Source organism: Gymnoscopelus braueri (genome assembly GCF_963280865.1).
Source record: "Gymnoscopelus braueri genome assembly, chromosome: 23".
NCBI lineage: Eukaryota > Metazoa > Chordata > Actinopteri > Myctophiformes > Myctophidae > Gymnoscopelus > Gymnoscopelus braueri.
The window spans coordinates 35,631,199-35,703,287 of record NC_137625.1 but is presented as its reverse complement, the minus strand read 5'-3'; the positions used below and the strand labels follow the sequence as shown (position 1 = coordinate 35,703,287).

The following is a 72,089-nucleotide window of genomic DNA, read 5'->3' as shown; positions in this document are numbered from 1 at the left end:
GCAAAGGTTAAAATTAATTTAGATAGCATGTTATTTGGACAGATGCTATGTTCATTGATTACCTGGTAGACTATTGTTTCTATATTTTCAACATACAGATTATTATTCTTATAGTATATTATTTAGACTGATGCTAGGTTCTTTCTTGGTGTACCTGTGATCCTAGTTTACTGAGGCACTACACTGTCTGTCTGCATTCTATGTACTGTATGTGTTTACCTTGCTTAGTGTAAGTTGCTCTGGATCAGTGGTGTAAAGTAACTAAGTACATTTACTGAAGTACTGTACTTTGTAGTGTAAAGTACATTTTTGAGGAATTTTTACTTTACTGGAGTATTTCCCATTTTCAATACTTTTACTTCTACTCCAGTACATCTCAGAGGCAAATATTATGCTTTTACTCCACTACAATTATTAGAAAACTTTTAGTTACTTTGCAGATATACATTATTACATTATAAAATACACATTAACCACTGTAGTCCTATTTTATACCTAGGCTATTAAAAATACTATTTTCACTTCCTTCACATCTTTGAAGGAAGTAAGGAAGAGGCCCAATTTCCTTCCAATATGGCTGCTGTGCATAGAGCATATAGATGGGTTTCCGCGCGACGTCATCACAGAGCAGAGTGCGCAATCTGCGCATGCGCGGGGGAGAACGAACCGGAAGCGCCATTCACTCTATTGTTATTTTCGGGATTTAGATAGGCATAATGCTGCTATTATAGGCATAATAGGCATAATGCTGCTATTATATACAAACAGATCCAACTTCCGACAAATCATTTTTATTGAGTAAAGAAGATATTACAAACTGCATCATTTAATCTACTTTCATTAAACCTGGTGAAGACCATTTATTTTATGGGTAATAGGGTATAGGATATTTTTAGGGTAATAGCGCCCTCTACAGGCTCATCCCGCCACTGCGCACGCATCATCCTCTCATGTTTACAAACAGGAAACCCATCTATAGGGCCTCTTTCTTATTTCCTTCACAGGTCTTACCAATGATACTAATGAAGGCTCTGTTCCGTTTAGTGTAGCACAGTGGTTCTCAAATGTTTTAACCCATTTAGAAAAAAAAAAAAAATAACTTCAAATATTTATTCAAAAATTACAAAACAATGTATGTTGCTATATACTGTACATAGCAACAACAACCCCAAAAGGGGTTCCCGTCTTGAAAGGTAGTTACAAATAGGGGTTCCCACCCTAAATGGGTTCATTTCAAGGACCCCCATAACTGAGTGTACAAATGGAATTCAATGGACCCTACACACCCGTAAGGGGCCATTTGGAACCCCCTCAAGAAGCCATGAGGGTCTCTGGGCCTGGACCACACTGGTGTAGCAGAGTGTCTCCAGTGAGCCAACATGAACAATATCAGCACCCTGACTCTGTTTGACCAGAATGGAACAGAGCCTTCATTGGTATCATTGGTAACACCTGTTAAGGAAAAGGCCCAATTTCTTTACAATATGGCTGCTGTGCATAGACCAATTATTTGTTTACCAACATTGAGACTGGACTGGTTGTTTCATGCAATGTGTTGGCTAGTGAGGCGCGTCTTATCAGTGTGACGTCGTCTGTTAAGTCGTCTATAGACCCCTTAACAGGGGTCTATAGACCCCTGTTATGCCCGATAACAGGGGTCTTTATGCCCGATATGCTTTGTTGTAGAGCTTGTAGATCGGCTATTTTGCACTATTCTAGAAAATGTCGAAATGTCTTGACATATTCTGAATTTATGTTTACTGATGAAACATTGACAAACGTGTGAACCTGCTGAGCTCTGATGTGTGAAACCATATTAAAAAAACGTTGACAAGCACAATAGAATAGAAAGCAGTACTTGTTAAGCCATTATGCATATGGTTGCTGTTGGGCAGAAACCTCATAAATCCAACCTTCATAAATGAATGCCCCTATGGCGTCATACTACAGTGTCAGTGTCACACAAAAGTTGGAAAGAATATCAGATCTACGAGCTCACAACGGGTGGCCATGCAACATGACACATTGTGAGCTTATTGTTGCAGTTTTTCTTTTAGTGAAAGTGTGCAGGTCTCTCTGTGGGTTTTATAAATATTGACCCAACGAAAAGCATTAAAAATAGTTTGTGACTAAAACTACACTAGATCAATTGGAACTCTATTTCTTCCACCCGACAGCAACGATATATGCCTACAATGAAGTATGATGTCAGTGTTGGGGGGGGGGGGGGCATGAGGCCTTGTCTATGTGGAGGTAGTCCAACATTTTAATGTTGCACAAAATAATAAAGTTGTTTAGTTAATTTAAAAAGTCATATACCTCAGTTCACTGCATAGTGTGATATGTGATGCCTCTCTAACTAGGACTGGTAGCATATTCTATTTTTATTCTCTGTAAGAGAGGTGACCATGTGTATTATTGCCGATTTATTGTGTGATCTGTATTTGTTGTTGTTTATGCATTGTGAAATACTAAATAATTCATGCAAATTACAAAGTATATTTTCTTTTTAATAAAGTAGAACATTTCCACTCAAAAAAGTTAAAGGGGAAAAACTCACACATGGCACAAAACATTTTCAGATGGTGGTCCACGGCCAAAAATATAACAATTTGAAGAAAAATTTAGAAAAAGGACTGGCAGCGGGTCAACTGAGGAACCCAGTTTGGGTCTTGTTCGTGCCTTCCTCTTCCTTGTTCTTCTCCTCCTCCTGCTCCTTCCTCTGCTCCTCCTGGTTCTTCTCCTCTTTCTTCTGCTCCTTCCTCTCCCCCTTCCTCTGCTGCTCCTCTTCCTCCCTCCAGGAGGAGGAACTCTCGCTCGTACGCGTCCGCAGCCTCGAGCACCCGCCGCACGAGGAGGTAGCGACCCCTCCCCCTGATGTTCACCGTGTGAGGGTCCGTGTGGCTCCCGGGTGGAGGGTCAGAGGAAGGGGGGGCAGGAGGAACAGAGGAAGTGGGGACAGAGGAAGGGGGGGAAGGGGGGCGGTCCCGCTTGTACTCCTTAACGACCCGGTCAAGGTCGTTGAGGAGTTTGTAGTCGGCCGCCCCGCACACGTGGATCACGTGGTCACTTTGGTCCTGAACACAAAGAGAAAAGGCATTTAGCAGACGCTCTTTACCCAGAGTGACTTACAGTAAAGCAAGGTAAACACATACAGAGAATGCAGAGAGGCGGTGTAATAATGCCCCACAAACTAGGATCACAGTTAAACAAAGAACCTAGCATCAGTCTAAACGGTATAATTTCTTTTTAAAAGAAGATTATTTTTTTTTAGAAATGGTAGGATGCCAGGTAAACAAATGAACCTGGCATCTGTCTAAATCGGTTGGTTCCCCCAGGGGTCCTTGGGGGGTACCGGGGGGTCCCCAGCAAAAGTAGTTAATATAGCGTCGTGATCATTTTAACCACTTTAACAATTATTTAGTACTTTAGTTATTCAAAAATAGCAGATCTACAAGCTCATAGCGAGCTTGTAGATCTGCTATTTTTGAAAATTCTCAACTCAAATCTTTGCTTCTGGGGGTCCCTGGAACAATATTTTTGAGATGGGGGTCTGCTGCCAAATACATATAATTTTGGGGGTCCTTGGTTTGAGAACCACTGGTCTAAATAACATGCTATCTAAATCGCATTTTTTAAATCTACATTCCAAATTTACATAATCTTTTTCAAATCTAAACTAAATAGTACATTCCAAAGTACATTCGCACGTGATCAACGTGCACGTCACTTTGCTCCTTAACAGAAAGAGAAATATTTCACAACACTGGAAATTCTAGCTTTCATACAATCTTAAAATAAATGCATAGAATCTCTGTCTGTCGAGAACCGTTCGACTTTAAACTTGCCGTGCGTGCCGCCGCCGCCGACCCGACTAATAGTCCAGTTCTATATGTAATTTCGTTCAAATTTTCGGGGGATTAGGAAAACTATACATTTTTGGAAACTTCAGGGTATAACAAATCAGAAAATCCATGATTCCATTTGTGCAGAAGCCAATATGGTGGCCATCTTGGATTTTGCAAAATGGCGACCTTTGAATATTCTTTTTTCAATATCTCGACTTCTAGATTACGTAGGATCTGGATTCTAGTGGCTAAATCTACATTTTTAGGGTCAGGAAATCCAATGGTGCTAATTAAAAATATTTACAAATGATCAATGGCACAGATTTGGTCATAATCCTTGATTTTGGGGGGGGGGAATGTAATATTCGTTTTTCCACTATTTTGACTTCTAGATTACATAGGATCGTGATTCAAGTGGTTAAATCTACATTTTTCAGGAAATCCAATGGTGCTAATTAAAATCAGTGATCAATAGCACATATTTACATAACAATCTAGAATTGTAATATATGATTATCTGAAGAGACAGAGACAGATGATTTCTCTCATTGACACAATTTATTTATTTACACAAACACAAACTAGACCAGTCTATACATCATCATTGCCGTCACTAGCCAATGTATCTTGACAGTCTTCATCATTTTGGCAGTCAGCAGTACACTGACATAGCTCCATACAGGGTAGCCCCACTGATCTGCACGAACATCTAAGTGAAGAACAGTCTGCTTTACAGTGACATCTGACCATCTCAATGATTGCCTCTGGTGCTGGGAGGGACTCAGTTGTAACTGGTTTCAGCTGGCCGTCCTTGTCTTGTAGTAGCCATTGTTGAGTGGGTCAAGGAACTTCTGCTGAACAATGTGGACTCTAAGGACATGCTGCTTGAGAGCACCAAGGGTGGGTGGAAGCTTGTCCCCTTCTACCATGTGTTTGCAGAATATCACTCACTATCACCATTGCTGTCACTAGCCAATGTATCTTGACAGTCTTCATCATTTTGGCAGTCAGCAGTACACTGACATCTGACATCTGGGATTTTGGAAGTGGCACCAATATGGAACATTCTGGGTGCAGACCGAGCCAAAGCTTTGCCGGAATTTCATGCCTTTACAGGAGCAGACAACACTGGGAGATTTTCTAGGATAGGCAAACCTACCTGGTGGAACAGCCTCAAAGCTGGTGATGATGTCCTCGAGGCTCTGAAGATGCTTTCTCAAACCAGTGATGTGACAGAGGATCTGCTAACTACAGTAGCTAAGTTTGTATGCCCTGCATACTTACCAAAGGGGATCAAAATCGAAAACAACCCTGAGCTGAGATGGCATCTATTCTGTAAACACATGGCAGAAGGGGACAAGCTTCCACCCACCCTTGGTGCTCTCAAGCAGCATGTCTTAAGAGTCCATATCCAGGCCAGAGTGTGAAGTCAGGCACACATTGCTCAGCAGGAGTTCCTTGACCCACTCAACAATGGCTACTACAAGGACAAGGACGGCCAGCTGAAACCAGTTACAACTGAGTCCCTCCCAGCACCAGAGGCAATCATTGAGATGGTCAGATGTCACTGTAAAGCAGACTGTTCTTCACTTAGATGTTTGTGCAGATCTGCCAAAATGATGAAGACTGTCAAGATACATTGGCTAGTGACAGCAATGATGATAGTGAGGATGATGTATAGACTGGTCTAGTTTGTCTTTGTGTAAATAAATGACGCAACCTTGTGTCAATGAGAGAAATCATCTGTCTCTGTCTCTTCAGATAATCATATATTACAGTTCTAGATTGTTATGTAAATATGTGCTATTGATCACTGATTTTAATTAGCACCATTGGATTTCCTGAACATTTTAGATTTAACCACTTGAATCATGATCCTATGTAATCTAGAAGTCAAAATAGTGGAAAAACTAATATTACATTTTTTCCCCCAAAATCAAGGATTATGACCCAAATCTGTGCCATTGATCATTTGTAAATATTTTTAATTAGCACCATTGGATTTCCTGACCCTAAAAATGTAGATTTAGCCACTAGAATCCAGATCCTATGTAATCTAGAAGTCGAGATATTGAAAAACGAATATTCAAAGGTCGCCATTTTGCTAAATCCAAGATGGCCACCATATTGGCTTCTGCACAAATGGAATCATGGATTTTCTGATTTGTTATACTCTGAAGTTTCCAAAAATGTATAGTTTTCCTAATCCCCCGAAAATTTGAACGAACCTTCTTTTTTGGACATATAGAACTGGACTATAAGGGCGGTGCCCGGCGCCGAGTCGTTTGGATAGGCCGTTGTCCGGAAGCTCGCTGATCCGACCGATGCGCCCATATATAGGCATATATGTGCGTACCTCATCAATGTCAATACATTCAAAAGGTTTTTTCCTTTTCTTTTTTTCTTTGTTTTTAATAGCTGATCTACAGCCTCACAACACATTACAATGCAACGTCACCTGTTATGGTCTTGTAGATGGGCTATATTTGAAATACTTTGTGTGTAATACTTGTGTGTATGTGTGCGCATGTGTGTGTGTGTGTGTGTGTGTGTGTGTGTGTGTGTCAGACTCACCATTGGAAGAGCTGGGCGGGGCGTGACCTTTGACCTTCCTGCAGGTTAACAACAGTGATGACATTCAGTTGAAGCCCCGTTAACATTCACAGATAATTAGCATAACGATCCCACAAATCCATTTGTTTACACCACGCTACAGTCTGACCCCCACTCCCCCAGCCACCATATTAACCCATTAAGACCAGAGGCCCATTCTACAAATGCCTTCTAAATCAGTAGTTCTCACACTTACAAGATTTTTCAAAAATGTTCAAAAACAGCAGATGTACAAGCTCGCAGCCCAGCACGAAGTGACGCGCTGTGACGTGAGCTTGTATATCTGCTAGGGATAGAGAAGATTCTTACGGCTATGGTAGTGATTCTCAACCATTTTTAATTTCAAGGACCCCCAGCATTTGATATGCATATTTAGCACAGACCCAAATTTGATACCATTTTGATCTCTGGGACCCTCAATCTACACTTAGTTAAGTTAATTAACGAGTCCATTTGGTTCCATTTGTACACTCTCAGAGTTAAAGACACACAAGGGTCCATTAGGTTCCTAACTATCAATCATTTGGCTGGGGACCCCCTCAAGGACCCCTGGGGGTTCCCGGACCCCACTTTGAGAACCACTGCTTTACAGTACGCTTTGTAATCATCTCCACTGACGCTTTTAAGCCAAAGGTTTGCCTCTTCCCACTCACGTCTGTGCTTTGTGAGGCGTTTTCTCTTTTGAGGACGAGGATCGGCAGTAGACATTTTAAAATGTGTGGCGTCGGTGCAATGAGCACATAGACTGTAAAAAGAAATGGAAAACGTTACACCCATAGACTCTACAGACAGTAAATGAAGCCTATTTTTCTATATCCCGTCATATCTTATGCACACGGAAATGAATGCTATTGGTTGGGACCAGAGCGGGGGTGGGGAATGAAAGTTTTCAAATAATTGTAGTTGAGTAAAAGTATAATATTTGCCTCTGAGATGTGGGACTAGTGGAGTAGAAGTAAAGAAAAATTGGAAATACTCCAGTAAAGTAAAAAATACATCAAAATGTACAGTACTTGAGTAAATTTACCTAGTTACTACTTTACACCATTGCTCTCAGGAGGTCCTGCATGCTTCCCGCCAGGACAATTTTGCTGGCTTTAATATTTCCTGTGTTTCATTTTGTTCTTTATTGTTAAATTCAGAGTTGACGTGTGTGTGACAGACGTATATGGGGCATTTAGGAAAATACAGGACAAATTGCCAAATATTGGTTCAACACAGGACGCAACATTTATTTCTCAAACATTTATTTCTAAAAGAAAAGGACGATTCTGTATTTTGCAGGACGGGTGGTAACCCTAGAACAGTATAATATATATAAAAATAAATGTAAATGAAAGAATTGACTTACACGCTGAATGAGTGTAGAGATTGACTGTCCTCAGCTGGAAACAAATGTCCTAAAAAAGAAGAATGCACCGTTTGAGAATCATTTAAAACAGTACATTAACTAAACCTGTTACATTTTAGTCTACTATAAATCAACAGTAGATTTAGTCGACTAAAATCGTTTGATATTTAAGTCAACAAAAACTAGACAAAAACATTTCTAAATGGGATTTTACTCAAAATGACTGTGACTAGTTTTAGTCACAGTCATTTTGAGTACAATATACTGCATTAACACTGGTGCATTCTAAACAATGTGCTACACTCGCAGGCAGTGTAGGCATGTACAAATATAAATAAATGCATATTTGTTTTACATTTTATTGATAGCATGTCACAGCTTTGAAGTCAACATGCAGTTATTTATAATTAGGAGTATAGACCAGCAAAGTGTGCCATGACTGCCGCTAGAGGGCGCTATCCCCCTGGATCACAGTTATTTTTTTACATTGGAAATCCCATAGGGGAATTAGATCGCGTCATACAAGAACTGTGTTCCAAAAATAAACAAATGAGCCGGGTGATTTTACTCACATGGATATGAAGCATCAACTGACAGTGGAAAAGAGTACAATTATTTTCATTTTGTCTTCAAACACAGACGTTATCAAATCGAACTCAATATTACAGACGAGTCACATACCTGACAGTATCGCGGACTGATTTGTTTATTTTTGGAACACACTTATGACACAATCTAAGATTACCCAATGGCAGTTCTTCTAGGATGCAATCTAAGATTTCCCTACGGGAATTTCAGTAGAAAAAATACTTCCGTGACCCAGGGGTAGCAGGAGTGACGTCAGGACTTTGGTACTCTATAGAGTATAGACAGTGCTTTATTCTATTTTTCGGTGCACAACCCCAAAATGTATTCTTTTTTTATTAACATAAAACAATCACCTTTCTTGACCAGGAAAATGGTTACAATGTCTATTTCTCATATTCTACTATACTTGTGGGGGCATGTGGTCCTTTCAAGTACTGTAAGTACACGCACGCACGCACGCACGCACGCACGCACGCACGCACGCACGCACGCACGCACGCACGCACACACACACACACACACACACACACACACACACACACACACACACACACTTACAGTAGCTGATCTTCAGTGTAAACACCTTTAGGACTGTCGTCAGTACAGCTGTGAAGAGCGCCCTCTAGTGTCTGGACCAGGAACACACACAGGTCACTGGACTGGGAAAAAACAACAGAGAAGTGAATTAAGTTAGAATTTAAAAAATACAGAGAGAGAGAGACAGAGAATTGAACTGAGAGAGAATTAATTATTTATAATATATATTATATAATTCGAATTGAGGGAGAGAGAATTATATTGAAATTGATTTGAAAGGGAGAGCGATGCCATGATCTATGGAATATAGGCCATGAAAATCTAAAATCCATATCTAAAATATTAGAAAATCTCACACACACACACACACACATACACACACACACACACACACACACACACACACACACACACATACACACACACACACACACACAGCGTAACATGCCCAGACACACTCCCCTGTCCAGGTGAAGGCAATAATAATGACATTAATTGTACAAATCATATGAAACAAACAGAACCTCTTCAGTGATGCTGATGTGTTGAAATTATGATGTAGCCTATCCTATCCTGAATCACTATTAGATTTATGATTTATGAGCGTGTTTAGAAACACAAATGTGTATGTTTATATTTTGACAATGGCGTTGTAAAGCCTGATTTATACTTATCTGTGTGCCAAAAATAGCAGATTTGCTAAATAACTACTGCAGGATCTCTCCTCCACTAGTCCCTCCCTAACATGTTTTGGTCTAGTTTTAATTTGTTGACGAAATAGTCTGTAGGCCTATATTTAGTCATAGTTTTGTCATCATGGCTTAGTTTTTTTATGTTTTAATTTGTGTTTTAGTCAGTGAATAAAGGTAATATAATAATAATAAGTTTAGTTTTAGAAATTGACACTGGTTCTGGTTCAAGATCAGAGTTCAACACACCAGAATCACTGAGTAATGTTATGTAAATGTATTCCACCGTTTGTCTGTCTGTTTTCTGATGTTATGTTTTGTGTGAGGACTGCGGATGAAAATTAGCATCTTTGCTAAATCCGGTGTATTTACGTCCATGTGACGTCCATTTAATATGCTCTGTCCTGTCCAAATAAACAAATAAAGTAAAGTAAAAGTAACTCCCATTGCACCGTACCGCACGTGAAAGTATATTAATGAATGTGTTTATCTATTTATTAACTGCTATGTAGCCTATTAAGTCTTACCGTGCGGTACACCCCACCAACACTCCTATCCGAGAATGATATTGATTGATTAGTTATCTGCTGTTTCTCCTTCTTTCTTTGGTGATAAACATTTGGCTGTGTTTATAGTTTGTTGAAATAGCATTGTCATAATTATGTCTCCAGGTTTAATGTGGGGCCTTGTGGATTTGATTCAGAGATATGACAAATGACTTAACATACAGAACAATGACTGGCATACCAATAAAATAAATGAGGAACTATGGCTAAAATAAACCACATTTAATACTTGTATACATTATAATAATAAAAAGTGCAAATAGCTGATCTACAAGCTTACATGTGTTGTGAGCTTGTAGATCTGCTATTTACATATACATGAAATTATCATCATGTTGAGACATGTTCAAAACATACTTGTGTGTTGTGTTGACACCTGTTCATACATTTTCAAAAACTATAGTGGAAATGGCAGATCTACAAGCTCACATAATGCAGTATTGTATGCATCAACGCCCCAAATGTTAACTCTTTCTACGGGGTAGTAGTGCAATGTAATAATTCATATCTTTCAATAAAGAAGTGTTTTAATGCTATTTGTGGCCGAACGCCATTTTTCACCCTCGTTTACTTCCTGTTTACATTGAGTGTACTTCCGGGTTTCACCGGATGCGCCCCGTCACTACCCGTTACTACCGCCCATTGGGAACTTCCGACAGAATCGGCCACAAACGGCATTTAAACACTTCTTTATTGAAATATATGGATTATTACATTGCACTACTACCCCGTAGAAAGAGTTAACATTTGGGGCGTTGAGGCAAACACCTTTTTTACCCCAATTTGTACATGTTTGGAGATCTACGGGGTATAGTGCTGAAAGTCCCTGTGTCCATGGGGGATCAACCCTACAACTCTCGTAGATTGAAAACGTCAGAATCATAAATACGTCTATTCTACAGCTAGTATCTATACATACGTACACACATAGCATATCCATCCAAACATTGTTATGTACATGAGGTTTAGAAATAAGGTGTACGCACCATAGAAGCTGATATATACTGTTCATAATATGCAAGAAGAGTATCAGTGCGTTGTGCATGAGATTAAAGGGATTGTTCACCCAAATAATTACTTATTTTCTATCGATTACTCACCCCATGGAGACTTGAAGCCATGGAAATGTTTTTGTCGCATTCCTAAGACAATAATTTGTTGACTGGCAGCGGCTGAGATAGGAGACACAAAGAGTCTCCTTTGTGTCTCCTACCGCAGCCGCGGTATCAAATTATTGGCTCAGGAATGCGACAAAAACTAAACAATCTCCATGAATTATATCTATGAATGACAGAAAATAAGTATTTTTTGGGGTGAATATCTTGATGAATTGAATACACAGGACCACAATGGAAACAAGCCCTCAGAGCTTTTTGTGTTATCCTTTTAGCGTTATTGTATAAATGTACTTGTACCTTTTGCAAACTGTTAATAAAGTATTCAGGCCGCAAGTGGAGCCTGCAGTACACCATGGCCCAAGACATCATCACGCATACCTGCTAACCTCAGACCGTCCGATAACAGGAGATTTTTTCCCAGGGGGAAACTTAGGATCCATTAAAAAGTTAAAAGTAGCAATAAAAGAGCCATATTTAATAATAACATTTTGCTGGGGACCCCCTGGAACCCCCCCAAGGACCCCTGGGGGTCCCCAGACCCCACTTTGAGAACCAATGCTTAACGCTTTTTGAAAGTCCTGAAAAAAAAACCAAGACTGGCGCAACAAAAATCGTCAAGACACACCATCTCCGGTTTACTTCCCGTATCTGCATAGTCTCGCGTAGCTATCTGCGTAAAGTGGGTGGACGCCTTTTTAGGAGACCGGAAGCAGGTTGGCGTCCGCCCACTTAGCAGATAGCTACGCGAGATGCGAGACTATGCAGATACGGGAAGTAAACCGGTGGGATAAAATCAATATGGTAACGTCTTATGCAAATGAGCCATGCGGTCGAATGTAAACAAATCGCTAGTGCAGTCTGGATCTGTCATGACCGTCATGGATGAACTTCAACCTGGTGTTTGCACTTTCTCCATTTTTGACCCGTTCATTCATCTACATAAACGTTCAGATTTCAAATATAAAGTTTTTGAGCCTGGCGAGGGTGGGAGTTGAAAGTGTGACTTCTGTTTATACTGCGGCTGCTCTATCCATAGCTCAGTCGGAAGAGCTGTTGACTTCAGACCACAAGATCATGCGGGATTGAATCCCAGCACAGGAACCTTGGCATCTGAGCAATCTGGCTCCCACGGCTCTACTATCTTTTTTCGCCTTTATCATAAAGGCTGCTGGACAATATATAGAGGATGAAATGCATAATGTATTAAATAATATAAAGGTAATATCAAATACATTGTAAAAAAAAATGCGACATGACGCTTTATTAGCAAGAAAGTCGTTTATTATATTAATCCTCATTTTGCTGGTTTCCCCTGAAACCCCAATACTGTTACAGAGTAGAACTGCGTTAGAATCTCTGCTGAAGATGTGGCCATAGCTGAATGGTTAGAGAGCCTGCCTGGCAAGCCATAAATCCCAGGTTCAATCCCAGACCTCAACAATATGTCAAAGTGTCCCTGAACAAGACACTTAAAAGAATAGTTCACCCAAAAACTACTTATTTTCTATCAATTACACACTCCATGAAGCCTTGAATTCATGGAGATTTTTTTGTTTTTGACACATTCCTGAGCACAGACTCAGACATATTGTTTGGATCGGTGGTGCCACGTAGGTGTGAGGGTAGCGTAGCGGCCAGAACCTGAGTCTAGTAGAACATAATCACGATTCAAAGAACTTTTTTTTATTTACTTTATTTGTTTATTTAGACAGGACAGAGCATATTAATGAACGTCACATGAACGTAAATACACCGGATTTAGCAAAGATACTAATTTTCATCCACAGTCCTCACACAAAACATAAAATCAGAAAAATATAACATCAGAAAACAGACAAACGGTGAAATACATTTACATAACATTACATAGCCTAAAAATAAACCTAAAATATGATCACAAATGGTTGCAGCTTTGGTTTTCAAGCAACCATCTTTTCACATTGAATTTAAAAGATGGAAATGTAGCACAATCCCTTATATGCAGAGGAAGGCCATTCTATGCTACACAACCCTGTACTGAGAGGACATTTTGACCGAAGGTTGTTTGCCGGTGCAAACTCCTCGAGTGGTTGCTCTGGTACTGATTCCTCTTTCAGGCTCCCTTTTAATAAATTCCCTTAGGGGGGGGCGGGCACAGACCATGTAAGGTCTTGTATATGACCCCAACCTGTTTGAACTTTTTGAAATTGTCGAAGCAAAAAAAAATGAGCCTCTTGAGTATGTTACAATGATGATAAGAGTGAGGCTTCCTGTCAAACACCTTGAGCACACTTTTGCAGAGCTGTTCAATGGGTTTTAGAATTGTCACGCCTGTGCAAGACCAGTTTGTAAAACAGTATTCAATGTGTGATAGGATCATACAGTGAAGATACGATCTGGCAGCTCCAACTGTCAGGAAGGGTCTAATTTGTTTAAAATTTTGAAGGTTGAATTTAATCGTATTTGTGACTTTTCTTCACATGTTTTTTAAAAGTTAGGGTTTTAGCACTATTTAGCACCATTTTTGTTTGGTGTGACATATGATCTACAGCCTGTAGATCGGCTAGAGGGGCCCTGTCTATCCCTAAGAGGACTGACCGTGGGTAGTATACTGGGGCGTAAGTCGGGGCTTGATCAACTGGGACCCTGGGTCACCTGGGCGAGGGTGTATGTTGCAAGAACCGAAACACCTGTCGACCCCAGGCTACAATACTGATGATACGTCCCAGGTGCATCCACGTGATGTTTTGTATTTATATTCAATCAATCAAACACCTTCTGCTGGACATGGTTAACAGTCTGGCTCTGGCAGCAGCATCTTTTGATTAATTGGAGGCGGTCGAGGGATGCTTTACTGAGATAAAGGTAAAAACTGAATGGCAATAGTCAAGGTGGGAGGCAGTGGTGGAAAGTAACTAAGTACATTTATTTATTTATTTTACAATTATTTGAAAACTTTAGTAACTAGTTATTTTGTAGATTTTGATTATTATTACATACATGAACCACTTCAGCCCTATTTAAACCTTGGCTGTTTGCAGTGTTGCTATGCTCATTTGGGATGTGCTTGCACTGTATTTTAATGATGTGGTCACACAATGGACCATTGATATGCATCTAGGCTAATTCCTATGTTAATGTACCTGGTGTGAGTCGGGAGCCTTTGTAAACTTTGTTTAAGTGTGAATTTAAAGTAGTTTTATATCTATGCGTGTGCCTGCGCATGCTCCTGGTCAAATAGGTTCTTGCACGCCGTGCAAGGCCGTCCAGTGAGCATTGCACCCCTGGCTGTTTGAAAACAGCTGATCTATAATAAGCTCACAACGCCTTAGCCATGGTTCACATGACGCTTGTATACAAGCGTCATGGTGCCGAGTCCCCCTGGTCTAAAGTTGTGTTTGATTTTTTCACATTGCCATCTCTCACATAAACATGAACGTTCAGATTTCAAATATAAAGTGCTTACCACCGAGCCACGGATGTTACAAGGCGATGCGGACCGCGATGAGTACCCGTATCTCCCGTATTGTTCAATAAAAAGCATTTTAATCCCATCGCCGGCCATTTTCTCCAAATTGTCTCCGATACTTTCAACCATGCGACACTAATGGTTGGGAGGTGTATTGCACTCTGATACATTACAAAACAAAAAAAGAAAATGGCCGGCGATGGGATTAAAATGCTTTTTATTGAACAATACGGGAGATACGGGTACTCATCGCGGTCCGCATCGCCTTGTAACATCCGTGGCTCGGTGGTAAGCACTTTATATTTGAAATCTGAACGTTTATGTTTATGTGAGAGATGGCAATGTGAAAAAATCGAACACAACTTTAGACCAGGGGGACTCGGCACCAGGCACGCCGGAAGGGGTTAAATAGTGGGGGGACAGTGATGACGTCATGACTCCCCCCGCCCCCCCCCACCCACTGCGTCGCGGGCATGTACACGCGCGAAGCGCGCGCGGATTTATTTGCTTAATTAATTCATTAAATGACCATAAAACAGTTAACAACACTCTACCCATCCCAGTGTGTCCCATCCTCAAATGTTTTACTTAAAGGGGTAGTTCACCCCCAAAATAACTTTTTTTCTATGTATTCCTCACCACCTGGAGCCTTGAATTCATAGATATTATTTTGTTTTTGTCACATTCCTAAGCCAATAATTTGATTATAATAAATTTGTCCCCATTGATTCCGGTAGGAGACACAAATGCATTTGTGTCTCCTACCGGAATCAATGGGGCTAAATTTATTATAATCAAATAATAAAGGAAGGAATGCAACAAAAACAAAAAAATATCCATGAATTCAAGGCTCCATGGGGTGAGTAATCCATAGAAAAAAAGTTATTTTGGGGGTGAACTACCCCTTTAAGTAAAAGTATCAAGGGTTAGAAAACTTTTTTTTCACATTTGAAAACTTGTGAAATGGGACCTTCTGCCTAATGAGTAGCCTACTTTTACTTTTGGTACTTTAAATACATTTTGATACCAATACTTTTCAACTTTTACTCAAGTACATTTTGAATACCTTACTTTTACTTGTAACAGAGTATTTTTACTTCGCAGAATTGATACTTTTGTTTAAGTAAAAAAAATTGAGTACTTTTTCCACCACTGGTATTCAGTGCATGCAGTGAGTGACTGTAAGTGCACACAGGACCAGGGAGTCGAGGGACACAGCATAGCGACCCTTCATTTCAATAAGGGCAGACGGCAGAGCCAAAACCTGCAGAACATGTTTAGCACAGCCACAGAGATCAAGACTTGTTTATTAGAGGCAATTAGCATGTCTGGCTGGGGCCGCTTGACAATGGTAACGGTGGGGTGGGCGGAGGCTGCGGAGCTACTGCGCTGGTAGAGGAAAAAAATGTTTTTTTTTTTTTATATATAAAAAAAAGAAGTCGATAGCTGAAAAGTGGGGGGACACAGAGGACCGTGTGACCCCGCCTCCGGCGTCTATGCTCGGCACCATGACTGTCATGGTATGACAGTCATGTTTCAGGGCTAACAACGCCTCACATTACGATGCGTTGTGAGCTAGTATTGATGAGTATTTGTATTTGATGCCAATACTTTCACTTGTAACAGTGTTTCTACATTGCAGTATTGACACTTTTATGTTTCTTATTTTAAAGTTTTAACTCACGACATTGAGGAAAACCGGTAACTTTTAAAAAAAAATAAAAAAAAAAAACGGGGAAGAGAAGACTACTTACTTACAAGAGAAAAAAGAGGGAATTAAAATAAAACCAAGGACGGATTTTGAAAACCCAAACAAAACTTTTGATATTTTTTAGTTTATTTTTGTTTTTATCCCCAAACCAAAGTTTCACACACTACGTAACAAATACATAGTTAACTATATATTAAAAAAAAGTCTTCTGCTGTAGTGGCAACAGTAAGCCAGATGGAGGCGTTCAAGCACAGAGACAGAATGGTGCACTGACCACAACCACAACTCCACAAAAGATGCATGCAAAGTGCATGGGAGAGGGGCAGCCAATGTGTGTGTGTGTGTGTGTGTGTGTGTGTGTGTGTGTGTGTGTGTGTGTGTGTGTGTGTGTGTGTGTGCGTGTGCGTGTGCCGTGTGCCGTGTGTGTTGGGGGGGTCTGTAGATGTGCTGATAGAATGGAAGACAAGCTTTCAGGTACACCAGTACACCAACATTTTATGACCAAAATGATAGTTTGTCCCCCCTTGCACCACTGAAGCACAAGCAAAATGTGCTTTTGATTACATTTCTCAAGTTGTATATATTTTCAGCACTCAAATACAATACTGTAAAGTAAAAAAGAAAAAAAACTCCAATCTGAATGCTTTGACAAAAAATAACGAAAACAAAAAAATAGTTCAGATCCTCATCAGTGACCGACTGGCTTGATCCAGAACTTAACTTTCTATAGAAGTGGTGTTCAAGACGGATTTGAAACAAACCCAAAAACATAAAACAAAAAGAAAAACGTATACAAATGTGAGCGTGACACCCACGCGCAACCAAGCATAAAATGACTTGTCTTAGTTCTACTGGATCTCGCCCTAACATTTAGTCTCGGCGAAACTAGTATAGTCGCTGCTGGGCCTTTTTCCTCTCGTGTATGGTGTGTCTCCCACTTGAGCTACTCCTCGATGTGTACTCCGAGGAACTTGAACTCGCTGACCCTTTCCACTGCAGCTCCATCGATGGGCGCATGCTCTCCCCTAGGCCTCTGAGAGACTGGAGTTGAAATGATTTGCCAGAGTACTGACTCTATACTGTAGGTAGTTGCAAGACCCTTGTGTGTGTTAAGCCTAACTAGACCATACCCGGTGAAGTGCGCAGGCGAAAGTAGTTGCAAACGTGGGGTTATTGCACGTCCCGTCGCGTGAGCAGTGTGCAGTGGTGTACAATGTAAAAAGATAGACCAAATCGCAGGAGATGAAGTTAGCAGTTTATTTGTATAAAAGGAAGGTAAGAATTCAATGGTGTGAAAGACAGTGGCAACGTCGTCAGGTCCACAGATTGTCATGGCAGGGCCTGCGGAATGGGAGAAAAGGAGAAGGCAGGAGTCAAGCACACAATGTGCCATGTTCATCAGGCACATTGTGTGCCTAATGATACCTTGCAATACCCCCTCCATAGTGCGCTGGAATATAGCAGGGCTTGAGGAGACCCCTAAAGGCAACATTAACAACCCCTTGTGGATGTTTATGGTCACATACTTTTTAAACTCCTCCTCTAAGGGGATCTGGTTGTGGTATGTGTGGCTCATGTCCAGCTTGGTGAACTTTCCCCCCCTGACAGACTAGAGAGCAAGTCCTCCACTCTAGGAATAGGGTATTATTGATCTAACTTGGACACTCTGTTTACTGTCAGTTTATAATCTCCACAGATCCTAACACTGTTATCCGGTTTTAACACTGGTACTATTGGGGCCGCCCACTCTGCATATTTCACAGGCTGCATTATTTTCTGCTGCACCAAGCATTCAATCTCTGTCTCCACTTTATCTTTCATGGCATATGGGACTGTTCTGGGTTTGAAAAACCTGTGGACGGCCTCTTTGTCCACATAGATTTCTGCTGGGGCCTTGTCACGTCTACCCCTTGTAATTCACATTCTGCCCCTTCTGTATGTGTTTTACTGCCCTTCAGACTAACCAGCTTCCTTATCCACTGTCTGCCTAGAAGACTGGGGCCGCTTCCTGGGACTACAACTATTGGTAGTGTCTTAACAGTATCTCCGTCCTGTGCTGTAACTTCTACTGGTTGACCTGTGTATGTTTTGAGCTTAAAAGGCCATGGTTTCAGTGGGGGTATTACCTTCCTCCCACAGCTTTGCAAACTCGTCACTGTTCATCACTGTCACTCCACAGCCTGTCAAGTTCAAATGTCTTTGTTCCCCACCCCCATTCACAGTTAATGTTTCCCTGAAAGGCTCTTCTTTGGTGATCTCTGTTTCCTCCATATTATACATTGTGAAAAACACTTCCTCATCATTTGACTCCTCTTTTTCCATAGAGTTATAATATATCTAGAGGGCGGATTGCCCCGCCCCCGGCTATTCATTTCTATTAAAGTGCTCAGTGGCGTTTTGAAGCACCCGGAAATAAGAAATATTGGTTCCATGGAACCAATATGGATCCATTCCATTGGTTCCATGGGTCGTGACACGTCGTGAGCATGCGCACAAACGGGAGATGCACGCGCAGTAGCATTTTAAGTGCTCAGATTTGACCACCAGGCGTGGCTTGTTTCACTGTTCTACCGTAGTTCTGGGGGCTTGTCTTTTTCCTCTTCTCGAGTGACATGATGTGCTGCCTGTGTTCTCCCTTGCCCCTCTGTCTTTCGCACTCCTCCCCCCTTAATCTTTTCCGCCCCTGCTGTAAAACCTTTTGAACGGCACACCTTTTGAATGTGTTTGTGTGTTAATTTTGAACACTTGAGTAACCTCTAATGACAACTACATTTTATGTAGTGAAGAACTGACTGCATTAACCATATTATTATTGTTATTCACTAAAATATATACATCAAGATTCAGTGGTCGGAGTCTGGACTGATCTGTACGTGGCAAGCGGGTTAATGGGGCTGATAATGCCAAAGTTGAGCACTGACAGGCGGATATGAAGTGTGAGTGTCAGTGTCCTTTGTCTGGGGGTCCTAAGACCTGGCTGTTTTGTTATACATTATGTTGCTGCTTGTCCCAGTAAAATGGATCAAGGATGAGCAGTTAGTCATTGATTTTGTATTGATTTGTAATTTTGTTTGCATTTTTTATTGATTTGTATTAATTACCTATATCAGCAGTGAATTGGAATGCGCACGGAAGGATGAAACTTCTTTGGCTGTTAAAGCTGATTTGCGCACGTCACGTCATTGAACGTAGCAGATTTACAAGCTCACAGTGGATGCTTTCGGTGCCCCGGCGACATGATGCATGCAACTAGACTTGAGCTGATGCATATGTGAGGGGTAGGACCGTAGGACCTAGGAGCCCAGAGCAGGCAACGGCAGCCTAGTAGAGCCTTTATGGGAAGGGGAGATCCCGTGGGATCTAACAAGTCACGTTTGTTCACGTTCGTCGTGTGTGTCCATGGTCAGGTTCACTCGCCTGTTGCCGGCGTTGCGCGCTGAATATAACTAAGAGAAACTCTTGCGGTGCTGTACAGGGGGACTGTGTTGGACCCAGAACCCACACATACTGCAGAACGGAGAGTGACAGACGATCAGATCCTGGTCAGCCCAAGCTCTTACCTGTTGGTATACATGCCTGAGGCCTAGGAGGCCGAACTGGTGATGCACTGGGCCGTGGTCAAAAGGGCAGCCACTGTTCTTTTTTTCTCCAGTTTACTTTAGTAGTTGTTGCTATGCTCAAGTGCCTCCCTTGTGTTCAGCTTTTGTAGAGTATTCATTCATTGTACCTTCACGTTGATGATCGTTGCTTACCCCTTCCCCACTTCTAGTGTGCAGTGTTTTAAATAGTGTGTGTTCATTTTCATTTTAGTGTGCTGTGTGCGAAACTTAAGTTGCAGTCTCTTAACAGTTTGCTGCATTATCTTTCCTGAAGTGTCATTATTTCCCCCCCGGTCAATTAATGTTGGTACAGACTTTGTGTCTGTACCAATACAACATTAATTGTCATTTGTATGCTTTTTAATGGTGCTGTTTAATAAAACTGTCAGTTGATTGTTCACACGAAAGCCTTTGTCAGTCTACAGTATCTATTGTCAAATAGCTTACCTAACTTGAATGGTAAATTCATAGTTGGTGGGTCTCTCACCTTAAAGAGAGTGGTGTAGTCAGATTTGGTTGTTTTAAAGTATCACTACCCATTTGGTCACACATAAATGGCCAAAAAGATCAAATCTACAAACCTTGTAGATCTGTTCCCTCATGCATCTCTTTAAATGCATCTCTAATTTAAATTATACATTTAAAAAAAGGTATTTGTTTTGAAAAATCATGAGCGTTATTACACGCCATGTTGTGCATTGAGCTAATAACTGTTTGTGGTAGAGTTGCAGCAGGCAGAGGAGATATGGGGCAGCTGTAATGACATGGGCCAAGTTATTATAGTGCTATTTAAATGCAATACCTATCGATCTTTATTCTCTCTCTCTTGTTTGAACTTGTTTGGTTAAAGTTCAAGTTGAAACAAACAAGTCATCTCTCGCTCTCTCGCTCTCTTGCTCTCTAACTCTGCTGCTAAAAGGGAACCTCCACCTAAAAACTGAAATGAAACAGTTCTCAACTGTCAGAGGAACAGCACAGTGTGGGTTAACTGAACTATTAAAAAAAGGAACTAAGTGTCCATCTAAGAGCTTACCAGATATGAAAATATAACGTGAACCTCAGAGGTTGTGACTTGTCACACGTACAGAAATGTAATCTGTACGATTTTATAGATGCAAACCAGATCATGTGATACTGAAATGTAAACTGTATTATTTGATCTGGAACCGTAGTATGAAGTGTATGAAAATGATTGGACCAGCCTACTACTGTACGTTGGCGTAGCTGTAGAGAGATGGTATAAAAAACTAGAAAAAGTGCTCCTCGGAGCACAAGTCTCCGCCAGGTCAGGTAGGTTATTATGGCCTCCTGGTGGCGCTATAATAGGCCAATGTGAAAAGGGTGCCATTTATTCCTAGGCCGTGCACGGCAATCGGACACTGCATGCATGATTTGAGGCATTTTGTTCTAAAAATGTGTTTTGCTAAATTTGACCTGCTGGTGGCGCTATAACAGGCCAATGTTAAAAGGGTGGCATTTGTTCCTCAACGTAGTGCAAATGTGCATTCAAAGTTTCACCGCAATCGGACGCTGCGTTCATGATTTGCTGCATTTTGGGGCCACTCCTGCAAACATTACATGTCAATGTTAGCCAATCAGGATGGAAATGAAAAATCAAACAGATCCGTCTTGATCACATGACTATAAAGATCATGTGTACCGATTTGCGTGAAATTTGGATCAAATCTGAAGGCTTAATATATAAAAAAATGTTTTAAAAAAGTCTGCCTCCTGGTGGCGCTATAAAAGGCAAATGTGAAAAATGCAGGGCAAAGGTTTTTCCTTGGCCTCTAGAGAGTGTGCATAAAAATTTTTACACTGATCGGTGCAGTTATAGGTAAAAACACGAATCGGCCTGTTACAGCGCCACCATGAGGCTGATTTAAACATTTTCAAATGGCATTTCTTCCCCGGCTTAATGGGAATGTGTGTGCAAAATTTCACAGAAATTGCATGCTGTGTTGTGATTTGAGGCATTTTGTTCGAAACGGAGTACTCCTGCAAACTTTGAGAGACAATTTTTGCCAATCAGGATGGAATATGAAAAATCTGAAACGAGCCGTTTCTTTTAATGACTATAGAGATACAGTGTACCGATTTGGGGGATTTTTGGCCAAAATCTGTAGGAGTACTGTTCAATTTTTTTTTGCACAAATCAGCCTCCTGGTGGCGCTATAAAAGGCCCATGTGAAAAAATTGGAGCAGAGGTTCTGCTCTGGCATCCAGGGAGTGTGTGTGCACAGTTTCGCTGCGATCAAGCCAACGGTGCCAGAGATTAGCTGTCCACAAAATGACAGAATGACACACGACGGACACACACACACACACACACACACACACACACACACACACACACACACACACACACACACACACACACACACACACACACACACACACACACACACACACACACACACACACACACATGTATGGTATGGTGGGTTCTAACGTGGACTGGGCGAGATTCTTAACCCAGCCCGCCCCGCTCGCGGGGGGCGGGGGCGGGTGGGGGCTCGCGCAACAATGGCTGATAAGTGACAGTCTATTGAGAATTACCATCAGCGTTAATGCAAGAGAGAGAAACGTGAATAAAACACAATATGCATGTAGAGCTATTTCTGGATCCGCTTTATACTGTTTACCTGGCAAGAGAACCGGTTTGACGGGGAAACCGGTTTTTAATGGCCACCCATTAACAATTCGGCCGAATGCAAATAAGCCCGACTTGAAAACAAAGGCGAATTTCTGTGGTTGGCTTCAAGAGAATAGGGTGAGGGGGTGCTAATGTTGTTATGTTGATTTTTTGTTTTTTTCCCCCTGGGGGAGCAGAGTTTTCCAGACCGGGCCATGGCCCCATTGGCCTCTATGACGATACGCCCTTGCAGGGATTGTTCATCTGGAAACAAACATCCTTCAAAGACTAACATGAGCTCAAAATGGGGTTGAGGGGAAGGGGGGCACTTAGGACCTGTTGCAACAAGACTCCACCTGGTTGAAGATGCGTAAGAGAAAAACACAGGAGTGTAGCTTTAGACACACCCAGTATGATACTTATGTTAGGCTACTGCTTTGACGCAGAGTCGACAACAACAAACAACACAGTCAGAACTCCATTTTGTTTTAAATTAAGCATAAAGATTAGGGTAAGTGTTATTAATCAGGTCTGGTATTAGAGGTTGATGTAGAGTAATCATACTGAGAGAACACGTGTGGAGTCTGCTGTTATGAAGGTTAATGCTGTTTAAGTGTTTTAGACAATAGGAAATATTAGAACCACTTGTTATCGTCCATAAAAGTTTGTTTAATCTAACGTACAAACATTGAAGGAGAGCTTTGAATATGACCCCTCCCTTGCTCTCTTTCTCTCTCTCCCAGTCACTCTCAAGCCCATTCTTCAACTCTGTGTGTGTGTGTGTGTGTGTGTGTGTGTGTGTGTGTGTGTGTGTGTGTGTGTGTGTGCGCGCGCGCGCGTACGTCTCTCTCTCTCTCTCTCGCTCTCTCTCTCTCTCTCTCTCTTTCTCTCTTTCTCTCTCTCTGCGCAAACAACCCCTCCTCACCCTCCTCATCAGTCAGAGGCAGAGAGCAAGAGACAGATGGACAGAAGACGGACATTTTGCTGTTAAAACTTCTGAAAAGAGTGAGTAGAAATGTATTTTCTTTCTATTCTAAAACCACACTAATAGGTGCATGTCAAGGTAAAAGGATGATAATAGCCTAATAATAATAATTCAGGGTTAAATACTTGGGCTGTGAATTGAACAGAGTTATTTGCAAGGTTGACAACAAAAAGGAGAGAAAGCTAATAAAATTGCATTTGAGTAAAAGAGGACTTCAGTCTTCAGTTTTGTTCACAACAAAGATGTACAACGAGAAAATCATGCTAAACCCAATTTATACTTCATCATACGTGTGTGTGTGTGTGTGTGTGTGTGTGTGTGTGTGTGTGTGTGTGTGTGTGTGTGTGTGTGTGTGTGTGTGTGTGTGTGTCAATTTTTATTATTTCTTGTATCAAAGAGTATTTGTTATAATTTATATGCTCCTTTATCTATTTATTCTCTTATCTCTTTTTAAAGTGCACTGTTGCACTCTGAGTGTATTTGCTTTTATTGGGTAAAGAAAGCACTTTGTGTTGCCTTGGTGTATGAAAGGTGCTGTGTAAGTAAATATGGATAGACAGACAGACAGACAGACAGACAGACAGTTGAATTGACAGGAAACACATTGAAGTAATTTCAGTTACAATGAACCACAAAGCAGATGACATCTGCGTGTGTGTGTGTGTGTGTGTGTGTGTGTGTGTGTGTGTGTGTGTGTGTGTGTGTGTGTGTGTGTGTGTGTGTGTGTGTGTGTGTGTGTGTGTGTGTGTGTTTTTTTGCAGAAAATGCACTTAGGACTTCTGGTGATTAGTAGTTTTGTTCCCTATCTTCATGTATGTTGAATGCAATTATTGTAAGTCGCTTTGGATAAAAGCGTCTGCTAAATGACTGTAATGTTATGCACAAACAACCCCTCCCTCCTCATCAGTCAGAGACCAGATTGAGGAGAGATAGTTATTTGCAAGGTTAACAACAAAAAGAGATCGTTATTTGCAAGGTAAAAGAGGACAGATTGTCTTCAGCTTTGTTGACAACAAAGATTGACAACGAGAAAAAAACACGTTAAGCCCAATTTATGTAGCAGTGTCAAGTACTGAAAATAGCAGATCTACAGGCTCACAATGTGTTGCAACTGCGACGTCTACAGCTGGTAGATCATGACAGTTACTCTATGCATTTTTTTAATTTATTTATTTATTTTAGAACAGATGACCTCAGTTGAAAGTTAGCCCCATGTCCTGCTCTGTGAAGCTGAATGTTACTGTATCTTGACCAAAAGGTCACAGTTGATGGCCCTTGATCTGAGTATTCTTACCAAATATATTTTCTTAATCACCAAAGTACCTTAACAATGGGGGTTAGACTTGGACCCTCACAGTGGAGTCAGTACTGCTGTATGGAGCTGAGACATGGACCCTCACAGTGGGGTTCTTCCTCAGAATTTTGCAAACACTACCATCTCTTTGACAGGGTAAAGTTGATGATTCTGCGTGTTGGTGGTACATAATGAAACTGCAGCTAACAGCTCTACTGTGGTGTAGAGAATAGCGTGAGAGGAGAAGATGTGGTCACAGAGAAGGCTGTAGATCATGTGATGAGAAATGAGAGATGTGAAACCTTCAACCTAACCACATCCCATGCCTTGCAAAGAATACTTGTGTCACTGCAGCCACCGTTTCTGCAGGTCTTGGTACTTTTAAGTACATTTCCTCATTTATCAATTCTTTGCTTTACAGAAAATAGTTAAAACTGCAGATCTATAAGCTCACAACGCATCACAAGATCGTCTATTTAAAACTAAGATAAGATTTCGATTCTTAGAAATTTAGTGAATATTTGTCTTTCAAATGTAGTGGAGTGAGAGTCATAAGTTGCCAATAAATACATAAATAAACAAAAAATTAATTAAAAAATATGGAAGTACTGTAGTACTCACATAATGTTCTTAGTTAATTTCCATCACTCGTATCATATCATGAGCTGTTACTAATTTGGTGTAATTTTAGTGTACTGGGTAGTCTTAATGACCATGTTCATGAGTTCATGCATAGGATTATAAGACATTGTGGGCATGGATGTGTACACCCACCTACACACACACACACACACACACACACACACACACACACACACACACACACACACACACACACACACACACACACACACACACACACACACACACACCACACCACACCACACCACACCACACCACACCACACCACACCACACCCCCCCCCCACACACACACACACACACACACACACACACACACACACACACACACACACACACACACACACACACACACACACACACACACACACACACACACACACACACACACACACACACATGCACACAAACACCCCTGCCGCAGAGCACATACATTCACATACAGCACAACAGCTAAATTTATAATCATCTATACTCAACAGGATACAATATACATACACACTATCGTCAGCAACAGTATATTCAGAACTAGGTTTCTGTTAGCCGGTATATGCCGGCCAATACTGCTGGCATTATTATTATGATTATTATTAATTGAATATTAATAAAGTAGCATTATAATATGTACATTTAGAACCATTACAATCAAATTTAAAGTGTTTTACTGTATGTAAGTGTAGATAAAGGGGCAAACCTTTGTCTTGATAACTGACATTTTAACATGAGTTTGGAATCTGCCATTATTAATCAACATAATGAGGACATACATGATTACATCCACAATCACTCTGCTCAGCTTTTTCCAATGCACACTTGGTAATTGCATGGTCTTCTTTCTCTCAAGTGCAGTCTATTATGTTTTATGGCTAATGCACATATTGCGTTTTGCATATTGCATTGCTTGGCCCCTATATTGCTGCTTGCAGCTATATTGTTATTATTATTATTATGTATGTCCTGTCAGTATTGTCATGCTACATTCATACGTTTAAGTTTTTGAGTGTTGCGCTACACAGCAAAAATACGAAACAAAACAGATTATTGATATTGGCACTGTAGTTAAATCAAAGTTGTAATGTGATGCATTTATATGTTACTTTGTTATGATCCAAAGGTACGGTATGACAGGAGATACAGTCAGCCCTAAGGTAGCTACATATTTTCAAATATGGACCCTTCTGTAAAAAGGTTAGGATACATCTATCTCCCCTGTATGGTTGGTTCTCCTATATATATAAATATACAAATAAATATACAATTACCAGCTAAAAGCACAAGTACATTTTCTCATACTACTATGACTAAATATCGGGGCAATCTGTTACGCAACCTGGTTGAAGTTGCCTAAGAGAAAAAAACAGGAGTGTAGACACACCCCGCCAGTATTATACAAATGTCACTGCGTTGGTATATTCAACCATTTAGACGACAGCAAAGCTGTGAAAATAACATTCTGGACATTTTGTTTTGCCACATCAGATAAAAGCATAAAGATTCATACAGTATATGGTAAGTGTCATTAATCAATATAATAGTAGAACAAGTCCTTTTAGTCTGGTGGTATAAAGGTCAATGTAGGCTAATCATGCTACTAGAATGCGTTGTCGGTGTTTAGTTCTGACTGGTTTATTGCCTGGAGCAGATGGTGATAGAAAGCTCATGTTTGCACTTGATTGCACACACACTTTGTGTGTGTGTGTGTGTGTGTGTGTGTGTGTGTGTGTGTGTGTGTGTGTGCGTGCGTGTCTGTATGTGTTTATACTGTTCCTCATTTTGCTGGGGCCCCCTGCTGTAAGTGACATTTGTCACTTTCCTATAGTCACTTCAACAGTTGACAGTAAGTCTTGTGACTTCAGGGTCATTTAGTCATGTGATACTTATTTTTTTTGTTATTTGAAGTTTTCCTTAGGGTGCAGTTTATTTTTAAGAATGTAGTATGAAGAGAACATGTCAACGTCCAAACAGAATATCAAATATCATGCAGCCAGGCCGGCATATGTCAGTGGGCTGCCATTAAACGGGGGTGGATGACACTAGGTATCATCTCTCCTGATTGGGAAGCCCTCGTACAGGTGCAGTACCAAAGTACTGTAAATGTGCAGGGGGAGTACGCTATTCAGGGTACAGTATAAGGTACTGTGGGTGTACTGTACAAGGCGTGGTTGTAACCTAACCAAGAAATTGACTTTGTCATTTGGATAAATAAAAATGTTTTAAAAAAAATAGGGATCACATTACACAATACACATCATCCAGTGCTTTAACATTGGTGACCTGTTTTGACCATGGGGCATTTTGGGGGGTTTTGCCAAGGGTCTGGAGACCCCAGAATCGGGTCACAGGTCCGTCAACTGGTGCCCTTCGAAGGCGTAGTTAGGCTTAGAATTAGATACAGATTCAGGTTGGCAGTGGTGAGCTGTGGATTTTTTAAGCTATGGGGGCTCTATTTTATGACGTCACAGCGCGCGCATGTGCACATAGCCAGTCAGCTCAGTGCTAGTTGAAATACTGTATTCAACATGTGATTATTAATGTAATTATATTTATTATTATTTTGTTGCATTGTTAATTTGTTGTTTTTATTTTTGGTTAAATTAATTAATTATTCTATTTTCCTTTTAGTTTTATATAAAAGCCCTTTACATAGACTCACCCACACATAAGTAGTTAAAATAATCAGACAACTTGTCTTTGTCTTGTCTCAGAGAACTGGGTCCTCTGCTAAGCGATCCCCTTCACACTCAGCAGTGCAGACACTGTTGTCTCTCATTGTGAGAGGAATGTAACACATTCAATTCAAGTCCATGGCTTTTCTCGAGTAGCCTAATGTTATGCAAAGCAGCCAGGTAGAGGCTATTGAGAACGGCTCGCCACTGACGGCGCGAACCTTGAGAGGCTATTGTTTAAACTTTAAGGTGTTACAGACCGCCGCTGACGGTACGTGCTCGTACGTTCATGTGGAGCATGTGTGAGCCGACCCCCTGAGCACCCCCTAGAGCTCACCCCTGGGTTAAGGTTTTTTTTAGGGGATAGGTTTAGGGGTTAGGATGAGACATTTTTAAAGGTTAGGATTAGACATTTAGGGTTAGCGTTATGCTTGATTTATACTTAGTTGCGTGCCAGTGCGGTGTACCAAAAATAGCTGATCTACAATCTCAAAACACGTCACAGCAGGAGGACAGTGTTAGTTGAGGACAGGAGGAGATCAGGTTGTACCTGATCTAGTTGTGTGTTTGCCAAATAGCTTCAATAGTTTCATGAAGGTATTGTTGATGAGAAAGTTTAGACCATGAGTCGGTCTGATGTAAGTTTTGACAATCTAGCAACAGATTAATGATGGTATGACAGCATTTAAAGGAATGCTGTCTTCACAACTAGTTTGATGCCAGGGCTCCTAACCTTTAAAAGCACAAATTTTTCACAGTGTCCATTCACACACGGTTGATTTTAATCGATCCATTGTCTTAAGAAAACATTGTTTAATATTTTCTCTCCCACAGGATTGAACATGTTTTGACACTTTGAGTGAATTATTAGTATGTAGGAGTTCCACAGTTCCACAAATGTTGTGCAACATATTTCAGGAGCATTGAGGGGTTCAGTGTCTTGCTCAAGGACACTTCGACACTAACCCAGGTGGAACCTGGGATCAAACCGGGAACCAAGTTTGTGATTCCTAAGTGACCGCTCTACCACACACACACACACACACACACACACACACACACACACACACACACATACACACACACACACACACACACACACACACACACACACACACATACACACACACACACACACACACACACACACACACACACACCACACACCACACACCACACACACACACACACACACACACACACACACACACACACACACGCACAGAGAGAGATTACATTTTATGAAGGTGAAGCAAGGACCCACTGCACACAATGTATATTTGACATGGTTATATAATGTATATTCAACTCCAGGTGGAATGCATTCATTTGGTCGTCGTAGGTTCTCAAGAGCACAGCGTTAAGTGTCTGCCTAACTAGCTTCGGGAAACAGCACGCATACTCCTGGGAGAGGCTTCGTAGCCTAGATCACGATGCATTGTGAGCTTCAGTGAACGTGTAGATCAAATGGCTATTCAGTGCGCAACACCAGTGTGCAATTAAGTATATCTCAGGCAGCAAGCCAGCGGCAGCACTCCGCAGCAGCAACTTTTCTCTCTGTACAAAGAGACTAGGCATGTGACTCATATCAACTATGTAAATGTAACCAAATGATTAGAACAGACAGTTGAATCATGTGAAACAGAGTAAGTGTATTCAAACTATGTAATAACACTAGTTTAGTTTCATCAGTTTGGTTCACTCTCACGCTCACTCACTCTCACTCTGTCTTTGTCTCTGTGTGAAGAAGTGGTGCAGAAACAATGCCAGCTCATTCAGAATATCCGGCACAGTTTTTGGGGGCAAAATAACTTGTAAGAACTTGTTTGGTGAAAGCCTCTCACTCTCTCTCTCTCTCTCTCTCTCTCTCTCTCTCTCTCTCTCTCTCTCTCTCTCTCTCTCTCTCTCTCTCTCTCTCTCTCTCTCGCACTATCTTGATGTCTGTCTGTCTGTCTGTCTGTCTGTCTGTCTCTCTGTCTCTCTGTCTCTCTGTCTCTCTCTCTCTCTCTCTCTCTCTCTCTCTCTCTCTCTCTCTCTCTCTCTCTCTCTCATCTCTCGCTCCTCAGGTTCAGGTGAGGTGAGGCACAGACACGCCTCATCTCTCTCTCTCCCTCTCTCTCTCTCTCTCTCTCTCTCTCTCTCTCTCTCTCTCTCTCTCTCTCTCTCTCTCTCTCTCTCTCTCTCATCTCTCGCTCCTCAGGTTCAGGTGAGGTGAGGCACAGGCACAGTCACAGACACACCTCATCTCTCTCTCTCTCTCTCTCTCTCTCTCTCTCTCTCTCTCTCTCTCTCTCTCTCTCTCTCTCTCTAGCTCAGGTACAGACTCATCACCTGAGGCAGTTAGGATCAACAAACAACTCTGCCTCTACCTGCAGTTGAATCCTGTTTATATTATACACACAACCAACCCTATGTAACCTGAGTATGTCATGTGTTTACATTTTACCCACAACCAACGCTATGTAACCTGAATATGTCATGTGACCATGACAAGTGGGTGAATGTTAACAGAACTATTAAAAACAGGATCCAATAACTACTGTAGCCTACACAATAGAGAAGTACAGGGATTGTTCATCTGGAAACCAGATCTTCAAATACATTCTGTAATCTGATAATGTACTATGACTACATAGGGGTGGGACACTAGGACTTGTTGAAACAAGGCTCCACCTGGTTGAAGACTAAAAGAGATGAACACAGGAGTGTAGCTTTAGACACACCGAGTATGATACAAATGTTAGTGCTTTGGTACATTCAACCATTTTGACACGACAACCCAATGAACTTTGGACTAGTTTTTTTGTTTTACCATGGATTAAAGCATAAAGATTAATTTAGGGTAAGTGTTATTAATCAGGTCTGGTATTACAGAGGTTAATGCAGGGTAATCAAACTGCTAGAGCACATTTGTGGAGTCTGCTGTTATGAAGGTTAAAGCTGTTAAAGTGTTTTATACGACATATTAGAACCACTTGTTATTGTCTATACAAGTTTGTTTAATCTAACAAAGGAGAACTTTGGATTGAAGTATACCTCACCCCTGCTCTCTTTCTCTCTCTCTCCCCCCCCCCATCTCTCTTAAGTTGAATTCACATGTACTGTACTAGAGCACATCGCTGGATGATAATAATCATTATAACCCTCTGAAGATGCCCACTATTTGCACATTAAGTAACTAGTAACGATTCCATTTAAATCTCTGTACTTATAAACTGTGTTAGTGAACTGGAAAAGTAATCAGTTAATTAGTGATTAGAACTTAAGAAGACCATTATAAAATAATGTGAGTTAGAACACTGTTTCCAAAACATTTTCATGTGAAGGACCCTCAAACTGACAATTGAAAATAGCAAATCTACAAGCTTAAAACTTGTCACAAGGCAGCACATTGGGAGCTTGCAGATCTGCTATATTTGAACATAACATTTGTAATCCTGTATACACACACACACACACACACACACACACACACACACACACACACACACACACACACACACACACACACACACACACACACACACACACACACACACACACACACACACACACACACACTTTGTAGAGCTCAGGTTGATGACGCTAACAGAGGTGGTCAGGTAGAGGTATCTTTACTGGGGAGGTGTCGAGGTATTATTGGCCTCTGTATGACTGACAGCTCAGGCATCCAATCAGGTGCTCTGGACAGACGCCCATGTACCCTGGTAGTGAGCATGTCAGGTTAGTTTAGAGCTTTGTGCCTGTGGATGGAGACAGGCTCTGTTCTCTTTGTTGTGGGAGTCTCTCCTTGCCATAGGGTATTTCCTATCCCTGTTTTTATCCCTTAGAGTAGACAAGAGGCGCCTCTCTAGGTAGCTTCATGATTGCTATACAGTCTGAGACCATTTGTGTTTATCCCTAATGTGTTTATTCCTACTAACAACAACACTACATGTTTAGGGCAGCAGTGTGTTTATTCCTACTAACAACAACACTACATGTTTAGGGTAGTAGTGTGTTTATTAACAACAACACTACATGTTTAGGGTAGTGTGTTTATTAACAACAACACTACATGTTTAGGGTAGTAGTGTGTTTATTAACAACAACACTACATGTTTAGGGTAGTAGTGTGTTTATTAACAACAACACTACATGTTTAAGGCAGTAGTTATGGGGTGGGTATGGGGCTTGGTTTCAAAATGTTTTCAAGATTTATCAAAATGTTTCGAAAATAGCCGATCTATAAACTCAAAATGGGCAGTAATGGGGCACGTTGTGAGCTTGTAGATTGGCTATTTTCAAACAAAGTATAAATAGGGTTAAAGTGGTTAAACTGCCCCTCGTTTGCTGTGGACCCCTGGGGGCCCCCAGACCACACTTTGAGAACCACTGCTCTAAAGATATGATAAAAATATTATTGTAATTTAAATTTTATATTATTCAATTGTAGAATTGAGAAAACAGATGAAACATATCACACTTAAGAACTCAAAGGGCACCCTAAGAGTGCTCTAGAGTGTGCGTAGATTCTGTTCTTACCTAAGAACAGATCACAGCTAAGAAAACATTGTTGAGTATACCAAAATCTTCTTAAAAACTTCTTAAGTGGGTCTAAGAATACATTTCCTCTTAAGAACAGTTGCTGAATGAGGCTCATTGTAACACAGACAAAGAAGGAGAAGTTTTCTTAACTTCCCTCTCTCACTCGAGCGGTATAGAGGCCGGGCAAAAGGCGTGGCCAAGCTTAGGCTGAAGTAGTTCCGTGGCCATATTAGGTGTGCTCCATATCAACAACATTGACAGTTACCCACGAGTCACGACGTGTCCTGAACTACAGCAAATGTATTGGTAAAGGACAGAAGATGGACCGGGCAATGCGTGACAGAGAGATACCATACAGAGAGAAGCTGAACGCAGACGCAAAGGCACGCTACCAACACGATCAGTGTTCCCATATTTTGCGAGAGAAATAAGCAGCCAGGTCTATGAAAACAAGCCCAAAAGAAGTGGCTTAGTGACATCGGCTACTTGAAAATAGCCGATCTACAAGCTCACGTGAGCTTGTACATAGGCTATTATAAAAAAAACTCTTGCAATAAAATAAAGAATATTTGGAATATTTTTTAAAACATTCTAACAACACAAATGCTCCCTGGCACAAAACATTTTCATGAAAAGATTTGAGAACCACTGGTTTAAATGTTTTTTTTTTTTTTAAAAGCCTAAATAAGCAAGTACCTAAATAAGCCTAAATAAGCAAGTACACTTTATAAATAAGCCACACAAGACTACTAATTTTACAAGCAACTTTACAGAAAAAGAAGCCCAAAGTCGCTTATAATAAGCCGACATGGCAACACTGATGCTTGCCGATCGCCCTCCCTCCAACAGATGTATATTTTTGATTGTGTGCTGTCATGCTCGTTTGAGCTTATATGTGTTTGGGAATGTTGTTGAAGGTTATGTTATTTCGTCAGCTGACACCCAAGCCGTACTACATTTATTTGATATCTCCGACGTCTGAACACTTGCTGACAGACAGACAAGAGTCCCTGGCTGTTTACTCAGCCACTGTGACCATGAGGAAATGTGTGCAATTTAACTTTTTTAATTTAACGTCTGAAACCTTGGCATTGCATCCGATAATGCAGCACTGTCGTACCATTGCTAAATTAGAGCAACAGACAAGTTAGAGATAGATAATAATGTACACCGTCTACTTGCTGGACAACAAACACAGGACTACGGACTACACTACACTACTCTACACTTGTGGCAGCTGTCAATCTACTCACTCACTATGGCGGCGAAAGTGGGCTGATTTAACGGCGTCTCGACCCTGTTACGTCGCTATGCCCGGCCCCTATAGAAACAGTGTGTGTGTGTGTGTGTGTGTGTGTGTGTGTGTGTGTGTGTGTGTGTGTGTGTGTGTGTGTGTGTGTGTGTGTGTGTGTGTGTGTGTGTGTGTGTGTGTGTGTGTGTGTGTGTGTGTGTGTGTGCGTGTGTGTGCGTGCGTGCCTGCCTGCATGCGTGCGTGCGTGCGTGCGTAAGTGTGCGCGTGTATGTGTGTGTGTTCTAAGATTACCAGTTCAATCCCTGACTCCTCCTGGCTGGGTGTCCTTGAGCAAGACACAAATACTTTTCCTTTACACCAGGGGTGTTCAACAGGGAGTCCAGGACCCCTAGGGGGTTCTCAGAGTTACTACAGGGGGGGGCACCAAATGTTTGTGTGATAGAAACTTTTTTCCACTTGTACCCTAGCATCCCTATTCTGGGAATGGGGATGCTCCACCGAAAATAGCAGATCTACAAACTCACTATGCATCGAGCTGCAATGTGTGTGTGTGTGTGTGTGTGTGTGTGTGTGTGTGTGTGTGTGTGTGTGTGTGTGTGTGTGTGTGTGTGTGTGTGTGTGTGTGCGCGTGCGTGTGTGTGTGCGTGTGTGTGTGTGGTTCCTGTTTTCTGATCTATTTTACTGACTGTAAACTTGACCGTTGACAGGTTTAATAAAGACCTAAAGATGAGCGACTGTGAGGAGAGAGAGGAGGAGGGACCTGACAAACATCACATCCACAGACCAGAGTCTCCAACAGACAGCTGTGTGTCTACGAAGAGTGACTGGTCTAAAGGAAGAGCTCCTGACTTCAGTAATGAACCAGGACCTCCACACACAAAGTATGTCAAACTATGGAATATCTATTATCTATGCAACTTGTATTATACTGTATTTTTAGAACATTTTAGTGGTAATATTATTTCATAAATTTTTGTTCTGTTTTCATGTTGCTGCAATGTCGTGATGGGAAACCCAAAGATTATACTCTCTTATACTTGTATAATGGGACATAACAAACTGACTTTTCATTCACGTGATAATTGTATAAACATTTTCCAGAAGTCTTTACCACAGACCAGAGTCTCCAACACTCAGCTGTGTGTCTATGAAGAGTGACTGGTCTAAAGGAAGAGCTCCTGACTTTAGTAATGAACCTGGACCTCCAGACACAAAGTATGTGAATCCTCCTATACAATATACACACTATAACACTGTACAATATACAGAACACTAAAACACTATACCAGCGGTTCCCAACTGCCGTTCCACGGCCCTTTAGTGTGCCGTGTGAGAACAATAGATACGTGGGCTGCCTTGAGCCATTGGCTCATCGTCCGTCACCAACACACAGCCAATCGCCACCGAGTCCATTCACTTTCTGTGAATCGACCCTTGCCCATAGGAATGCAAATGTGTGGCTTTGTCTTGGCCATCACCTGTACCCGCCTGGCAGGTACTCAGGGGTGACAGGTCAGAACAGGCCGGTACATTCAGTTAAAAGATTCAGCGCCAGTCCACCGTACCGGGAAGAAGAAGGGCTGTCAAAAGCCCATATTATAACCTGCCATGAACGCATGTCCAACAATAAAACACATGTACTAACGTTAAATAAACATAAGTGTTAGTTTTCGTATGAAGTGCTTCTAAATCGCGTGTTGTTTGTGGTGTTTAATTACTCCACGGAGAGGATCTCTCGCAAGCCGCAGTGCCGCCAAAAGTTGTCTGTGGGGTAACCGGAAGACTCGCCCCAAAAGCCGCTCACCCCCATTTTTTCTGCGGACCAGAGGTTCTTGTATACTTGTCTTTGTTTTACTGAGGATAAGGTTAGAAATAAGTTTAAGGTTAGGCATAGTTTTACTAAGGTTACGTTTAGGAATAAGGTTAGGTTTAGGCATAGTTTACTGAGGTTACGTCAATTGGCTCATTTGGGCCACGGCCAGAGCCTTTTCTGGTGGTTTTGGACAACCGCCTAGCCAACCAACTTGGCTAAGCTATGTAACAAACTATGGAATGTCTATAAATCTATGCAACTTGTATTGTACTGCATTTATTGTGGTAATATTTCATTCATTTTTGTTCTGTTTTCATGTTTCTGCAATGTCGTGAAGGGAAACTCAAATATTTTACTCTTCTACGTGTATATTGGACATACCAATGAAGAATCTTGAACAAATTGACATTTTCATTCACATAATAATTGTATAAACATTTGTATGATTTCAGAAGTCTTTACCACAGACCAGAGTCTCCAACACCCAGCTGTGTGTCTATGAAAAGTGACTGGTCTAAAGGAAGAGCTCCTGACTTCAGTAATGAACCTGGACCTCCAGGCACAAAGTATGTGAATCCTCCTATACAATATACACACTATAACCGCTTATCCAACGTCTTATAAGGTTAATTCATAGTTAGTAAGTTAGTAAGTTATGACCCACATACCCAACTCAAACAGGGGAAAATAACGATTGGATCACATGGAAATGTCGCCAATGTGGATATCTGACTTCATATGACGCCAGTCTCCTATTACATATGTATGATGTAAATGGCAAACGTAGCGAAGTTAACATTAGAAGTACAGTTTTAAAAAAGGAATGTAAAAGTACTTGCGCGTTACTCGTCACACACATATGCGACAAGTGTCCGGAAGCTCCATCCACTCCCATTATATGGGGAAAAAACGTAAAGACTGTCCAATGCGACAAGTTGACAGGGCTGATACGCGCGCACTAGCATGAAGTCCAACGCATCGGTTCAGCATTGGTGAACTATCACCCGGTAGTGATAGGCACTAACCAATGGGAGTTAACATTAGAAGTACAGTTTTAAAAAAGGAATGTAAAAGTACTTGCGCGTTACTCGTCACCAGGTGGCAAGCATGCCGTCTTGAAAATGAAGCCAGTAGGCATGGACACACATACGGGACAAGTGGCCGGAAGCTCTATCCACTCCCATTATATGAGGAAAAAAATTGAAAGACTGTCCCAATACGACAAGTTGACAGGGCTGATACGCGTGCACTAGCATGAAGTCCAACGCATTGGTTCAGCATTGGTGAACTATCACCAGGCAGTGATAGGCACTAACCAATGGGACAGATGCGTCCTGTGATCACTCCACTGGGCGGGTTTTTCACCTATAGTTTTCTTTCAGTGATCCAGCTCTCCAAATGCAAGGAAGATAACCCAAAACAAACGGCCAGACACACACACAACAGATGCATCCTATTTCAATAAATGTAATCATCCTTATTTGTGGTGAATGACCTGAATAATTTGCACAGTTTACCCCATCTGAATAGCTTATGTGAGCATTATAAGGAATAGCAGAATTATAAATTACTGTCCAAAATAAGTTTTTTATTAATTCTACAGTTTCACATATAAACGTGGGCTAAAAAACGAAACATCTCTGTGCTTTATTTTCACAAATTGTTCTACCATATGAATCTGTCATTCATAATTATTGATGTAATTCATATTGATGTGTAGCCTACGTAAACCCTCTATTCTCAGGAAAACGGACCTACATTTCTTGGACGCTTTTTTCTGTCAACACCAAATCTCTTTGCCAAAAGTAGCCGATCTACAAGCTCACAACGACCAGAGCCCTTTCTGGCTGTTTTGGACAACTGCTTTATCTGACCAACTTGTCTAAGCTATTCAGCAAACTATGGAATATCAATCCATAGTTTGTTATTTAAGACTATATTTAACAAACTATGGAATATCTATAAATCTATGCAACTTGTATTGTACTGTATTTTTAGTACATTTTAGTGGTAATATTTCATTCATTTTTGTTCTGTTTTCATGTTTCTGCAATGTCGTGAAAGGAAACTCAAATATTTTACTCTTGTACGTGTATAATGGACATAGCAATGAAGAATCTTGAACAAATGGACATTTTCATGCACATAATAATTGTATAAACATTTGTATGATTTCAGAAGTCATTACGACAGACCAGAGTCTCCAACACCCAGCTGTGTGTCTATGAAGAGTGACTGGTCTAAAGGAAGAGCTCCTGACTTCAGTAATGAACCTGGACCTCCAGACACAAAGTATGTGAATCCTCCTATACAATATACACACTATAACCGCTTAGCCAACGTCTTATAAGGTTAATTCATAGTTAGTAAGGCTGAAATACAGTTATGACCCACATACCCAACTCAAAATGGGGAAAATAAAAACAACGATTGGATCACATGGAAATGCTGCCAATGTGCCGCCAGTCTTCTATTACATATGTATGATGTAAATGACAAATGTAGCGAAGTTAACATTAGAAGTACAGTTTTAAAAAAGGAATGTAAAAGTACTTGCGCATTCACCAGGCGGCAAGCATGCCGTCTTGAAAATGAAGCCAGTAGGCATGGACACACATACGCGACAAGTGGCCGGAAGCTCCATCCACTCCCATTATATGGGGAAAAAACAGAAAGACCCAATGCGACAAGTTGACAGGGCTGATACGCATGCACTAACATGAAGTCCAACGCATCGGTTCAGCATTGGTGAACTATCACCCGGCAGTGATAGGCACTAACCAATGGGACAGATGCATCCTGTGATCACTCCACTGGGCGGGTTTTTCACCTATAGTTTTCTTTCAGTGATCCAGCTCTCCAAATGCAGGTGGAATGCAAGGAAGATAACCCAAAACAAACGGCCAGACACACACACAACAGATGCATCCTATTTCAATAAATGTAATCATCCTTATTTGTGGTGAATGGCCTGAATAATTTGCACAGTTTACTCCATCTGAATAGCTTATGTGAGCATTATAAGGAATAGCAGAATTATAAATTACTGTCCAAAATAAAGGAGAAGTTTTTTATTAATTCTACAGTTTCACATATAAACGGGGGCTAAAAAACGAAACATCTCTGTGCTTTATTTTCACAAATTGCACTGTTCTACCATATGAATCTGTCATTCATAATTATTGATGTAATTCATATTGATGTGTAGCCTACGTAAACCCTCTATTCTCAGTAAAAACGGACCTACATTTCTTGGACGCTTTTTTCTGTCAACACCAAATCTCTTTGCCAAAAGTAGCCGATCTACAAGCTCACAACGACCAGAGCCCTTTCTGGCTGTTTTGGGCAACCGCTATATCCGACCAACTTGTCTAACCTATTTAGCAAACTATGGAATATCAATCCATAGTTTGTTATTTAAGACTATATTTAACAAACTATGGAATATCTATAAATCTATGCAACTTGTATTGTACTGTATTTTTAGTACATTTTAGTGGTAATATTTCATTCATTTTTGTTCTGTTGTGTTGTGTCTGTTCTGTATGTTTCTGCAATGTCGTGAAAGGAAACTCAAATATTTTACTCTTGTACGTGTATAATGGACATAGCAATGAAGAATCTTGAACAAATGGACATTTTCATGCACATAATAATTGTATAAACATTTGTATGATTTCAGAAGTCATTACGACAGACCAGAGTCTCCAACACCCAGCTGTGTGTCTATGAAGAGTGACTGGTCTAAAGGAAGAGCTCCTGACTTCAGTAATGAACCTGGACCTCCAGACACAAAGTATGTGAATACTTTGTGTTTGTGTTAAAATCTGGAAAATGTTATAATGCCATCAAGTCTCTTTACCAAGCACCTGTTGCCTGTGTTCAGATTAATGAATACAGAACTGGATGGTTCCCTCAACAAGGAGACATTTTGTCTCCAACATTGTTCTCAATTTATGTGAATGACTTAGCCCTTAAAATTAAGGATTCTGGCTTGGGAATCCCTGTTGATGATCAAAGTTTAAGCATATTGTTGTATGCGGACGACATAGTCTTACTTGCTGAACATGAAAGCGATCTGCAGTTAATGCTGGACATTGTTGCAGAATGGTGCTGGAAATGGAGACTGGAGGCAAACCAGGACAAAACCCAAATAGTACATTTCAGACAAAAATCACTACAGAGAAGTTCAGTTGTGTTTAATTTTGGGTCAATAGGGTTGTCATATACTGACCAGTATAAGTATCTTGGATTGACATTGGATGAGCACATGATATTTAATGATGCTGTTGGTGTCCTAGCTCAGTCAGCGGGCAGGGCACTGGGCTCTGTCATGAACAAAGTTAAACACTGTGGTAATTTAGGATTCAACACCTATACACAACTCTATGAATCAGGGGTATGTCCGGTGTCTGACTACGCTTCTGGGGTTTGGGGTTTCCGGGAACATACAAGTTGTAACACTGTGCATCATAGAGCTATTAGATCCTTTTTGGGAGTCCATAAATTGACTCCAGTGTTGGCAATTAACGGGGATATGGGATGGGAACCTCCAAGCATCAGACACAAATGTGAAATGGTTAGGCTATGGAATAGGCTTGTGAAGATGTATGACCAGAGACTCACAAAAAGATTTTTAACTGGGATTTTAGATTTGGTCACTCTTGGACAAAATAATTGAGATCTTTATTTTATTCAAATGATTTTTATTTATTTTTTCAAAATAAGTTAATATGTGACGTTCACAAAATTAGAAGTACAATGTTTTCCAGATATAAAGAGCAATGGTGTAATGATAGATGGTATAAGCCCAAGTTACGAACCTATTGTCTCATAAAAGACAGGTACATGGTAGAACCGTATGTAAAGTATAATTTAAACAAAAGACAACGATCTCTATGTGCACAATTACGGTCAGGAACACTACCATTAGCTCTGGAGACTGGCAGGTTTAATGCCACTCCAGAGGAAGAGAGATATTGTCTGTTTTGTGAACTTGGGGAAATTGAAAATGAGGTACACTTTTTGTTTTATTGCTCAAAGTATGATGATATAAGAGAGGTATTTGTTAGTAAGATGTCTTCTATTTGTGGAAATTTCCTTGAGTTAGATGATTATGAAAAATGTTAGATATGTTTTGTTAAAGGAGTTTTTGTTGTAGCAGATTTTATTTGTCAAGCTTGGGAGAGAAGACAGAACAGTCTGTATAATTTTGAGGTATAATTCTGAGATGTAATTGAATGTACTACGTGAATACATTGTAAAACATGTTATAAACGTAAAATGGTGTCTTATAAACCCATGAGGGTTGAGCACTTTGTGTGCAGGACACAGAAATAAAATTATCTATCTATCTATCTATCTATCTATCTATAATGGACATTGAAGATTGAAGAATCTTGAACAAATTGACATTTTCATTCACATAATAATTGTATAAATATTTGTATGATTTCAGAAGTCTTTACCACAGACCAGAGTCTCCAACACCCAGCTGCGTGTCTATGAAGAGTGACTGGTCTAAAGGGAGAGCTCCTGACTTTAGTAATGAACCTGGACCTCCACACACAAAGTATGTGAATCCTCCTATACAATATATGACATACTTTTGAATATGGATTTGAATTTGCTGAAATAGTGTCTTCAAAACGGATCTGTAGAAATCAATGGGCCACGTGACGGCTCCCTTCATCCATATTTTACAGTCTATGCTTGTAACACGTTCCTACCCACCCCTGGCCAAACACTAACCCGAACCTCACCCTAACCTAACACTAACCCTAACCTCACACCAACATACCCATCAGACTATTGGGATGTGGGACTATCTACTACTTTAAATTATAGACATAATGCATTGCCTTTATGTCCGCAGAGAGAAGACACCCGGACTGAAGACACCCAGTCAAACCAGAAGTGGACAAAGTAAGATGGAATTAATAAAAACAAAAACAATAACACAAAATAAAGAAATAGAACAGACAAGTGACTCTAGTTCTGTGGGTGTGTATGTGTATATATATATATATATATATATATATATATATATATATATATACTAGGGCTGTCAGAACGAATTTCACAATTTGAAAATAATTCGAATGTGAAAAAAATGTATAATATTCGAATGCTAAAATTGCCATTCGAATTAAAAAAAAAAATATATATATATATATATATTTTTTTAAAATTTATTTTATTGTTTTTATTGTTTTTATTGTTTTGTTTTTTTTGTTTTGTTTTTTTTGTTTTTTTGTTTCTTTTTAAATTTTTTCCAATGCGAAAACATTGGTAGGTCACTTGTTTATAGTAACAGAGAAAGTTACGTTTTGTATGTGTGCACGTATGTGTTTATTATTGTACTACATTTACATAATTAAATGTACACAATTTACATTAAAAAAACAATTTTATATAATTATATATTATATAACATATTCGAAAATATTCGAATATTAAGAATAATAAAGCATTGAAATTCGAATGGGATTATAGAGGAGAACTGACAGCCCTAATATATACACACGCACACACACACACACACACACGCACACACACACCAACACACACACACACACACACACACACACACACACACACACACACACACACACACACACACACACACACACACACACACACACACACACACACACACACACAATTAATAATTATTATTATTATGATAGCAACATTTTGCAGAACATCTCCCATCAACATTTTGCTGCTTTTATTTGTACAAGTTAGTGACAAATAAAACCTTCTTGAATGATTCTTCATTCTATTAACATTTAATGTTAAAAACGTAAATGCTTAAATGGGAAAAGACAGCCATGCTAAATGTACACATTGTTCAGTATGTCCATAATAATAATTAAATGATTAATAAACCTTTAAATAGGGAAACTATCTATAAAAAAGATCCAATGTTATTTATGTTGGTTGTTTTTCTCAATTAATTGCACATTTTCTTGAATCCATTTAATTTGCAATGTATACACATTGCAAGGAAGTAAAGTAAAGTAAATAAAAAACCCTGAATGTTTCAAATCTATTCATTCTTTGCAGTTGTCAGTCTGCATGAGGATTTAAAAGATTATAAGATCAGTTTGAACAGTCTTGATCGTGTGACATACGTCACTGAAGTGCCCTCCCTCAGCAGCATCTACACAGAGCTCTACATCACAGTGGGAGAGAGTGAAGGGATTAATAACCAACATGAGATCTGGCAGCTTGAGACAGCATCCAAGAAGAAGACCCTCCATGATAAACCAATCAACTGCTGTGACATCTTTAAACCCCTCCGTCTTGGCAGAAAGACACCCAACAAAATAATTCTGACCAAGGGCATCGCTGGTATTGGAAAAACATTCTCTGTGCATAAGTTCACTCTGGACTGGGCGAAGGGTTTGGAAAATCAAGATGTCGTTCTCCTGGTTCCCTTTTCATTCCGGGAGCTGAACTTGGTCAGAGATGAGAAGCACAGTCTTCTCTCACTGATCCATGTTTTACACCCAACATTAAAGAAGGTCACAGCAGAGCAGCTCGCTGACTGGAAAGTTGGCTTCATCTTTGATGGTCTGGATGAAAGCAGGTTTTCAATGAACTTCCACAAAAATGACATTGTTTCTGATGTCACAGTGACATCATCAGTGGACGTGCTGTTGACAAACCTCATCAAGGGTAATCTGCTCCCCTCAGCCCTCCTCTGGATAACTACCAGACCTGCGGCAGCCAATCAGATCCCTCCTGCACTTGTTGACATGGCCACAGAATTGCAAGGGTTCACAGACTCCCAGAAGGAGGAGTTCTTCAGGAAGAGATTCAGTGATGAGAAGCTGGCCAGCAGAATCATCTCACACATGAAGACATCAAAGAGCCTCCACATCATGTGTCACATACCAGTCTTCTGTTGTATCACTGCTACTGTTCTGGAGGACATGTTGAAGACAGACGAGACAGGACAGCTGCCCAAGAACCTGACTGGGGTGTACAGCCACTTCCTGTTGGTTCAGACAAAGAGGAAGAAGCAGAAGTATGATGAGACATATGAGTTGAATCAACAGCAGCTCATGGAGACTGACAGGGAGGTTCTTCTGAAGCTGGGCAGGCTGGCATTTGAACATCTGCAGAAAGGTAGCATCATATTCTACCAAGAAGACCTGGAAGAGTGTGGTCTTGATGTGAAAGACGCCTCACTGTACTCAGGAGTGTGCACAGAGATCTTTAAAAGAGAGAATGTGAAATTCCATTCCAAATTGGTCTACAGCTTTGTTCATCTGAGCATCCAGGAGTTTCTGGCTGCAGTCTACCTGTTCCACTGTTTCACAGAGAAGAACATGAAGGTACTGGAGCCATTCCTGGGGGGTAGTGTCAGTTCCTTGGATGACTTCCTGCAGAGAACCACTGAAAAAGCCCTAGAAAGTAGAAATGGCCATCTGGACCTCTTTGTCCGCTTCCTTCATGGCCTCTCACGGGAGTCCAACCAAAGTCTGTTAGGAGGTCTGTTGGGTCGGACAGAGAATAGTCCAGAGAGCATCCAGCGAGCCATCAACAACCTGAAGGAGATGACCACTAAAGATTACTCTCCTGAGAGAATTATCAATATCTTCCACTGTTTGATGGAGATGAATGACCACTCAGCACATCAGGAGATCCAACGGTACCTGAAGTCATGGGACAGATCAAAGGCAAAACTGTCTGAGTCCCAGTGTTCAGCTCTGGCTTTCATGCTGCAGATGTCAGAGGAAGTTCTGGATGAGCTTAACCTGGACACATACAACACATCAGAGAAGGGGCGTCATAGACTGATCCCAGCTGTGACGAACAGCAGAAAGGCTCGGTTAGTATTCATGTGAATAAAAAACGTACTAGAACAAAGTCAATCTACCTTCACACCGATAACACTATAACTATAAATGATGGTTAATGTAAAAGCTCAAATAATAGCTGTCCAGGTCTCAAATAGTGTTTTCAATACACTGGCCTTTATTTTCCCATAAAGGCCAGAAACACAACACACTGTGTTGTGTGTATGGGCAAATAAAGGCCAGTCCCCAGTGAAGCAGGATTAGAACAAGACTAAGGCTAAACATACTGCTAGATGGTCAAACTGTTTTGTTTTTTTTACTGACTGACAATGTCACCCTTACCCAACACTCTTAGTAGATAGATAGACCGTTATCTCCAGGGGCAGCACAGCAGTTAAGGTAGAGATACAGAGTAAGATAATAACTGTACGATACAGGAAGGGATCGATACATTAATATTAATGTATTAAAGTTCCAGAGCTTAGAGAACGTATGTCTGTAGAGCACGGAAGGCCCCGTCCACCATCCGTCTCCCTCTCTGAACTTTGTAGGAACATGAATGTGGAAGTCATCAGATAACATTAGCTAGCAGGTCAACCACAACTAAGGGATGTGATTCTACACATTGTACAAAACCAGTACAACCATGCAGTACCATACTGAACTGTATATCCATTCTGGGACTACTTAGATATGGGCACACACAATCCAAAAGGGAACAAAGAACTTAGTACCACACAGAACAACAAGAGAACTCAAGTCCTCTGTACCTCTGTTCTGATTAGCTGTTCTGGACCATAACATTAGTAAGTTAATTGGCATAACGCCTAAATTGGGGAGAAAAAGGGTTACAAAATTATTGTCTACTCTAAATTTAAGGGGGGGACGCAGCCCCATAGTTCCCGCGGACTTCTTTTATGCCTTTATTGATAGGACAGTAGGCTGACAGGAAATTGGGAGAGAGAGTTGGGGGGGGGGGGGGGGGTTGACACGCAGCGAAGGCCGTCGGGATCGGGAGTCGAACCTGTGAAACGCAGTCTGGCTGGATTACCAGCCTAGGTGCCCAGACGGTTATGCCAACCGTCCGGGCCAAGTGCTAGATATAAATGCCAGATTTAGCTACTATGTATATCTGTGAACTTCCCATGCAAACTGCTAGCCTAGCCACTTAGCTCTGCTGAAACTCCGGCTGATCAGCACAGCTGATTTTTATATTTTGATTCGTTTAATTTCAGAAAGCCAAGGTGTGCTATCATGCTCATTTGAGCACGGTCAAAGAGTTTCAACCAATCAGATTGCTTGGTCAGAACTACCTGTTGTATCATTAATAATGTCAGATTTTGCATTTAATCTGTATTTACAGACTTGTTGGCTGTGACCTCAGTGAGACATGGGGTGAAGTTGTTGCTTCAGCTCTCAGCTCTAATCCTTCACATTTAAAAGAACTGGACCTGACTTACTGCAACCTGGGACAGGGAGATTCACTGGAGCTGATGGGTGCTGGACTGAAGAGTCCACATTGTTGTCTGGAGATTCTCAGGTCAGACTAATTTACCAGAATGTAAATATTATATGAATGCAGTGTGTGAGACCGTATTTGAAGAGTGTTAATAAGGTTGATAGCATTGCAACCAACACTGATTAGAATAATGATACTGTACATTGACCACAGTATGTAAAGCCATGCTGAGATACATGGCTTTATTATTATTGTGGGCTCACTGCAAAGTGAGCACACTAATGTTCTTCCCGCTTTATATTTCTTTCTAAATTTATGCTGTGCACATTTTTGTGATTCTTATTTCTTCCACATACTTTGTGCTACAAATGTTATTAAAACTTTAACATATTCAGCTATAATAATAATAATAATGATAATCTTTATTTCAGACCCGTGGGTCCATATAAAAGAAGACAGCACATAATATAAAAAGAGACAGCAGTATATGAATATATACAAAATATAAGTAATATATAAATGATGTTGTGCGGGTGTATTTAACTTTTAGAAATGTTTTATACTTTTTGAATTTTTTCTAGAGCACTTATATGCTCTAATAACTCCTTCATACTTTCACCTAGAAACGTCATTCAAACTTTCAAATGCTCGACTATCTTTGGATTTTCATTGGTGATTTAATGTTTTTGTAAATGTTTATACTTTTTGAAATATTTTACTTTATTCATACACTTTTCATCCCATAGAGAACGTATTTTTAAGTTGATCACAAAAATCATCAAACCCACCTCATACTTTTTTGAAATCACAGTTTTAATCTACTCAAAATATTCACCTTACACGCATGTTTTTGTTTTCCAAAACGTAGGGAAACTTGTTTCACAAAATGTGACTACCAAAGCACGTTACACAAGAGGGTGTGCTTTACTGTGATTATTGGTACGGCAGTGATGTGGTCAGGAACGAGGTGGAGCCGAGTGCCGCAAGCAACACAGAAGTGCCAATGATCATGGTAAAGCCACACTCGAGTATAATATTTCAGGAGCCAGGTCTTTGTGCTTTTACCAAGTTTTGTCAAAGGCCTTTGCACCTTAGAGGAGCAAAGGGCTCAAAATACAAGGACACTTTGGTAGAGTTTTGGGTTGCGTACTTATCTTGTCATGGTGTAACTAGTCCAATTGGCGACATATATCGCTCCATTGCTCAGTTGATTAGAAACAGCTCTCAACGTCACTCTTTTAGCATGATGAACGCAAACAAAGCCGATGGTATATAACATCACAAAACCCTGTACGAAGAGTGTTTCTTCTTCCAGAGAAAATGGCTAAATCAACAGGAACATTTTTCTTTAGGATCAAGTAACTGATCTCCTGCCTGTTAGACTTCAGCTCTTGTATCTCTACTCCCAAATCCTCACAGTTAGACCAGGTCCCTAATATATGGTTAGTTTCTCTCCCCAGGAATGTAATATCTGGTGTTTGATTCTTTATTTAGACTGGTTCACTGCTGGTTGTCAGAGAGATGCTGTGAAGTTCTGGCATCAGCTCTAAGTTCTAATCCAGCCCTCCATCTCAAAGAACTAGACCTGCGTTTGAACGTCCTGAATGATTCAGCACTGCAGCTGTTCTCTAGACTGAAGACTCTCGAGTGAGTAGAATGAACTGTGTCCATGTTTGTTAGTTCACTGTTTCTATGAGAATGTTTCAATGGTTGGTAGGCAGGCTGGGGGTGAATATGAGTAAAATGAATGAATAATTCACCACCTACATGCAATTGGCTCATACAAATATAATAATAATAATAATAATAATAATAATAATAGTAGTAATAATAATAATAATAATAATAATAATAATAATAATAATAATAATAATAACAACAATTCGTATTATTATTATTGTTTGGAGTAAATTATACATTTTAATTTGTATTTCAATTCACGCCCAGCATTCCTTTCATGTTCCTTCATCAGTCCGTAAAATCGGTGAAATTATTAAACAGCTTTGTCCCTTTTCTTTTACAACATGAAAAGTAATCACTAATGTTCATGTAAGTACATTACAAGTTATATTAATATATTACTTAACCCCCAGAAAAAATTATGTACATGTTGTACTTCCTACAGAGTGAAACATGGAGGAGGAGACTGGATTCAACCTCAACTCCTTACAAGATGTGAGTGTCTGTCTGTCTGTCTGTCTGTCTGTCTGTCTGTCTGTCTGTCTGATAAAGTGTCATATCACAAATCATACTGGCCCCTCCCTCCCTGCATAGATAGATAGATCGATAGATCGATACCTTTATTTACCCTGCAGGGGAATTTCAGTCGCCCAGAGGCAGCACAGCAGTTAAGAGTTACAAAGTTAAAGGTACATTGTTAGGAAAGTACTGTCGGCCTGGGCCGCAGCGTGCAACCATTTCAATCAGTGCAATGCAAAAGAAAAGTGACAGTGTCCACAGTACAATGCGTACAATATCCAAAGCATGTTAAATCTTGTCCTGAAAACTCTTCAGTAGCTTCCAGTGAATTCAGGTGGTTTCTCTGCTCTTGGCCTGGTCCTTAATATCGGCAAGACTAAGGTCATATGGTTTGACAGAAACAATGTCAGTCAATAGTTCTTTATCATAGTACAACGGATAAGCTCCCATTTTTTCCCCCATCACAACACCTGCTACGCCTTGTAGATCAGCTATATTTAAAAATAGTAAATATAACCGATGTGCATTGAGATACCAATAACAATTATGTTGTAGAAAATAAAGCTCAAAATAATGATATTTACCTTCTGTGATTTGTTTATGATGGATATAAAAGCCTTCTTCATACTCAAGAGTGACCTTGAAACTTTTGCACCCACAATGTCCTATAAAGCAAATATTAAGATTTTAATGAGGATATCGAGCTGCTGCTATTTTAAAATGTCCCTCTCGTCCAACTGCCTCTGCCGCTTCTCCTGCCTTTCTGTATTATTCTCTTAGGTACTCCACAACTTCATTTTTTCTTTTATACAACTTCTGAACCCCCGGGCAGTTGGGTTGGGGTCATGGATGATGTCCCTGGAGCTGGGGTTGGGTTAGTGGATGATGTCCCCATGGAGCTGGGTTTGGGGTAGTGGCTGATGTCCCTGATGTCCCTGGAGCTTCAGAACAGCCTGATGAGGTTTTGGTAGTCTCCTCATCAGGCTGTTGCTCAGCATTACCTGAGTCCACTGCTGTGGCGATGGTGTTAAGTGGCTTTATTGAGTCCTTGTCCCCCAATGCCTTATGCATTTCCTCAAAATAGGACCAGGTTGAAGGTGTCGTTTCCCCAGCCTCTGTCCCTGACCGAGTCCGGGGTAATATCACGTCCTGTGTGTAAAATTAACACATTACATATTTTGATAAACCTTAATTATTACTTATAGAACTGGTATTCATGAAGATTCACCACCAGTGTAAAGTAACCCACCCACATCCAGAAATCCATGTGATCCAGGGGCACATTCACCACATAATACACAATTTATTTACCCTATATATTTTTTTCCACTTTTTTGAGGCTTGAACGGTGGTCACTTCACCCTCCAAGCCCATAGGATCAAACTGATGAGGAAAGCAGTTGAGGGTCCACTATGGTGTGTGTGTATATATAAAATACACACACACACACACACACACACACACACACACACACACACACACACACACACACACACACACACACACACACACACATTCACACGTAAAAAGGGGTCATTCATTCGCACAGGTACAAGCAATGAAATGTTGGGGTAACAATCATAGTTTGATAATTAAACCATTTCTAACGTTTAGTTTACTTACTCAAATCCTTGGACAGATGCATTTCTGATGCCAGTCTCTTCATACTGCACCAGAAGGTGAATGGATTTGTGCTTCGGTCCCTGTTTGTACACAAAACAGTAATTTAATAGGATCGGATCTGATAAAAGTACAATTGGGAATCATCATCATTTCAGCACAGAACAACTAAAGCTCATTTATGGTTATTCTTATTCATCATCAGTGAGCTACGTTCTACTTACATGTGAACTACTTCTTCTTTGCTTTAGCCAGTGTCATCGATATAATATTTAAAATATAAATAGATCTACAAGCTCATAACGCCTCACATCGTGCTGATGGTGTGTGTGTGTGTGTGTGTGTGTGTGTGTGTGTGTGTGTGTGTGTGTGTGTGTGTGTGTGTGTGTGTGTGTGTGTGTGTGTGTGCGCGCATGTGTGTTTGCTTGCATGTGTACGTATAGGTGTGCGTGCGTGCGTGCGTGCGTGTGTGTGCGTCCATGTGTGCATGTGTGTGTATGTTTGTTTGTGTGCGTGCATGTGTGTGTGTGTGTCACTCAGTGAATGATGTATTTAATGTTTACTGTGTTGTTTTCTCATCAGATTTCCATCGTCTCACACTGGACACAAACACAGCACACAGACTCCTCTCACTGTCTGAGAACAACATGAAGGTGACATGTGGTCAGTTTCAGGATCCTCCTGATCATCCTGACAGGTTTGATGTATGGTCACAGGTTCTGTGTACAGAGGGTCTGACTGGACGCTGTTACTGGGAGGTAGAGTGGAGTGGAGAGGTTGGTGTAGCAGTGACTTACAGAGGAATCAGCAGGAAAGGAGATAGTGATGACTATAAGCTTGGAAACAATGACATGTCCTGGAGACTGGACTGGATTGGCAACCGTTACAGTGTCAGACACAATGGAAAGGCCACTGTCCTCCCTGTCCATCTCTCTAGGGGCTCCAAAAGAGTAGCAGTGTATCTGGACTGTCATTTTGGGAGTGTGTCCTTCTATGAAGTGTCCTCAGACACACTGACACACCTGCACACCTTCCTGAATACATTCACTGAACCTCTCTATGCTGGGTTCTTTGTTGGATTACACTGCTCAGTGTGTCTGTGTGAGCAGAGATAGAGTCTCTATGTGAGGGTGACATCAGGTCGCCATGGTTACTCAACATGTTTGAGTGAGTCCAGGTTATCATGGTTACCACTGTTGCCTAGGATACTTTGACACCAGACCGACCTAAGTAGTGATGGGTCAGTCATGATTGATTCGTTCATAAGTAAATAAATACATCTACTGATGCACATACTTGGACACATCATCAGTGTTGTTTCCTGGAGTCCCTGGGTGTTTCGGGTCTCGCAACAGACACCCTCCTCCAGGCGACCCGACCGAGGCTGATCAGACCCCGGTCTGTGTCCAAGTGGCATGCTACAGCCCCCACTGTCTCTTGAGGGGAGTAAGAGACAGTGCTAGTGAGGGGGTTAGGGTTTAGGGTGGCAGGTGAGATGTTAACAGCAAGTTTTGGCGATACTAAGGCTCTAGGCACTGTGGGTTGACTCCGGGCCTGGCCTCCTTGCAGGTTTTACTGCAACTAAGAACTAGTTCTTTGCCATAAACGTGAACAAACCCGTTCACCTCTTGAAACTGTTACGTTCACGATTTCTTTCATTTGAATAGTGAAGTATAAAATGGTCATAGTGGTTAAAGTGTAACACACTGTGTGTGTGTGTCCTGAATCCCCCCCCCCCCCAAAAAAAAAAAGAAAGGGGGGGAAAAAAAGAAAAGAAATAGAAAAATATTTCCTTTTCATCAGTCATCACCACAGCTTTAGATCTGAGATTAGATTAGATTATCTTAAATCAGACAGCGCTGCTCAAACCTCCACTCCACACATTTATAAATATGTATCATAAATACTGTCCATCAACACTGATGATGATGATGATGATGATGATGATGATGATGTAAATATCACAGTATCATACTTATGTAAACACATCTACTCTATTATTTGATAAGTGTTTGTTTGATATTTGACACAATAGACAGAGGAACAGTATAATATTTGATCATGTAACTATCACAGTATCATTGTTGTTTCTTTTATATTATAAACCTTTATACTGAACCACTTAAATCCTGTTGACTTTACTGACTGGGGTCCCACAGGGTTCTGTACTGTAGATCTGCTATTTTCAGCTAATTGTGATCTATTATGACAACAGCAGAATAGTGACTAGGGTTGAAATTAGGGGTGTTCGATATTGCCTTTTTTACCGATATCCGATATACCGATATTGTCCAATTCCTAATTTCCGATACCGATATCAACCAATACTGATATATGCGGCAAATGTCAACTAATTGTCAGGTAACAACATCACATATCTAATAAAATAAAATAGCTATAATATCAATATAATGTAAAATAATCTTCATTTGAATGAGTCCCACCAATCTCAGATTAGATGTTGGCCTATTTGACAGTGCAGAAGCATAATTGCTTTGATGCCTATACCATTAATGAGTGTCAACGAGCATCAGCTGGACACAGACACACACACACCTGCCCTCTGCAGTGCTCTAATTTGAAAGTGACTGGAGTATGTCTCATTGTTCTGCAAAAGCTGTTGAATATGATGGAATATGATGGATTACTGTGATTATGGTAAGCTCACATTTCATATCACACACACCATACAGTAAGAACTCCTGTAACCAATATTTTCCGATATAAAATGTTTATGCTAATATCGGCCGATAATATCTGGAGGCCGATATATCGGACATCCCGTGTTGATATGTTTAACTCTTTCCTCTCCTACTGCTGTAAGCATGTTGTTCGTTGACTAGACTTCATGTCATTTACTCTCATGTTGAACTTAAAGATTTTGACTGGATTCAAATATCTACTAAATGTCTACATTAATTAATTAACTAGACGCGTCGCAATTCAGGGCAATTGCAAAGTGTGGTTGCGCCGACGCGATTCGCGGGTCGGTGCCGCCGGGACCCGAGTAATACGCTGGGAGGAATACCGTCGGAGGCTGCGGCAATGACATTGTCACGTCACTCCTGAGATCACTTGCTTTTCATTTTGAGAGGATTGATCCCCCAAAAATCATGTTTTTGCATAAAACGGTTACGTTTTGGGCATTTGTGGCGCCCTCTATGGGTCAAAGTGGTAATTATTTTGGGGATTCGTTGAGTAAACCACCCTCGACATGTGATTCAAATTTGGGATTGACCGGACGTTTCGTTCGTGATTTGTAGCATTTTTGGTAAAACGGGCCCCTCCCACTAACTTTGGAAGCCATTTACGGACGAACGGTAAGGACTATCAAAATGCCGTTTGGATATGTTTATCGCATGGGCCCAGAGATCTTGTGTACCGATTTTTGTTAAATTTGGACAAAATATATGGGAGGAGGAGCTAAAAGTGTGTTTTGAAGAAAATTCAAAATGGCGGAAAATCTATCCTGACGCAAATGGGGAGATGCGTCATGACCCAAGGAATCTAGGGAAAAAGAAATTTTGATTTTACGACCTACGGTTCAAGAGTTATAGGCCAAAACGTAAAGGGGGCTGTTATAGCGCCACCATGTGGCCGATTAGTGTAATTATTTTATCAATAATTTCGGACTAAATTAGGAACCTCCCCTCCAAATCTGGTAACTCTAGCTCTTACGGTTTCTGAGAAAAAAATACTTGAATTTGAGTTTTTGCACTTTTCCATTAAAGTGGATGGGGAAATTTAATGCACTAATAAATCAATATCAATAAAACTATGCAACCAATCTCTTAGCCTTATACAAGCGCACGATTCCCGGTGAGGCCGGTCATTTTGACATATGGCACTAAATTGGGAAAAATAAACTGTGGGAGGAGAGACGATCTAAACTATTGTTTATCTACAATAATAATAAAGCTGGAGGATTACTATAGTCTGGTTGCCCTGTTAGGGCAACCACACTAATTACATTCAAATCATTCATTGTTCATCTATTGATTCATTATTTGATAATTATTTCATATTTCATTCCATTGTTTTGTTCTCATTGAATAGTAATTCCACATTATTCTCATTCTTCAAATGTTATTGTATGATAATTTGTAGAAGTTTAATTGTTTAATAAATTGATTCTTAAAAGTCTGATATTGTTCCTGTGTATTAATGGTGTATTTTCAAGAGGTTAATTCATAATGTATTTTTGTATGTTTAGTTCGGGGAGACATTTATGATATATAATTTGGGGTTCAGCTGAAAGGGTTTTATTATTGAGATCTACAAGCTCACAACACGTCACATCGCGACGCATTGTGAGCTTGTAGATCAGCTATTTTCAGTGCAACACCCGAGCACAACCAAACATAAAATGACTAGTTTTTTTGTTCTACTGGATCTCTTCTCCACTAGTCCTTCACTAACATTTTAGTCTAGTTTTTATTTGTTGACAAAAAAGTCAATATATTTAGTCTTAGTTTTAATCATCATCATTTTTATTTAGTTTTCGTCAGTGAAAAAAGGTAGTCAACCAAAATGTTTCGTCATAGTTTTAGTCGTGATCAGTCTGGCAATGCAGGCTAAGTTACAGGACCACAATGGAAACAAGCCCCTATAGGTCTTTTTGTGTTATCCTTTTAACAACCATTGTACCTCTACTCTGCACTAATTGCAAACTGTTATAATAAAGTACTCAAAATACATAAATCGTATAAACCAGTAAGAGCAGTGGAGGACCCTTAAAGGTAAGGTAGCCTATGTGATTTTATTTGGTTAAAATAAGTGTTAAATAGCTCTATTTTTGAGTCCAAGTCTCCATGTCTCTCCAGCTCTTTATAAAACAGAAAATACTTTTTCAGGTCGAGATAGCTAGGCCATCAATTTTATCCAAACAGGATATAGAACTCAGTCAGGATACAGATTAAACAAGTGAAATTGGAAGTGATGGCACTAAAAACAAAATTGGAACTGGAAGCTGATTAATGGGTAGTCTACTCTCTTATGATTGGCTGAAATTGTACCTGAAAATGTTTTTTCTGTTTATAGAGAGAGACATGGAGACTCCTGTTACGGAACAAACACCCTATAGCAATGAATATAGTGCTTTAACCTTTTCACAAAAAAACTTTTGTTTTAACCAAAAAGTATCACTTACCCTACCTTTGAGATTGAGACTCAGATGAGTTTATAGATGCAATAATACATCCACAAGGCAACAGATTAAGATGGTTATAGTCAAGGCATTAAAGCAATTTAGAAACAACAAAAATAAACTGTATAATTCATCTCAAGGATGTATTGAGATTAATTGCATGCAAAATGCACATAATGGAGGATAAAATCTTCTTAAAAATGTCCACAGAGGCTGCAACTCTCAAGACCTGCGGATGGGCATTCCAGTGTCTGGGAGCTATACAGCCTGAAAGGTTCTGTCACTTTTAGTTTTTAACCTGGTATGTATGGAGAATGGAATGACCCTGTTCAGCAGACCTTAGGGCAGTGGTTCCCAAACTGGGGGTCCCCACATTATTTTGGACAGGCCCCCAGATGTTTAGCTTAAAGGAGTAGTTTCATCCAAAATTACTTATTTTCTATCAATTGCACTCCCCATGAAGCCTTGAATCCATGGATTTATGCGGTCTCCTACCGGCTAATGTATCCGGTAGGAGACACAAAGTAGATTATTTGTGTCTCCTACCGGATACACACCCGGTCATCAAATTATTGGCTTAGGAATGCCACAAAAACAAAAATAAATCTGTGAATTCAAGGCTTCATGGGGTGTGCAATTGTTGTCATTTTTGGGTGAACTGCTCCTTTAATGAGCAACATTGTTTTCTCACTCAACAGTAAACAAACCAACATACAGTATAGTGCATAAAACTGAATTATAGTCAATAATCAAGGTAGTGGTGGAAAGTAACTAAGTACATGTACTCAAGTACACTTTTACTTTACTGGAGTTTTTCCAAATTTCAATACTTTTACTTCTACTCCACAACATCTCAGAGACAAATATTGTACTTTTACTCCACTACAATTATTTGAAAACTTTAGTAAATAGTTACTTTGTAGATTTTGATTATTATTACAAAACATACATGAACCACTTCAGCCCTATATTTAAACCTTGGCTGAAAATAGCTGATCTAATAAGCTCACAACGCGTCGCATTATGACGGGTTGTGAGCTTGTAGATCTTTAGATTTGTATACATTTGAAAACTTTGAAATGCATAAAGATTACTTTTCCTTTTGGTATACTTTGAGTTTATTTTGATGCAATACTTTTGTACTTTTACTCAAGTTAACTTTTATTACCGGACTTTCACTTGTAACAGTGTTTCTACAGTGCAGTATTGATACTTGTATGTTTCTTGTTTTAATGTTTTAACTCTTAACGACATTGAGGAAAACCGGTAACTTACCCAAACACACACACACAGACCAATTTTGAACACATTTAATGTTTTATTAAAAAATGAAGTTATAACAGTTTATTTTATACACAACTATTTAAGAGGTTATAAGCCTATTGATAGAGAGCATTGTGTCAAGCATGCCCACTTCACAATGCAAAGTAAAACAAAAACAAAGGGAAGAGAAGAGAAAAAAGGGGGAATTAAAATAAAACCATAAACCAAGGACGGATTTTGAAAACCAAAACAAAACTTTTGATATTTTTTAGTTTATTTTTGTTTTTATCCCCAAACCAAAGTTTCACACACTACGTACCAAATACATAGTTAAATATAGCTGCAAGCAGCAATAAGCGGTTTCGAGGGATAAGGCAGAGACAGGAAGAGGCAGGCAGACTCTCTCCTCTCCCTCTCTCCCTCTCTCCTTCTCTCCCTCTCCCCCTCTCTCCCTCTCTCCCTCTCCCCCCTCTCTCTCTCTCCCCCTCTCTCCCTCTCCCCCTCTGTCTCTCTCTCCCTCTCCCCCTCTGTCTCTCTCTCCCTCTCTCCCCTCTCTCCCTCTCTCCCTCTCTCCCTCTCTCCCTCTCTCCCTCTCTCCCTCTCCCCAGACAGACAGACAGGCAGACAGTGAGAGAGTGAGAGAGAGGCAGACAGGCAGACAGACAGGAAGAGAGTGACAGAGTGAGAGAGAGGCACACAGACAGACAGGGAAAAGCACTTAGGGTACCACTACTAGCAGCTTGCTAAATAACAAAAGAATGCTGCTATACTCAACTACCAGAGGTCAGGAGCTCAGTTCACTTCAGATGTTGGTTACACACTGAAGAGAATACTCTCAACCTGCCTACTTATCCCTTGAGCTGTGCTGGCTAAACCACACACTTCACAAGGCAATCAAGTGGCCTATACAGGGTGAAACTACTTGTACTACTACAAAGTGCCAATAGCCTACTGCTTGAAGCACACAAACAATACAACTATAAACTACAGACTACCACACAAGCTAATAATATAATACTAATAGAAAAGCACTTAGGGTACCACTACTAGCAGCTTGCTAAATAACAAAAGAATGCTGCTATACTCAACTACCAGAGGTCAGGAGCTCAGTTCACTTCAGATGTTGGTTACACACTGAAGAGAATACTCTCAACCTGCCTACTTATCCCTTGAGCTGTGCTGGCTAAACCACACACTTCACAAGGCAATCAAGTGGCCTATACAGGGTGAAACTACTTGTACTACTACAAAGTGCCAATAGCCTACTGCTTGAAGCACACAAACAATACAACTATAAACTACAGACTACCACACAAGCTAATAATATAATACTAATAGAAAAGCACTTAGGGTACCACTACTAGCAGCTTGCTAAATAACAAAAGAATGCTGCTATACTCAACTACCAGAGGTCAGGAGCTCAGTTCACTTCAGATGTTGGTTACACACTGAAGAGAATACTCTCAACCTGCCTACTTATCCCTTGAGCTGTGCTGGCTAAACCACACACTTCACAAGGCAATCAAGTGGCCTATACAGAGTGAAACTACTTGTACTACTACAAAGTGCCAATCGCCTACTGCTTGAAGCACACAAACAATACAACTATAAACTACAGACTACCACACAAGCTAATAATATAATACTAATAGAAAAGCACTTAGGGTACCACTACTAGCAGCTTGCTAAATAACAAAAGAATGCTGCTATACTCAACTACCAGAGGTCAGGAGCTCAGTTCACTTCAGATGTTGGTTACACACTGAAGAGAATACTCTCAACCTGCCTACTTATCCCTTGAGCTGTGCTGGCTAAACCACACACTTCACAAGGCAATCAAGTGGCCTATACAGGGTGAAACTACTTGTACTACTACAAAGTGCCAATAGCCTACTGCTTGAAGCACACAAACAATACAACTATAAACTACAGACTACCACACAAGCTAATAATATAATACTAATAGAAAAGCACTTAGGGTACCACTACTAGCAGCTTGCTAAATAACAAAAGAATGCTGCTATACTCAACTACCAGAGGTCAGGAGCTCAGTTCACTTCAGATGTTGGTTACACACTGAAGAGAATACTCTCAACCTGCCTACTTATCCCTTGAGCTGTGCTGGCTAAACCACACACTTCACAAGGCAATCAAGTGGCCTATACAGGGTGAAACTACTTGTACTACTACAAAGTGCCAATCGCCTACTGCTTGAAGCACACAAACAATACAACTATAAACTACAGACTACCACACAAGCTAATAATATAATACTAATAGAAAAGCACTTAGGGTACCACTACTAGCAGCTTGCTAAATAACAAAAGAATGCTGCTATACTCAACTACCAGAGGTCAGGAGCTCAGTTCACTTCAGATGTTGGTTACACACTGAAGAGAATACTCTCAACCTGCCTACTTATCCCTTGAGCTGTGCTGGCTAAACCACACACTTCACAAGGCAATCAAGTGGCCTATACAGGGTGAAACTACTTGTACTACTACAAAGTGCCAATCGCCTACTGCTTGAAGCACACAAACAATACAACTATAAACTACAGACTACCACACAAGCTAATAATATAATACTAATAGAAAAGCACTTAGGGTACCACTACTAGCAGCTTGCTAAATAACAAAAGAATGCTGCTATACTCAACTACCAGAGGTCAGGAGCTCAGTTCACTTCAGATGTTGGTTACACACTGAAGAGAATACTCTCAACCTGCCTACTTATCCCTTGAGCTGTGCTGGCTAAACCACACACTTCACAAGGCAATCAAGTGGCCTATACAGGGTGAAACTACTTGTACTACTACAAAGTGCCAATAGCCTACTGCTTGAAGCACACAAACAATACAACTATAAACTACAGACTACCACACAAGCTAATAATATAATACTAATAGAAAAGCACTTAGGGTACCACTACTAGCAGCTTGCTAAATAACAAAAGAATGCTGCTATACTCAACTACCAGAGGTCAGGAGCTCAGTTCACTTCAGATGTTGTGACAGACAGTGACAGAGTGAGAGAGAGGCAGACAGGCAGACAGTGACAGAGTGAGAGAGAGGCAGACAGACAGTCACAGAGTGAGAGAGAGGCAGACAGGCAGACAGTGACAGAGTGAGAGAGAGGCAGACAGGCAGACAGGCAGACAGTGACAGAGTGAGAGAGAGGCAGACAGGCAGACAGTGACAGAGTGAGAGAGAGGCAGACAGGCAGACAGTGACAGAGTGAGAGAGAGGCAGACAGGCAGACAGTGACAGAGTGAGAGAGAGGCAGACAGGCAGACAGACAGTGACAGAGTGAGAGAGAGGCAGACAGACAGGCAGACAGACAGTGACAGAGTGAGAGAGAGGCAGACAGGAAGACAGGCAGACAGACAGTGACAGAGTGAGAGAGAGGCAGACAGGCAGACAGTGACAGATTGAGAGAGAGGCAGACAGGCAGACAGTGACAGAGTGAGAGAGAGGCAGACAGGCAGACAGTGACAGAGTGAGAGAGAGGCAGACAGGCAGACAGGCAGGCAGACAGTGACAGAGTGAGAGAGAGGCAGACAGACAGGCAGACAGTGACAGAGTGAGAGAGAGGCAGACAGGCAGACAGACAGACAGTCAGACAGTGACAGAGTGAGAGAGAGGCAGACAGGCAGACAGTGACAGATTGAAAGAGAGGCAGACAGGCAGACAGGCAGACAGACAGACAGACAGACAGACAGACAGACAGACAGACAGACAGACAGACAGTGACAGAGTGAGAGAGAGGCAGACAGACAGACAGACAGACAGACAGACAGACAGTGACAGAGTGAGAGAGAGGCAGACAGACAGACAGACAGACAGACAGACAGACAGACAGTGACAGAGTGAGAGAGAGGCAGACAGACAGACAGACAGACAGACAGACAGACAGACAGACAGACAGACAGAAAGTGACAGAGTGAGAGAGAGGCAGACAGACAGACAGACAGACAGTGACAGAGTGAGAGAGAGGCAGTGACAGAGTGAGAGAGAGGCAGTGACAGAGTGAGAAGAAGTGAACTTGCATTAATTAACAAAGTCATGATTTTTGTTCAGTAAATTATATTTGGACTGGTTAAATTGGGGTTTGAACCAGGGACCTACAGACTTGTGGTTAGACAGTGTAAAGGATAAGGATAATTCCTTTAACAGGTCCGTTCATGAAAGTCCTTGCGGCCTTGTTTCCAATGAGGGCCTGTGAGCAATTAGGGGTTAAGAGTCTTGCTCAGGGACACATTTCATTTCATCGACACATTTGCTGGCATGGCCTGGAATCGTACCTGGGGCACGAGGCGGGCTGGCTCCGTAGGCGGGCTCACTAACCACTCAGCTATGGCCGCAGTACTGACTGAGCTATTGGATAGACAGGACGCTAACTACTCTAGATCACTGGTTCACATAACATTTACCAATACATTTCATGTTATTGTTTAAAAATTGCGCATGTCTGAATTATCAGGGTCATGTTTTGTACAATGCAATTCAAATGTAAACTCTGATGAGTGGGGTTTGAACCGTGGACCTTCGGCACATGAGGCTAACACTGTACTGATCAAGCTATTCAATCCACAGTCTTAATCAGTGAAAAAGGAGAATCCAACAAAACAAAACAAAAGAGAGAATGAAGTACATCATACATTGAAAATAACTACTCTCAATAAGCGTTTCATTTAACAATTGCACGTTTATTCATTTATACAGTCATGTTGTGTGCAATGCAATTGAGGTGAAGTCTGCATGAGGTGGGATTTGAACCGGCAACCCTGTGGTTTCAAGGCAGATGAATAAGCCATTGGACCAACAGACCTGAATTGGTGAAAAGGAGCTCACAGATTTGGCAGACTTTCACGCAAATTGCTCAGAAATACTGGGTTAAAATGTTTTTCAAACTGGTTAAATTGGGGTTTGAACCAGGGACCTACAGACTTGCGGTTAGACAGTGTAAAGGATAAGGATAATTCCTTTAACAGGTCCGTTCATGAAAGTCCTTGCGGCCTTGTTTCCAATGAGGGCCTGTGAGCAATTAGGGGTTAAGAGTCTTGCTCAGGGACACATTTCATTTCATCGACACATTTGCTGGCCTGGCCTGGAATCGTACCTGGGGCAACCAGGGCCTCTGGCTCCGTAGGCGGGCTCACTAACCACTCAGCTATGGCCCCAGTACTGACTGAGCTACTGGATAGACAGGACGCTAACTACTCTAGATCACTGGTTCACAAAACATTAACCGATAAAGATTTTTTTTTTCTGTCCTCGGAATGGAAACTAGTGAAAATAGTCGAACTACAAGCTCACAATGCGTTGCTATCTAAAAAGGTGTGAGATTGTAGATCAGCTATTTTCACAAGAAAGTATGTCATACATAAAAAACAACTACTCTCAAAAGCATTTCATGTTATTGTTTAAAAATTGCACATGTCTGAATTAACAGGGTCATGTTATGTACAATGCAATTTAAATGTAAACTGTGATGAGTGGGGCTTGAACCGTGGACCTCTGGTACATGAGGCTAACACTGAACTGATCAAGCTATTCAATCCACAGCCTTAGTTAGTGAAAAAGGAGAATCCAACAAAACAAAACAAAAGAGGGAATGAAATACGTCATACATTGAAAATAACTACTCTCAATAAGCGTTTCATTTAACAATTGCAAGTTTATTCATTGATACAGTCATGTCGTGTGCAATGCAATTGAGATGAAGTCTGCATGAGGTGGGATTTGAACAGGCGACCCTGTGGTTTCAAGACAAATGATTAAGCGATCAAGCTATTGGACCAACAGACCTGAACTGGGGAAAAGGGAGTTCACACACGAGACACTTTCACGCAAATTGCTCAGAAATCCTGGGTTTAAATGTTTTTCAAACTGCTCAAAATTGCAGACAATCTAAGGGCGGAGCTTACTGGTCAAAGTGATAGATATGTTCCTCATGAGTCAAGGCACATGTGTAAGCAAGTTTCACGGCTGTCGGCCAAACGAGGCATGACTTTTGCCTGTTTAAAGTTTGCATTTTCAAAAAATTGCTATAGCGCCCCCCTTTGACCAATTGGAGTAAGATTGGTTTCAGTGATACTTGGAATGACCCTCTACAATATTGCAAAGTTTCAAACAAATGTGAGTCTTCATGTATGTGTTAGGGGCAGACGAATAATTTTCATAAAACTGCAATATTCATTGGCTCATAAAAGCTTAACGTTTTCACGTATGGAAAATCCGCTTGCTCACGTCTGTCGGTATAGGTCCAAAGTTCATGTGTAAAATGTTTTGTGCAGATTGCTCAAAAATCCCAGGAGGAGTTTGATTTTAACTGCTTTTCATATAATTCGAAATGGTGGGAGATCTAAAGGTCAGAGGTCAAAAGTCAGAGTGTGAAAGTTGTTAGGCATGAGGAGACGCATGTGTGTATCGAAGTGTCATGGATGTGGGTCAAACAGGGCATGAGTTGTACCTGTTCAAAGTCAATTGAGTAAAATAGCGCCACCCTTTGGCCGATAGTTGTGAGTTTCGTTTCTTCGCCGTTTGGCATAGCCCTCTACCATATTGCCGAGTTTCGTAAAAAGTGACCACGCGGTTAGGCCAGAACTGCCAAAAACGGCGGAAGAAGAAAGGCAAGAGATGCAATAAGGCTTCGAGAGCCTGATAGGCCTCGAAACCTTAACTATAAAAAAAGAAAAGAAAGGGGGGGAAAAAAAGAAAAAACAGCCATTTTCCATGCTGTGTGCTGCCTGCCTTATTGCCCCGTCTTCTGCTGTAGTGGCAACAGTAAGCCAGATGGAGGCATTGTTGCGCTCGAGCACAGCGACAGAATGGTGCACTGACCACAACTGCATGCAAAGTGCACGGGAGAGGGGCAGCCTGTGTGTGTGTGTGTGTGTGTGTGTGTGTGTGTGTGTGTGTGTGTGTGTGTGTGTGTGTGTGTGTGTGTGTGTGTGTGTGTGTGTGTGTGTGTGTGTGTGTGTGTGTGTGTGTGTGTGTGTTTTCTATTCCAGTCAGTTGAGGAACCTTAAGCCTAAATTAAGTTGTACTTCAGGCTTTATTTGTCCTTAATGTTTTTACAGATATGAGTGTAGTTTGAATCTAGGTGTTTAATAGAAAAATCACATCGGTACATCGAAATCACTTTCCACCTCGGGTCCCTATTTTTGGGCATGTCATTTTTTCAAAAACGTTAAAAAATAAGTGGTTAATAACAGAGAGGGGGGGGAAAAGGAAATTAATTCAAAGACAAAAACAATGTCCTCACTTGTTCACACACAAAAATATATTTGAATCAAAGTTGCAACGGAAGCATTGACTCATTCACTGGTTTATTGGACATTTATTACGTCCTTGAATTGAAGAGTTAAAAACAAACTGAAACACATACTATAAATATTTCTCTGTCATTGCATTAGTTGGGGGGGGATAAAAATGGAAGGCAAGAAGAAAAGTCACACAGCAGTCGACCGTATTGTTCTGCAAACTGGATATATAATCAAATGATTGTATTAAATCAGTGGGGACGGGACACACTATGCAAAAACCCAAGAGTCCATTTTTTTGAAAATGACCAACAGTTTATGACCAAAATGATAGTTTGTCCCCCTTGCACCACTGAAGCACAAGCAAAATGTGCTTTTAATTACATTTCTCTATATTTTCAGCACTCAAATACAATACTGTAAAGTAAAAAAAAAAAAAGAACTCCAATCTGAATACTTCGACAAAAAAATAACAAAAAAAAACTCCACAAGTTATCAAGTTCAGATCCTCATCAGTGCCGACTGGCTTGATCCAGAACTTAACTATAGAAGTGGTGTTCAAAACGGATTATGATTTAAACAAACCCAAAAACATAAAACAAAAAGAAAAACATACAGGCAGCGCGGGAGGAAGCACAAGCAGTTACTGTATGAGTCAGGGTCTGTGGATATTATTAAATATTTACTACATCAGCTTTCAGGCTCCATTTTGTTTGTGAACAGACGTGGATGATGGATCATACACCTCCTATCATAGCTACAACATTCTGATGGCATTATTATACACCCTAGAACACTGGTTCTCAAACACTTTCATGTCAAGGATCCCCCAAAAAGTGATATGTATTTGGCCATGGACCCCCATCAGAAAGGATTTTGTGCCAGGGACCCCCGTAAGAGAAGATTTGGGTCGTTAAAAATCTCACCATTCATTGAACCACTGACCTAGAACCCACAGTATCATGACAGTTAATAATCATCCATTATTCAAATTGAATCTTACATTTTTGCCCTGCACCCAAAAAAAAAACACCACATACTTCTGAAAGCACACCCTACCAAAAATAATTTCTCCATGAATTCAAAGCTTCATGGGGTGTGTAATTGATAGAAAATAGGTATTTTGTGGGTGAACTGCTCCTTTAAATGCCCCAAACTCTTCAATTAAACACTGGAAATGAAACAAATCTAACTACGGTGGGGGTCATATATCTGTCCCAGAGGGATGACTTGAGTGCAGAATGAGTTGCCTTATTTTCTGCTTCATGCCATCAGAGACGATCCAACAATAACTTGCATGAGGCTCATGTCACCGTTTGGTTTCTCAACGTTTAGGTCTAACAGGGTTCAATAACAGGTAAAATGTTGCCTTATTTTGAAATCACTCACTTCGTCTGAACGCCTCTGATCTGCAACAAGAGGACAAGCAGGTATGTCTACATGTACCACACAATTAACGCCTCGATCAGAGACAATTATATCAAACTAGCTACTTCTAATATATGTAATGCATGTCATATCACCATATATATCAATGTGTTGTTTAGTTGAAGTCACCACCCATCAACACTAACTATCCAGACATCCAAGTAAAAAACACGCATTATAGCTCAGCAAGCTTATTAATGTTAGCATGATATTATCCTCCCTTGCGATTCCGTTTTGGAGTGAATATGTAAAGAAAATCACTATGCAAGATACAAACCAAGTGTTTCAAATCCAAGACACACAAGCCTCTATCAATCCTACGTCAGCTCAACAAAACTCACCGTCAACTCAACCCCTTGTTCATCATTCCTTAGAACTATACATGTTGTCACCTCAACCTCAGAACCTCATATCGTCTCTGTCGGGTGGAAAACCTCATTATGTCCTAAATTAAATTCAAAAACTGCAAAAGTAGCAGATCTACAAACAGCATTTCGAGCTTGTATATTTGCTACTTTTGAGTGACGCTGTAATATGATCACGTAGGGCGTTAATTTACGAAAAACACACAAAGTTAAAATATGGAGATGGAGAGGTTTCTGCCCGACAGCAACGATATGTTGTCACCTCAACCCCAGAACTATACGTGTTGTCGTCTCAACCCTACTTTATGTCGCGCCCCCCAGAACTATAACAACAACATCACCTCAAACAGACATCATTCCCCAGAACTAAACACGTTGTCGTCTCAACCCTAGAACTACACAACGCGTTGTCACCTCAACCCTACATCACTCTTCGGAACTAAACGATGTGTTGTCACCTCAACCCTACATCACTCTTCAGAACTATACAATGTGGTGGTCGGGGAAAAAAAATAACTTGACAACAAATCACAAACTCAACACCGCTGAATTTCTGAAGCCAGAGAGGAAAGGCGTCTTGTTAAAAACGCTGTGCTTTTTCTTTTGTTCTGTTCTTTAATTATCATGGCTTCTTTTCATTCTTTTTTTTTTACTTGGTTTTGGCATTTCTTTCAACAGACACCTTCCGTTTTTTCCATGCTGAGGCACTGGACACACTGGTGGACAAGAGCAATACTTAACAAAACAGAGATCTCAACCCAAACATCTGGAGACATGATTCAGTTGCTAGTCTCTCCCTCTGGATCAACTATCTGTACTTCTATTATACTGCAATCTATGAAAGGTAGGAACATGGATCATGGTACGTACACATTTCAAGTTGGGTTTCTTTAGGTAGTTTGAGTATTTTGCCTGCAAAAAGCAACACTGTGAGTGTTTAGGTTTTTGAGCCTGGGAGTTCCTCCGTGAGGTGAAGCCATCACTGTAACCAGTCCGGTGGCGTTACAAATAAAAGAACCCCGAACATGTCGACGGTCAAATCCCCACAAAAGTACACAAAGAAATCAAGTCCAAAAAGCTCAGGGCCATAGACAGATAGATAGATCTTTATTGATAGATATATTTATCTATCTATCGATCTATCAGGGTCATGAAACAAACTCGATCAAATCAATCTCTGTTAAAACCTCATAAAGCTGTGAAGATGGAGTCAAATTTATACTGCAAGACCAACAATTAATTTGTGCATCCAAAAAGGTACATTTAACCCATGAAAACCGGGGAAGCATCTGTGTCATTTTAGATTTTAGCTGTATATCAGCTCTGTCGGGTGGAAACCTCATATGTCCTAAACTGTTACTTTTCAGGATTCAAATTTAAAAACATCAAAAGTAGCAGATTAGACAAGCTCGAAACGAAAAGTTTCGAGCTTGTCGATCTGCTACTTTTGAGTGACGCTGTCGTATGATCAAGTAGGGCGTTCATTTACGAAAAAAACACAAAAAGTTGGGGGGCGGTACTCTAGAGCGGTGGTTCTCAACCTGTGGGTCGTGACCCATGGGGGGTGGAGTCCCCAAATGATTTTTGAGGGGGAGTCCCCAGAAGACAGTGACGTGACTTTTAAGACCTTATTAACACCTACAAAATAAAATAAAAAGAGCATTACTGCTTCAAAAGTAATCAACAGACTATACTATAAAAACTGGTCAAACATTGGACAAAATAATGGTCAAATAATATAAGAAAGAGGCAGAAATTGTGGAAATAGCAGATCTACAAGGCGTTGTGAGCTTGTAGATCTGCTATTTTCCACAATATTTATCTGTGGAACAGAGTCAAACTAAATGTTAATGCCTCAACTCCTACAATTCCAAGTACTTGTCAGGGTGGGGGGTCAGTTCAAATATGATTATTTTGGGGGGTCCCCAGTTCAAATGTGATTATTTTGGGGGGTCCCCAGTTCAAATATGATTATTTTGGGGGGTCCCCAGTTCAAATATGATTATTTTGGGGGGGGTCACAAGTCTGAAAAGGTTGAGAACCACTGCTCTAGAGGAGGAGGAGGAGGGAAATGGAGGGAGGGGGGGGGGTGTCTCCCATCACTACAACTCCATGTCCTGGGCCTCGTCCTCTGAGAAGTCTGACATGGAGCTTTCTGACGAGGAGTCGCCTGCTCCGTCCTCCTGCTCCTTCAGAGCCTCCTCCGTTGCATATTTCTGGATGTACTCTGTGACAGAGAGAGAGAGAGAGAGAGAGAGAGACATACATACAGACAAGGAGGGGGAGAGAGAGAGAGAGAGAGAGAGAGAGAGAGAGAGAGAGAGAGAGAGAGAGAGAGAGAGAGAGAGAGAATCAAATCAATGACTGATAAATGATTTTATCACAACAACATTACTTTTGATGCAGTAATGGTCTTTTTTCTTTTCTTTTCCTTTTTTTGAGGTATTAAAAAGGTCCTAACCCATTAAGACCGGGAACGCATCTGTGTCATTTTAAGATGTCTTTGGCTATTCAAAAATAGCAGATATACAAGCTTGTAGATCTGCAATTTTTGAAAAATCATGTAAATTTGTCCAAATCTTTGAATATAATTAATATGTATATTTCTGTAGAAACTAACTAACATTTTAAACTAACATTTTGTAGAAAAAAATATATATATTCAAAGATAGAAGACACATTTTCATGATTTAATTTAATTAATAGGAGACATTTAATGTCTCCTAAATCCTAGTTTTTTTGCTGTAATATGTTGCTATAATATCAGTGGTTCTTTTTTCATGTCAAGGACCCACAAAATTCTTTGTATTTGGCCGCAGACCCCCATCTCAAAATATTTTGTTCCAGGGACCCCGCAGAAGCATTTTTTTTTTTAAACTTTACTTTCAGGTCAGAAGCAAAGATTTGAGTTAAAAATGTTCTCTTTAAAAAATATATAATCTTGCGCACCTCCTCCGCCTTACCCCTTATGTTATGCCTAAACCTTTTAGGCATTTTTTTTTTACTATTTTGAAAAAAAATTCTGAATAGTGAAAATAGCTGATCTACATCGACACGTCGTGAGTTTGTAGATTGGCTATTTGAACTATTTTAAAATGTTTTCAAAATAGAAAAACATTGCCTAAAGGGTTTAGGCGTAAGGGGTAAGGCGGCGTGCAAGATAGGGCCCCGAGTCCTTAACATTTGCTTTTATCTGAGACCATTAAGGTTTTGTGGAAGGTGCTTCTGAACACGTTTTCTATTGGTAGTTTGGCCTGATCTAATGCTCCTCAATCTTATACAAAAATGACTGAAATCAGTCGTGGGCGACGGATAACTTCAATCCATTGGTTCTCAAAGTGGGGTCAGGGGACCCCCAGGGGTCCTTGGATGGGTACCAGGGTGTCCTCAGCAAAATGAGTCACAATCATTTTAACCACTTTAACCATATTTTATAGTTTGGCTAATGTTTTACAAGCTTATAATGATCTACAAGCTATGAGCTTGTAGATCTGCTATTTTTGAAAAATCGTGAAAACTTGTGCAAATCTTTAAATATATATATATATTTTTTTAAAGCGAACATTTGTAACTCAAATTTTTGCTTCTGGGGGGGTCCCTGGAACAAAACATTTTGAGATGGGGGTCCGCGGCCAAACACATAATCCTTTTGGGGGTCCTTGACATGAAAAAGCTTGAGAACCACTGCTTTAATCCATGCTGTGTTGAATACGTACAATAAGAATAGAGCGAGCCACCGGACATGTACCTTTGATTTTCTGTTTGTACTCCTCTGGTCGGTGGAGGTACATGGCGGCTGCGTCCCCGTTCAGGGGGTCGATGGGGTTGGGGTACGCCAGCAGCTGGGGCAGAAACGACTCAAAGATGTTGGTCAGATCTGGAAGAGGAACGAACGCAACACAACATCATGACATTAATACCTGGATTAGCCTGAAGGATCAATACAGGTCTGTCTGTCTGTCTGCTTGTCAGTGGTGGTACTAAAGTAAAAAGTATCAATGCTGCGATGTACTGTAGAAATACTCTGTTACAAGTAAGTCTGGAATTCAAAATGGACTTGAGTAAAAGTACAAAAGTATTGGTATCAAAATGTACTAGTACCAAAAGTAGAAAGTACTCATTATGCAGAATGTCTCATTTCACAAGTTTTCAAATGAATAAAAATCCTTGTAGATTTACTATTTTCAAATAGGGCTGAAGTGGTTAATGTATGTTTTGTAATAATAATCAAAATCTACAAAGTAATTAGTAACTAAAGTTTTCAAATAAATTTAGTGGAGTAAAAGTACATTATTTGGATCCAAGATGTAGTGGAGTAGAAGCATTGGAAATCGAAGTAAAGTAAAAATACCAAAACATTTTACTTAAGTACAGTACTTGAGTAAATGTATTTCGTTACTTTACACCACTGCTGTCTGTCTGTCTGTCTGTCTGTCCATCTATCTATCGTCCACTATGGACAACGCAATGAAGCCACATTTATATTCCGTAGTACGATGGTGTCGATTGCCGGGGAAAAAATGCATACGTAGACCTCGTGCGATGTGGTATAAACATTTTTTTGGGGGGCTTTTTCTGCCTTTATTGATAAGAAAGTAGGCTGACAGGAAATGGGGAGAGAGATGGGGGGTGTGACACACAGCAAAGGTCTTCGGAATCCGGGGTCGAACCTGCGACACGCTGTCAAGCTGGATTACCAGCATATGTGGTATGCGCCTGGACCGCTAGGTGGGCGAGCGCCCCGGGTATAAACACTTTTAGCTTAATAATACATCTTTCCAAATGGCTGGAGTCAACTTTTACACTCGACTTTTACACTTAACCTGACGGAGTTAATACGTTTAATGTTACAGTCAGTCACCCGCTGATGTGGATAATTTAATCAAACGACTGGCCCTGCACGGATAGATCTGCCAAATGAACACTGATTAAGTGCAGCCACGAAACCCGTCGTGGTCGATTTACACACATGTCAATCATGGAGGAGGGGGTGGGGGGGGGGGATGCATAGCTTAAAAATGCATAGCGTGCTCACCAGTCGTGTAAAGTAACTTAATTACTCAAGTACTGTACTTACGTAAAATTTTGAGGTACTTTTACTTTCCTGGAGTATTTCCAATTGTCTATACTTTTACTTCTACTCCACTACATCTCAGAGGCAAATATTGTACTTTACTCCACTGCAATTATTTGATAACTTGAGTTACTAGTTACTTTGCAGATATAAATTATTACATTATAAAACATACATTAACCACTTTAGCCCTGTTTTATATACAGACTATTTGAAAATAGCCGATCTACAAGCTCACAACGCGTCGCGGCTTGAAGATCTGCTACTTTCAAACATTTTAGTACTTTTACTTTTGGTACTTTAAGTATATTTTGATGCCAATACTTATGTACTTTTACTCAAGTAACATTTTGAACAAGGGCCTTTTACTTGTAACAGAGTACTTCTACATTGCAGTATCGATACTTTTACTTTTTCCACCACTGCCAGACATATAAGTGAAATCCTCAGGCTTAATAGCCTCAACCAGAGGAATGACTCCACTAATCCTTTTCACTGAGAGAACCTGCAATACTGATCTCATCCACCGGGTGGTGTCACTGTTGGCTCCATTGAAGGAGCATAAATAAAGATCCTTTGTGTTGCTATGTTTTGGTGATTTCATCAATAGAGGAAAAGACGATCCACATAATAATGCTTCATCGATTGGCTTGTTTTCTCAGTCGGGGGCTTCCACTCTTGACTTCTGTTCTTTAAAATCAAAGTCCACATTGATTCTACATGAAGACAAACAAAGGCAGAGAGATTAGCCTCTCAACACTGGCACTTTGCTGAGGAGGACAAAGGAGAGGCTTGTTGACATGAAGTGATTGGGAGAATTCCACTCCCGTTAATATTGGTTTCACTGAATCAGCACGTTCATTTGGAGTCTAGTTCATTTAGACCCAATTTAGGGCTTTCCCTTTGTGCTTTGGGTTCATATCTTGAGACTACCGGTGAAAATGAATTAAATGAGCTGCAGGAACATCTGTCATAAAGACATTCTGAACCATGTATAGAGGGTTGTAATGAGAAATTAATGGGAGCATATTTAGAGATATTTAGAGAGAGAGAGAGAGAGAGAGAGAGAGAGAGAGAGAGAGAGAGAGAGAGAGAGAGACACACACACAGACAGACAGACAGACAGACAGACAGACAGACAGAAGCCATGGATTCACACCAGTATTACATGTTTGTATTGTTGGTGATGTTTGTATTAATATTATTCATTTATTAGCTTGTATTTTTTATCTCCATATGATGGTATATGTGTAGCATAGGCATAGCTGTGTTTTTGTTTGTGACTGTTGTTACCCACTGCTCTGGAAGGAAAATAAAGTCATTTGAAGTTTAAGTTACGATGTCACCATGCATTTTGTGTTATAAATGATGTCACACTGAATCGACATATTTCACCATCTGCACTTCAACAGGCAATAATAACGTAATCAATGTCAACAGTCCTAACACACTTGGTAAATGGTTGTTAGCAACACTGCTAGTGATGCTGCTAAGCTAACTAGGGTCACTTGCAGAGTAAATCCCATCGATAGAATGACGTTCAGTTTTTTTCCACCTCTGCACCTCTTCCTTAACATT

General features: G+C 40.6%; 2 protein-coding genes across 6 annotated transcripts in view; one reads left to right on the top strand and one right to left on the bottom strand.

Moving 5' to 3' along the window:
* The first annotated feature begins 23,563 nt into the window (after nt 1–23,563).
* On the top strand, nt 23,564–54,115 carry LOC308079504 (protein NLRC3-like). 5 transcript variants are annotated; one of them, XM_080421044.1, is made up of 13 exons: nt 23,564–23,708; nt 34,776–34,949; nt 35,170–35,283; nt 36,337–36,447; nt 38,060–38,173; nt 39,564–39,677; nt 41,340–41,453; nt 41,757–41,806; nt 42,950–44,723; nt 46,055–46,231; nt 47,645–47,797; nt 48,276–48,325; nt 50,552–54,115. In XM_080421044.1, exons 2-13 carry the CDS (start codon nt 34,795–34,797, stop codon nt 51,082–51,084), a joined length of 3,459 nt encoding a protein of 1,152 aa, XP_080277170.1. In that variant the 5' UTR covers nt 23,564–23,708; nt 34,776–34,794; the 3' UTR covers nt 51,085–54,115. The 5 variants fall into 5 exon arrangements, with proteins under 5 accessions (XP_080277170.1, XP_080277167.1, XP_080277171.1 ...); XM_080421041.1 differs by having other exon boundaries at nt 36,334–36,447; XM_080421043.1 differs by lacking the exon at nt 23,564–23,708 and adding an exon at nt 26,998–27,132 and having other exon boundaries at nt 36,334–36,447.
* A 12,941-nt stretch (nt 54,116–67,056) lies between these two features.
* The window catches only part of LOC308079505 (ubiquitin-conjugating enzyme E2 H-like), an 8,952-nt gene continuing 3,919 nt past the window's right edge, over nt 67,057–72,089 (bottom strand). The window contains exons 4-5 of the mRNA XM_080421046.1: nt 69,186–69,314; nt 67,057–67,664 (exon numbers count right to left, since the gene is read on the bottom strand). Of these exons, the coding sequence (XP_080277172.1) occupies nt 67,540–67,664; nt 69,186–69,314 (254 nt within the window). The 3' untranslated portion in view covers nt 67,057–67,539. The remainder of the gene's footprint in view (nt 67,665–69,185; nt 69,315–72,089) is intronic.

Bases quoted from the DNA above. Each gene is read 5' to 3' on its own strand.
- LOC308079504 (XM_080421041.1), top strand. From the start codon at position 34,795: ATGAGCGACTGTGAGGAGAGAGAGGAGGAGGGACCTGACAAACATCAC. The intron at 34,950-35,169 runs GTATGTCAAACT...AACATTTTCCAG, and splicing joins CCAGGACCTCCACACACAAA to AAGTCTTTACCACAGACCAG. The intron at 44,724-46,054 runs GTTAGTATTCAT...CTGTATTTACAG, and splicing joins ACGAACAGCAGAAAGGCTCG to ACTTGTTGGCTGTGACCTCA.